The sequence below is a fragment of the Epinephelus lanceolatus genome, chromosome 4, assembly GCF_041903045.1.
Source record: "Epinephelus lanceolatus isolate andai-2023 chromosome 4, ASM4190304v1, whole genome shotgun sequence".
NCBI lineage: Eukaryota > Metazoa > Chordata > Actinopteri > Perciformes > Serranidae > Epinephelus > Epinephelus lanceolatus.
The window spans coordinates 26,144,348-26,203,345 of record NC_135737.1 but is presented as its reverse complement, the minus strand read 5'-3'; the positions used below and the strand labels follow the sequence as shown (position 1 = coordinate 26,203,345).

At 41.6% G+C, this 58,998-nt stretch overlaps 3 protein-coding genes across 4 annotated transcripts; 2 read left to right on the top strand and 1 right to left on the bottom strand.

Moving 5' to 3' along the window:
- The first annotated feature begins 3,280 nt into the window (after window positions 1-3,280).
- ppm1na (protein phosphatase, Mg2+/Mn2+ dependent, 1Na (putative)) lies at window positions 3,281-9,823 on the top strand. Of its 2 annotated transcripts, XM_033631573.2 has the most exons (6): window positions 3,281-4,007; window positions 5,355-5,926; window positions 8,347-8,464; window positions 8,572-8,686; window positions 8,783-8,846; window positions 9,405-9,526. In XM_033631573.2, exons 1-6 carry the CDS (start codon window positions 3,602-3,604, stop codon window positions 9,435-9,437), a joined length of 1,308 nt encoding a protein of 435 aa, XP_033487464.1. In that variant the 5' UTR covers window positions 3,281-3,601; the 3' UTR covers window positions 9,438-9,526. The 2 variants fall into 2 exon arrangements, with proteins under 2 accessions (XP_033487464.1, XP_078023219.1); XM_078167093.1 differs by lacking the exon at window positions 8,783-8,846 and having other exon boundaries at window positions 9,405-9,823.
- Window positions 9,824-14,676: 4,853 nt separating this feature from the next.
- On the top strand, window positions 14,677-19,240 carry LOC117259070 (amino acid transporter heavy chain SLC3A2). The gene is made up of 10 exons (XM_033630274.2): window positions 14,677-14,836; window positions 14,981-15,347; window positions 16,797-16,961; window positions 17,035-17,129; window positions 17,226-17,303; window positions 17,389-17,444; window positions 17,537-17,729; window positions 17,806-17,913; window positions 17,998-18,060; window positions 18,704-19,240. The coding sequence occupies exons 1-10, from the start codon at window positions 14,804-14,806 to the stop codon at window positions 19,094-19,096; spliced, it is 1,551 nt and encodes a 516-aa protein (XP_033486165.1). The 5' UTR covers window positions 14,677-14,803; the 3' UTR covers window positions 19,097-19,240.
- A 2,993-nt stretch (window positions 19,241-22,233) lies between these two features.
- ptgir (prostaglandin I2 receptor) lies at window positions 22,234-58,166 on the bottom strand. Its single transcript, XM_033630275.2, has 3 exons — window positions 57,958-58,166; window positions 56,765-57,808; window positions 22,234-24,956 (listed from the first exon to the last, which is right to left on the bottom strand). Exons 2-3 carry the CDS (start codon window positions 57,617-57,619, stop codon window positions 24,669-24,671), a joined length of 1,143 nt encoding a protein of 380 aa, XP_033486166.2. The 5' UTR covers window positions 57,620-57,808; window positions 57,958-58,166; the 3' UTR covers window positions 22,234-24,668.
- Between the last annotated feature and the right edge of the window lie 832 nt (window positions 58,167-58,998).

The window sequence follows — 58,998 nt, the reverse complement described above, 5'->3', positions numbered from 1 at the left end:
AGAGAGAATGTAACTTTTGGAGAAAGAAATAAAAGATATAAAGAAATACAAAGTGAGTTAAAGCTATAGTTGACTTTTATAAGAAATAACTTTTTTCATATTTTCTGAAAGTGCCACTTAATTCATCCATCCACCCATTTTCATCCACTTATCTAGGGCCGGGTTGTGGGGTCAGCAGGCCAAGCAAAGCACCCCAGACGTCCCTCTCCCCAGCAACACTTTCCAGCTCCTCCTGGGGGACCCTGGGGCGTTCCCAGGCCAGATGAGATATGTAATCCCTTCAGCGTGTTCTGGGTCTGCCCCGGGGTCTCCTACCAGTGAAACGTGGTGCCTAAAACACCTCTAACAGGAGGCACTCAGGATGCATCTTGATCAGACGCCTGAACCACCTCAACTGACCCCTTTCGACGCAAAGGAGCAGCGGCTCTACTCCGAGCTCCCTCCAGATGTCTGAGCTCCTTCCCATATCTCTGAGGCTGAGCCCAGCCACCCCACAGAGGAAACTCATTTCGACTGCTTGTCTCTGCGACCTCATTCTTTCGGTCGCTACCCAAATCTCATGACCATAAGTGAGGGTTAGGATGGAGCAGTAAATCGAAAGCTTCACCTTCTGGCTCAGCTCCCTTTTCACCATGACGCTTAGCCGCAGCACCCGCATCACTGCAGAAGCCGTACCAAACTGCCGATCCATCTCATGCTCCATTCTACCTTTACTTGTGAACAAGACCCCGAGATACTTGAACTCCTTCACTTGAGGCAGCAACTCATTCAGACAACACTAAATGAGACAGATCATCAGTGAAAAAAAAAAAAAAAAAATTTCTCTGCCTGGTCTATTCATGAATGTTTAAAGAGAACTGGCGACAACATTAGAGGCGGGGCCACGCTCATTACTACAAAAGTTGCTCAGTAGCGCATGAAGTGCATGGAATTACCCAGATCTTCCAAATCGTGGGGTCCACAGAGCAGGCACACTAGAAACTTACATCAGCCAAGCAGCTTATTTTCGATATAGCGCTACACTAACTTGAATGGGGACAAAAATGATTCAATCATGTGGGTCTTTGAGACCTACGAAATGTTATGGGACTGAATTAATCACATCCCAATTGGGAAACAAGTCATTTTGTGGGATTTTGACGCTCAAAAAAATTTATCCGCTGGTTTTCAGATGTCTCTTTCTCAGTGTAAGTCTAAGGGAAAAAGTCTGTTGGGCCCAATGGCCTCACAGACCTGGGCGTTGTAATTACACATTTGGACACTAAGTAAAACTGGCTTCAAAGCCTGGTGCTGCTCCGGGGGGCATGACTCTAGTGCTTTGTAGTGCTACTTACCTCAGGTTAACGAGAACAACCAATCAGAGCAAAACAGTTTAATGAAGCTGTCAATCATGTCAATCATCCTCATGTGTTTTCAGAAACATATTTTAGTGTACTGTTTAGCTGTGAAATGAAAGTTGGTCTGGTTGGTAGGTGGTGCTTGGTACCTCAGTTGACTATTATCCAACATGCAATATCCAAACTTAATTATTTTACAGCCACACAAACAGTACACTAAAATATGTTTCTGAAAACACATGAGGAGGGAAACAGGCAATGCAGCAACAGAATCTTGATTCACATTTGATCAGCGCTGCCTAGTTTGACAGTTTGACCACAGTTCAGGAGCAGTGACTGACATGATTGACAGCTGTGTTAGAGACTCCTCAGCTCTGATTGGTTGTTTTCTGTAAGACGCAGTGGAAGAGGAGGGGGTGGCGGGGATATGATTTTTTTTAATTTTTTTTTTTTTTACAGACTATCTGTCTCATTTACTTCTTTCAGAATACGGTTTCAGCCGAAGCAAATATGTTATTTTCATAAAAGTTACCAACTGTACCTTTAACCAAGTGGGCTTTGCTACCCACACGAGTGATGTGATATAGACAGACACTTAATTTAACAATTCCATATTCGTATTCAAAAGTGCTGTGCGAATTATATTGAGTAAAAACAGTCACAGGGTAATTACATCCTGTGACGTCTAATTTGCTGTGTGCGTGCTCGGTCTTAATAAAAGGTAAATAGACACACTGAAACACTGCCAGCAGAGGCCCTGATAAAAGGTTTAGTCCTACTTAAAGCTGGACAAGAACAAACTATCACACATATAGTCCTTAACGCTGTTAAACCTCAGGGGTTCCTACATGTAAACCAGGCCAGGAGCTCCAAATACACAGCAGCTAATGAGATTAGGACGCGTGGCTGGGATGCAGGAAGTCACATACAGGGCAGGGTAGTATGTATGTAAACATATTACACAAATTTAGAAAGACTGACATTTAACCTGGGCAACTTTTTCTTCTTTCTTTCTTCTTTTTTATTTAATTTTAGGATGTATTTATCTTTTATTTTACTTTTTCTGAATCACATTTAGATGTTCATTTTTAATATTGCTTTCTTAACTTTAGATAAAAGTTTTATGATACTGGAAAACCTGAGTTAAGCCCAAAAGAGGTATCATAGTTGGTTAACCCATTGGAAATTTGAACATGTAACTTCCCAAGACCATTGGGGCCTGCATCACAAAGCAAGATTAATAAAGTAAAGCTTCTTCCTTCTGAATCTCGCTTTATGAAACAGGCTTCAGTTGTCATGTAAAGTTATGCATTCATATTTTCATTTCTTTTTAAATGTAATGACTTCCTGCCCATATTGGCTTAGCAGTTGTCTTTCAAAGTTTACATATTGATTATTTTACCTCAGAAACCCCAGTCTGGGTAAAACTGTTCAAACTCTCTACTTACGACGACCATGTGACACGATCAAAAGCTCCAGAGCAGCTAGTAAACACACCTTGACACAAAGTTGTTTTGTAAACTGCTGTTTCCAAGCTGAATAATTTACCCTGAAACTCTATTCTTCATGCATATTTCAGTTCAATATACCCTGAGCTCCCCACAGTAAGTCCCATACCTCCTGTATGCAACAGAAGCATACAGCAGTGTTGTTCACTCAGCCTATTGTTTGCAATATTGTTTGTCTCAGCCATTAATCCCATGCTGACAGGTGTGACTGACTGGGATCCCGCTGTGTTGTTGTAAAATGTCATGCTCATAATCCATGCTTGTGAGGAGACACGAGTCACCTGGGCTTCCTTGAAGGCCAGGTGATTATCCCGCAGCGTTACACAGACAGAGGGAGGGAGGGAGGGAGGCAGTAGGTGGAGCAAAGGGATCAATCAACAGAAATAGATAGGCCAATAGAAGCACAGGGTAGATACAGGACAGGTAAAGAATAGACAGAGGGAAGACAGGAACAGTGAGAGGAAGACACCTGATGGTCTAATTGTCAAATTCAAAGGACAGAAGAAGGATTCTCAGACTGTACCCACAGGGACGCAAAAATGGGCCTGATAATTTTAAACAGAAAACCAACTCAGTTTTTCATTTAACAGGATTCTTCTTATTTGAGGTTACTGTTTGTTTACCTGCTTGGGGTAGCACAGCTTAATTGCTGCGCTGGACCTGCTGCGGAAAACACAGGGCCGGAGGAGGGTCACCAGGAGGAGACGGGCTGCTGCCAGGTCGAGCAAGAAGCTTGAAAACAGGCTTCGCGGAGTGATGAAGACGGCCAGGCGTGCCAGCAACGTGGAGGTACCCTCCTTCCTCCGCCAGCTAGTCAAAGAGACGGAGAAGATGGTCACCTTCTTTTTCAAAGGGGGGCCCAGGGAAACTGGATCTGAGGAGGAAGACAGTTTCGACGACGACGACTCGATGCCGAGCCCGTATCTGGATCGGCCCATCTTGGAGAAACATGTGTCAGAGGGGGAATCTCAGTCAGGGATGAACTACGCTGTGGCGAGCATGCAGGGCTGGAGGGCTCAGATGGAGGACGCCCACACCTGCATGCCCCAGCTGACAGGAGACCTGAAGGATTGGGGGTACTTTGCTGTTTTTGATGGACATGCAGGCACCACAGTGGCACAGTACTGCTCCAGAAACCTGCTGGAGCACATCCTGGCAACAGGTACAGAACCATGAGGGGCAGAAAGGATGAATCTAATTATTCAAAGTGGTAAAAAATACATATATAACTCCTAGCACTTATACTGCAGCACTGAACTGAGCACTGAGTTTAAATACACTTACTGTATGCTGCTTTTGCAGAATCTGCATAATAAATAATGTGATATAATCAGGGAGAATCAGTTACGTGTAACATGTTAACAAAAACATCATTTAAACTGAAAACATACAGCACTGGCATTGACAAATAAATAACTTGCTTTGCAAAGCAAAACACTCAAATTAAGTACTACTGGTATATTGAGAAACTAACACATTTGCACATTTGATGTCACTGTTTTTAAGCATAGAAATAAACTTGATTTAGGAACATAAAGTCAGTGAAAGTAGCTGATTATGAGCAGATTAATAAAAAGCTAGGTTTAAGGGTGAGATTATCTTGGAAATCGGACGTGCCACGTATGTGTATACAGTAATGAAAGCTGATAAACACATAAACAACATAATGTGTTGCATATTTTTACATAAGAATGCTGGATATTACTGTTATTGCTGTTACTGTTCATTGGATCATGCAAAGTAGTGCCGAACATTCAGGGATGGAGTCAAACAAAACACAGGTGCTGATATATCACGTGTCAGGTTACCTATTTTTAGAGCTGTAAACTCATTGGTTGGCCATATGAGAAAAGATTAAAATCAGAGTTACATGAAAGGCTGTAATCTTTAGTCTGAAACTCTTCTTACTGCTACCTATCACTCTCTGGAAAAAGCCATTTTTATGCTTTCTTGGATAAATGAAGATTTTGGTTCAAACTGTATTTGATAATTAAGAGTAAGAATCTTGTCAGCCATGTTATTGCACAATAACACAGGTGATGTCCTCTCTATAGTGGGTGTCTCAGTACCCTGACATCCAAGGGTGTATGTTTTGTTTCAACATTAAGGGGGAACATATGAAACAGGAGTGTCCCCCATGAAATTTGAAGCATCCAACACTTAATTTTGTGCATTCTGGTGAATGTTTATGCACCAATTTATGCTTTTTCTGCATCAATTTAAGATGGAAATGTCTCTAATGTCATCAAAACAAAAGTCCTGTGCAGGTTAAAAGTTAAATGTTCTACATATTGAGGCCGATGTGTCCCTTGTGTCCCCCCCCCCCAACCCCAACATCCAGAAAATCTACACCTTTGCTGACTTGACTAAATGTTAGAGCCAGGAATTTCACAACTCAAACACAAGATGAGCCCCCAGTGTACATGGTTACCTTGGTCCATGTGTGTTGGCCTCTAAACAAACAACATCTCAGTCTTCAAACCAAATGTTTGCCCCTCATTTCCCACAGGTGGAGTCACAGCAAACGAGGACCCCGAGCAGGTGAAGGAGGGGATCCGTGAAGGGTTCCTGGACATTGACACCCACATGCACAAACTGGCTCGCCAGGACAACTGGGACCGCAGTGGTTCCACAGCAGCGGCCGTCATGATTTCACCACGCTACATTTACTTTGTCAACTGCGGGGACTCCCGCACCCTGCTCTGCCATAACGGCCAGGTGGTCTTCTACACAGAGGACCACAAGCCGTTCAACCCCAGAGAAAAGGAGCGCATCCAGAACGCTGGGGGCTCGGTGACCCTGCAGAGAGTCAACGGCTCGCTGGCAGTTTCCAGAGCACTGGGGGACTTTGACTTCAAGGAGGTGGACTGGAGGCCGCAGACTGAGCAGCTAGTGTCGCCAGAGCCAGAAGTGTACGAGATGGAGAGGACCCCCGAAGACGAGTTCCTAATTCTAGCATGTGACGGTGTGTGGGACGCCATTGGTAATGAGGAACTGTGCGCCTTTGTGCGAAGTCGTCTGCAGGTGTGCGATGACCTGAGGGAGATTTGCACGCAAGTCATTGACCTGTGTCTCTATAAGGTGAGAAGTCAACATCACAACAGGACACAGACAAGGTGCATTAAACTGTAAGAAAAGAAAACAAAAGGGTTTGATGAAAGATTGTGATACTGACACACACACTTTAACCTTTGTGTGGTTAGGAAATAACCTTTCAGATTCAAACACTGCACCAGGAAGGAAGAATCACTGGAACGGCAAACAGATTGGAATATTTCTCTAAAAGTTAAATGAAAAAATGTGAGGAAGATTTGCCAGAGATACCTCAGCATAAAGGCCTGTGAAACAACTTTGGCATGACCATGACCAGGTATAGGTATTTTTCAGCACAGAATCAAAGAATAAATATGTGATGGTCAGTATCACAGAAGCAGTAAGGTTCCATAGCCATGTCACAGATGGTGGCTGGCTGAATGAAGCCATGCTATAATTTATGTCTCAAACTTCCATGTGAGTTAAACGTTGTGTTCCCACAAATGGTCTTATTTAGAGTTTATCAGAGCTGACGTTCCAGATTCTCTTTTAAGTATTTGCCTCACACATGTTCCCTAAAAGGACAGAATAGACTGCACAGAAATGTTATTGAACATTCTTAATTAATCTACTTAAATACATGCGCAGTAGTTGCATTCCTGTACTCTTAACTCGGCAGAACACCAATTCCTCCAAACTCAGCTCATTGGATTTTTCTGTGACGCACAGTGTTACAGCAGGTGGATTTATGAATGGGAAGCTTGAGGGCAAGTGTACACTGAGGGCAGGGTCTGAGGTGATGTTGTTATGTAAGCAGACTTCTCCTGCAGGTCTCGTTAATGCTTGTTAGTAACTGCACGTCTGAACACTGACGAGCCCTTAGCCTGGCCTATAAATAGCCATATTACAGCATCATGGGACATGGGATAGGAGGGAAGAAATGCTACACATGGCTCGGATTAGAACTGAATGTGAGTCTCAATGTTACAGCTCAATGCATAAGGGCTCAGAGGCTTTATCCAGGCCGGATGGGCTGCTATTTATTTCACCTAAAAAGGCTTACTATACTGCTGAAAGACTACATGTTCTAGTACACCCTCCTCGCCTCGCTGATGTCTTAACCAACAGGCTGATATTTCTTAAACTGCAATGTGTGTTTGTAGTAGTTTGGCATTTCTGTACTGACATTGTTTGTAACTTATTGGCTAACATATACACCAATTGGATTTATCTACAATAAGCTAATATCTAGCTGATTTATCCTTCCAGCGCTACTTCACAGGTGCATTTTTCATTAGCTAAAGTAATGTATTTGCAGATCAGCATTATCATCATCCAGTGTAAGTAATCGACTTGTGACATCATAAGAGACTGATAGCTTGTCAAAACAAAAACAGACGTCAGTCGCCTGCTATCAACAGGTCTATTTCAACAGACTTCAACTGATGGAAGACTGTGCTGCATTCAAACTTGTGCAGAAGCATTATCAGTAAAATTGACTTGAAGCATCAAAAGTAAAAGTACTCATTATGTAGGCAGACAACCCTCTGCTAGATTATCCAGGGTTCCAAAACATGTTAATGGACAAAACTTAACTTTTCAAGGACCCATACTAAAATTTAATGAACAGATTTATATAGTTTACTTTCCTAAAATGTTAATTATTGTGTGAAAATCAACAGCAACCTTTTCTAGTCTAGTTGGTTATGTTTGCGTCATTATATGTTAAGTTATCCACAGAAAATTAAAGTCACAATTTCATTACACACAACAAAATCCCATGACTTTTCCAAAACTTTAAAATTACCATGACTATTCAAAGTCTGGAAAATTAAATTATTAAATTCCATGACTTTTCCAGGTTTTCCATGACTGAACCTTGATTATCTTACTATTTCATGTTAGTGGGTTGGAAACACTGACTTAACCAGGGTGGCCACAAGACTAAAATTAAATTTAATGCTTTTAAAGACCCACTCAAGACACTTTTTTTTTGTTTTTAACAAATCATGTTTTACTTATTTAAACATCGCAGGTAAGTAGTATATATGTGATCTTGTGCAAAGGTTTGTAGTAAACACCTCACCAATTAAAATGTAAGACTATTTAATGACTTTTAAGGCCTTTAAGACTTTTTAAGGATCTGTAACCACCTGGTTAACACACAAGAAGCACTCTAATTTAACACCCTGTTGAGGTGGTGCTAATCTAAACTGTGTTTTTTTTGCACAGTAAAACATACTGAATAACAAAGCCACGTGTAATTCATGTGCTCATTATGGGTTTTTCAAATCTTAATATACAGATTAACTGGTGGTAATAGTAACAATAAGAAACAAAACAAAAAATAACAAAAGTAACACAAGCTGTTGAATACCCCAAAAAATATAAAGGAATCAGTTACCTGCCACCACTGTCTAACTGCAGTGGTAGTGCTTCCTCTCTAACATGTCTGTCTCCCTCTGCAGGGCAGCTTGGACAACATGAGCATCATCATCGTCTGCTTCCCCGGCGCCCCCCAGGTGTCACAGGAGGCACTGCAGCAGGAGGCAGAGCTGGAGCAACAGATTGACATGAAAGTGGAAGGTGATTATGTGCTCAAGAGTCACTCTGAGCCCCAACAACAAAATAAACTACTGTCAGCACCCTGATTTATAACGGCATTGTTTTGCTTTGGCTTTCACCTGTCACAGAAATAATCCAGATGATGAGGTCCAGAGATGAAGACCCTGACCTTTTGTACGTAATCAAATTCCTGGCTGCAGAGGGGATGCCTGGGCTCCCACCAGGAGGAGGCATCACCAGCAAGTAAGACTGATGAATAAAAAAAATAATAATAAAATTTGAGGAATCAAAAAGAAATCCTTCAGACATTATACCACTGTTTCTCTCTTTGCATTGCAGGAGAGACTGTATCATCTCTGCATATCAGAAACACATCATGACTATCAGATCTCAGGAGCCAATGGTGAGACATATGAGTCACGGGACACAATTATGTGCCTAATTCTTACACAGTTTTCTAAGGCTGCACCCTTAGAAATATATTGAGGGTAGAGTAGACATTGAACTGTTTGCTGCTGTCATGTGACTAGTACAAAAGAAAAATGGCAATTATTTTTAGCTGTTACAGTGACAACACAGGTCAGTGGGGCCACAAAGTGTGTCACACAATAGTTTGAGAACGTCATTTTGGCTTATTCTTATACTTGTGTTGTTTTATCTAACAGTCCAAAACCCAGATAAATAATTTACTGTACTTAATGAGTCAATTTACTGCAAACAAATAATTTACCAATGAATCAATCATGAAAATAACTATTAGGACTAATGAAAATAGTGGTAAAAACTAAAGTAGATATCAGGGAATTTCTCTTTAAATGAAAACAACCAATAAGTCATGACCTTTGATTTTTATAATGTCAGAAAGTACGTTCTGCTGTTTTTTAAGTAGCTCAGAAAAAAAGGTTATGTCTACAGTGTCAGTGGTCGGTGTTGATGACATATTTGTGTTATGATGTTTCAGGACATTGAAGGATCGGAGGAGGACTCAAACTAAAGCCGTTACCACGGAAACACAATCTTCACCAGCTGTACCATCTTCATGGAGACCAGCTGAAACAAGACACTTTACAATTTAGATGAGAACTAAATTAACTATTTGTCATGTAATACCTTCTCTTTGACAGTTTGCTTTCCGGTCAATTTTAATTAAGTTTGAATCAAGTCCCCACTGTGTTGTTTTTTTTGTAATATCGGCACTATACTTTTTGTTGAGTCATAAAATAGATACATTATCTGCACATGTCAGAGGCTTAAGGCAGCTCATTTTACATGACTGTGTGGCTGATACTGTATACAAAATGTGTGTGTGGAAAACAAATGATCTGACACTCTTTATTCTGCAGCAACAAATCACACAACAATAAACTAAATAGCATTTCACTCTTCAACGTGTGCTCCGCACGTGGGCTACAAAGTGTGTGAGAGAGTTTCATGATGGAACGCAGTATCTCTCAGTAAATAATTAGTTTGCACAATGCTGTCAGGGAGCAAGGGTGTCATGGATCGCAATGACTTGTTATAGCAAGAACATAAACGTATGCCATAAGAGAAGAAAGCCAGAGGGAGAGACACAAAAGGAGAAAGAAAGCAGGAGAGAGAGATGGAGGAGGGGGACAGAGAGCATGAGATGTTCCCAGGAATTAGCACACATACCTCATTAAATGTGGACCCCTGTGTCTCTTTAGAGAGGACGTGTGATGTGTGACGTCACCGTGTGATTTAGAAGTTGTTCTTGTGCAGGAAATAGATTTGTACAGAACACGCTGGAAATATAGTGCAGGGTACTCAACTCTCTTTGCCTGGGGGACACTACAAGAGAACAAGGGCAAATAAACAAACATTATTCATATTTATCAATAAATAATTTGCTTGTTCTCAATATTCTATGTTTGCTTCACTCAAGTACACCAAGAGATAAATCCAGATGCAGCATCTGGGGCCAGTTGCACAAAGCATCTTAAGTTAAGATGTCCCTTTAAATTAAAAAGTTAAGGCTTCCTTTAAATAAAATAAGTTGCACAAAATTCTTCTCCTTACGGTTTCCTTAAGTTTTTCTCCTTATCTTGGTCTTACACTTAAGGAATTGCTTAAAGTTCATTAAACCGTTGCACAGAGGACCTCAGCAACCAAAGCGTGGAAAAAAACACAAGTGACCTCTGACTGCATCTTGACAGCAACATGGCTGAGTTTATGGTGATCAATGACGAAAATCAAGGCGTCCTAAGGAGAACCTGATGAACACCCTTAATGATGAGCAGCTGATTTTGCACGAGATGGACCAGTCAACTTTCTGAAGCTCTTCCAGCCTCATTACAAACAATGATTGTGCTACGGTTTTATACAACGGGATGTTTCCAATCAGTTATTGGCGAGTTATTTCATGTAAACAAGTCAGTGTGCTGCGTAATTCACCGGGTTCCAAACGCCCTCACCCAATTTGGTTTTCGTGTCTTCTTATCTTCTGCCATTTTTTTTTACTTTCAGGTCAAGTGAACATTCTAGCAAACGTGGAAACAGCAGAATTTAACTGCTGTAAAATCTCTTTCATTACAGTAAATGCCTTAACATCTTTCATTGACTAAACCTTTTAAGAGATTTTGTGCAATAACCTTAGGTAATTTCGTCAGCTAAAGAAAAACTAAACCTTAAGTGTCATACTTAGGGAGCAAACTTAAGGTTCTTTGTTCAACAGGCCCCTGGGGCTCAGCCCAGACCTCTGTAGGGTGGTCTGCGGGATCCTCAGCTTGCACTTTTTTTTAATTATCAAAAATTTCATTTCTGATTTTTCACTGTCTCCTGGCACCATATTTACAGTGAAAAGTACAAAAAACAACTTCCTGTGTGGATCAGTTCATATTTATTGTGAATTAGAAAATGGTTTTTGGACCACACAGCACCCTTACACGGGGCCGTAAACTGAGTATCACTGGTACAGTGAGTTCAATTATTCTGAATTTAAATGTATAGATAAATACTATAAAATGATAGACGGGGTAAACAGTTTATGTGTTTATGCTGCGAACTGTGTTTTTGACACATTTTTCATTTTACAGTATTATATTTGTGACAGCTACACCCACTTATTTAAAACATACCATTAGTTAAGTTTTATAGTAGTTTGGGATGCAAAATATTATCTAATAATCTGTTGATTAATTTATCAATTAAATTTTTTTTGTCTATACAATGTCACAAAACAGTGAAAAATGTCCCAAAGCACAATATGACATTGTCAGATAGTTTGTTTTGTCCAATTAACAGTCAAATCTACAACCATGTTAAGTAACTGAACCACATAAAAGAATTAAACTGCAAATTCTCAAATTTTAGGAAGCTGGAACCAGCAAATATTTTTATTTCATTTTTTGCTTTAAAAATCACTCACATGATTAACCAGGTGTAAAAAAAGGGTTATCCATTAATTGCCTATCACACACAAGCACACAAAAAAGTACAATACTAGAAGATTAGATCCCACATTTTATGGCAAAGTCTTAAAATTCAGGGGCTGGCTTTGAATTTACAACCCTGCATTTCATTCAAACACTCAAACCCAAATAAAAGTTTGTGGGACATTCTTAACACAGACGGAAAACTATATAGCAAATATATAAATCACATCACTATCTACAATCTATCTACAATGTTATACTATCAATAATAAATGCACCATAGCTTAAGCCAAAGTGAAAACTACCTCTTGAGGGACTTTAGGGAGCTCTCTATGGCAGTTATGAGTTCTTCAGAATGTGTTGCGAGGGTGTGGCGAGGCTCAGCACCTCTGTATGAAGTGACTGAGCAGGGCATTTATTAGACACTGTGTGCTTCTCACCTCCTCACTCCTGACCAGTCAGATCACTCAGTATTTAACTCAAGACGGCACAGCTCAGCTGGGAACACTGGTGGACAAAGATAAAGAAGAGTAAGAGGTGATAAAGAAGAAAGGACCTGAAACCTCAGACAGAAAATGTGAGTAATGACTGTGACTGTATTTGGGTGATATTTAGATAAGTAACATGGAGACAAAGTGGTCCTGGGTTTGAGCCTGACATGCTCAACTAGAGCCTCTCTATGGTCCCAAGACATACTGGGGAGCTAAGCAGCTGTTTACAGTATGATGGCCACCAGAGGGCCCCTTAACCAATAACTGCTTTCAGCTAAAGCTTCTATCAAGAGACATTTTATAGGAACTGACAGAAATGTCAATGAATTTTTTGAGTTTTCAGAGGGTTTTATGAGCCAAATGGATTTTAAATGTTCTCACTCCAAACTTTAAGACATTTTAGAGGCATATATTGGCAGAAATGGTATATTACATTCATAACTATGTTTTCATTAGTCAATCATGTTAGTCTACAGTGGCCCAGAACGGACAAATAAACACTGGCGATAGATAGGGCCATTCATGTTTTCGCATCAGCCACCACTAAATCCTACACACTGGACCTTTAAAGTAAAAGAGTAAATATGCAATAAATATACTAACATCCATAAATTACCCATCCAATTATTTGTAAGCTATGTCCTCATGAGACCTCAGCTTCTCTTTCACTGTCTCTGAGTCTCTGAGCTGTTTGGGATCGGTACGACCTGATAAATATAAAAACTAAACATTGTATTTGAACAGGAAGTAGTTTTAGAAAACAAGATGTCCTCATATGAGGACATTGGGTTTATTTTTAACTTTTTATATACTTTATTAATCCCCGAGGGGAAATTCTTTTTTTTTTTTTTTCACTCTGTTGTCAATTACACACAGGTCCAAACACACACATGCACAAACAGGACCTATACATGCACTAAGTGGAGAGATGTCAGAGTGGGGCTGCCCATGACAGGCGCTCCGAGCGGTTGGGGGTTCCGGTGTGTAATGAATACAGTGTGTCATGAAGAATAAAACTGTTTATTTAAATGTCTGGATGTTGTTCTGCAAAAAATAAATTACAAATAATGAAACACTGTTCATTTAGAAACTCTGCATCAGTTTTCCTCTTTTCATACTCCATGCAAGGAATGTCCTTTTGACTTAGGAGACAGTCTAACGAAGTCCCAACGTCCTCAAACGAGACAACAATACAGACCCAATGTCCTCTGACGAGTACTTCCTAATTAACAGCGTCTTATCTTGTACCTGTTGCTAAAATTGGTCCTATAGTTGCCATATCAAACTACAAACATTATTAATCGTAAGTAAACAAGTTTGAGCCATAAAATGTGATCAGGTTTTGGACCTTGTCCTCTTTAGTGTCGGGATCGGCTGCAGTCTGACTTGGCAGACATGGCTGCCATCTTGTTTTTACATGGATTAGTGTATTGCAGTCTTACTATCACTAGATGGCACAATATATATATCCTTTAATTAACCAGGTAAAAGCCTTATCAAGATTAAAAATGAATCAAATGAATGAATGAAAATGAATAAAAACCACAGTATACAATTAACATGAAATACAAGGTCCAGGACAAGAACAAATATGGTATGAGTACAATTTTAAAATTAATTAGAAACAGTCACATTGACTAAAAGAGCTAATTTCCCGATCCTTTAAAATCGACTTAAATTTCCCCACAGTGATCAGCTCTGCCAATTTCAGATCCTTCTGTAAATTATTCCAGGACGAAAAAGGGAAGCATATTTAAAAGCCTTTTTGCCGAGTTCTGTTCTCACCCTTGGAACCAGCATTTGAAGAATATTACGAGAGAGAGCAAAGGCCATATTGATTTTGGCTCCTGCACATGTAGAAAGATAAGAGGGAACCACAAAAAGTGTCCACAAACAAGGACAAGAGGCAGCATACCCAGAATGTGATGTCCTCATATGAGGACGCAGGGTCTCAGGAGTCTCAGGGTCTCTTTTGTTTAATGTTTTGGTTTGTGCAGTGTCATGATAGTTAAGTAGTGAGGTCATTTATTGTCTTTAAATATTGTCCTTAAGTTATTTATATGTACATTCGCTTAGGTGTATTTCGAATTGCCCATGTGTGAAAGTTTTTGTGACCCCTGTCATAGACTTGCAATGCAGGTGAATGGAGGACTAATTTAACTGTTCATGTTCTGTGTAAAATACATTCTATAGTTTGGTTTAAGATAATAGCCTATAAGATTATACTAAATGAAGTCAGTCACTTAGATTTAGTGGGCATCTTTCAAAGTTACAGTCTTTTTACTGGCCAATCAGATGCCTGTGTGTCACCTGACCTGTGGCATGTCAAAGCAGTTAATTCAGTTAATTTAAACACCTGTGTAAAACAGGTAGCAGGGGAAAGGTGGGTGCAGGTCGGGGCAGAGCTGCATGCTGAGTGTGTCGCTGACTCCTGCAGCTCCTGTGTTGTTTCCATCTGTAGTCCCCCTGGGGTTAACATGGAGCCAGCTGAGAAAGAGGCCGCTCATGAGGTATGGATAGACCAAACTGACAGGGCCAAACAAAACAAAACAAAACAGTTGGATAACATCTGTCTGCTGCTGCTTGAGTGTCTGCATGCTTCTCCTAAATGGAATTAAACTCCCTTAATCTAAGTGTATGTCACCCACCTGCAGCCGGGCAGGATGCCTCTGAACGCAGGAGCAGACACCGGCTACGGCAGCGTGGCAGGCTCCGGGCTGTCGGGTAGTGTGGCCGGCCTGGAGTCGGCCCCTCTTCTCATCTCGGAGCCTGAACCGGAGAGATTCAAGCAGTGGCAGCCGCTGACCAAGCAGGAGCTGGAGGCCGCGGCGGGGGGTCCGGGGTGGAGGAAGGTGCGGTGTTACCTGGTGCTCATGTTCTGGCTGGCCTGGGTGGCCATGCTCGCCATCTCCATCGCCATCATAGTGATGAGCCCCAGGCCGGTTGTGACGCCGCTCAAGTGGTGGCAGAAGGCTGTGTTCTATCAGCTGCAGCCCGCCGAGAGGTCAGGGGGCATCAATGGTGAGGAAATACACATATATCCAGGGACGGAACAGCGGGGTGGAGTCTTTTGTCTTTTGGGTCCTGCACTAATGTGTTCTCAAGAGCCCCAAATCTTTCAGTTTTTCTATAAATACATCCAAATTTGTGACATTGTGTTCTGGTTTTAGAATGATGAAGATGCCTGAAAAATGATAAAACAGGATGTAGGCTCTACAGGATTTTTTTCCGTTGCGCAACTCATGTTTTTCCCAAATGGGGCACAGACTTGTAGGCATTCTGTCATCTCAAATGGCATGAAAGAATAATGCATATAGCTGCTGTATAGCTGGGAAAAAATCTCCCTGGAGGAACATGCCCCCGTACCCAGGAGAGGTCAAGAAGCCACAGACTTAATCAGCGGAAATCCCCTTAACTTTAAGGGAAAAACAAACAGTAACATGCTATGGATATATTGTGAACACTATCACATAGTTTTCATGGTAACATTTAGACTTGATGTCTTGTCAGGGGCCAGATTAATCTGCTTGGGCGGCCACGGGGCAAAAATATGAGCTGCTGGTCCCCTTTTAATCTCCACTTCTTCCCACTCTCTGTGCAATGCATACAGTTTATCTATGCTAGAATACTAACTTGTACCAGATTTGCTGTGTGGTTATTTGATTAAATGCCATTATTCAAGAATGTGCAAGATGCAAAACTGAAATAATGGTTTTGAAAATTGATTTTGACACAGCGGCCTTTAGAGCCATTAACATGTTAGATGAACTATGACTTTAATTGTGCATATTCCCAAACAAATTTCCAATTTAATCAGCACAAACCAGTTGACGTGGCGTGAGCCTGGAGCTGTCCAGAAGCTTTCAGGTTTTTTGCAAGGTAGTCTTGCTCAGCCATTGCTTATTGGTGGAGTTTCCAGTTTCTTCAGTGAGCTCCAGCTGGCTGATATTAATATGTTATGTTCACTCTGCATGAGGATCAAGAAAGACATTTTATCAACCTTTAACAATCCCAGAGAAGCTCCCTGATTACTGAGAATGCGTGTCGGATGCCAAAGTTTGTCAAACTTCACACGAAAAGTGTGCAGATAGCTCTTTCTTCAGGGTGGGCTACCACCACATGCTTTCAACTAATTTAGAAAACAGATTATGTGATTGCTGGTATTTTATTGTTTCGTAATATGAGAAATGTTTTTGATCCAACACAGGCAAATTTAATGACTAAAAAAGTTCAAGAACAGTTGTGTAATGCACATTAATAAAAAAAGACTACTACATATATTATGAGCATCTGCCACAGACAACATGAAGCATGAAAAACAACAAAAAAGCATATGTAATAAAAGTATAAATGAAATAAATAGTATCTACAAAATGTTTGGAGACAAAAATAGAGTCATGAGATGAGGAAGTTGAACAGAATGACTTTCCTTTGAAATCCTACTAACTGTAATGTTGATTCTCTCTCAAGCGCTGTGTGAGCAGCTTCCCTACCTCAGGTCCCTGGGCATAGGAGCTCTAATCCTCCAGGGTCTGTTTGACAAGAAGGCGTCTCCTTTAAAACACAATGCAACTGGTGAAAGGGTTGGGACTTTGCCTCAGATCCAGCATCTGGTCGCTGAAAGCAACAAAGCAGGTGAGTGAAGCACCTCTTTTTGTCGAACAGCCTGCACAGGTAGATCTTAATGAGCTCTTCGTTGGTCCTGCAGATCTCAAAGTGGTGTTAGACGTCTGTGAACTGGATCTGTCGCGACCTCGGGAGGTAGCAGGAAACGCAAATGAGGCAGCAAACCTCTCAGCCACAGTACTTATAAAACCTACTCTTTGGTCATGCTATTTAATCCTGTTAAATTCTCAGAGATGCTGGATTTTCTAAAACACGGCGATACTTTTTCCACAGCATGCACTCCGGTTCTGGCTGGAGCAGGGTGTGGCAGGCTTTGTGATCTGTGACACTGATGCAGCATATTCAGAAAAGGTAAAATGATGCTCATGCACATGTTTTGTATTCTGACAGGCAGAGTTTCCACAAACTCGCATCCAATAAAATATTTACATTTCAGACTCTGCTGGAGTGGAAAGATGTCTTCAAAGAATTTAGTGGTGAAGAGGAGGAAAGGTATCGTTATACATGCAGCGGAAAGATTTTCATTTCAGCAGTTAATTCTGAAATAAAGCTTGAAAAGAATGCCCATCTGTGTGTATCTTCAGGATCGTGGTGGTAAGACAGACAACAGATGTCCTGCCACCTCTGAAAAACAGCCAGAAAAACGTTACACTGGTGGATGTGGTCATGAAGTCAATTCTGCCACCTTCACAACACCCTCAGTCTGCTGCGGAGGTCGCTGAAGCCATAGAGACACACCTGCAAAGAGAAGACGAAGACATATGGACCGGCTGGACAGTAAGACATATGCATGTCAGCTGACAATTAATCTGATTGATAATGCACTAACTGAATGATATACTATTTACTGCAGGTTGGAGGTAATCCATCCCATGACCTGAAGAACTTACTCCTGGTGTTGACGATGACTCTGCCAGGATCACCTGCAGTGCAGTATGATGAAAACATCGACCAAACACAGGTGGAGTCCCGCTCGAGACTTTGAGTCCATAAATGATCGGTTTTACAAGTTCACATTACCAAATAAAACTTTTCTCTCTCACAGAATGCATCTCTGAAAATCAGCTCTCCACAAGAAAACAAGGACGAAACACCAGACAACCATAAAGTGAGTAACAGAGCCAGATGTCCCTCTGGAAATACCTGAATGAGACTATTTAAAGGAACAGTGTGCAAGATTTAGGGGGATTTAGTGGCATCTAGTGGTGAGATTGCAGATTGCAACCAACTGAAACTTTCCCGGTTAGAATTCCTTCAGTGTTTTATTGTTCAGGAGGTGTTTACTGGGAGCTGAATCATCCACAGAGGTCTTCTCCTCTCCATAACAAAGAGACCTGGTGATTGAAAGCATTAAAAACACTGAATAGAGCAGTTTGTTAAAAAACAACAACAAAAAAACCATGTCATGCAGCAGCTTCTAACTACGGTGGCTGATGGAAAAAAGCAACCAGTCCTGTCTAGAGCCAGTGTTTGAACTGTCAGTTTTTGGCTACTGTATAAATATGGTTGGTGCAACATGGCGGACTCTATGGATGAGGACTTGCTCCCTATGTAGATATAAACAGCTCATTCTAAGGTAACAAAAACCATATTCTCATTTCCACACTAAAGAAAATGCTTATTTTTCATATGTGTCCCCTTAAATTTGACACACTGGACCTTTTTAATTCATGTAAAGCTGCAGATAAAGACACAGAGCATCAGTTGGGTAGGTTTTATTTACAGTAACTGTCTCTGCATCCCTCCCTCAGGACAAGGAGAAGAAGAAGCGTTCAGCTGTCACTCTCTTCACCTCCCTCAGTCACTCCAGAGCCAAAGAAGAAGCTCTCCTGTTCGGCAGCTTCACTTTCCTCCCCTTCAATTCTTCCACCAACTCCTCCTCCTCCGCCAACTCCACTCTCCCCTCTCCACCGATCCTTGCCTTCTTGCGCTCATGGGGTTGTGTCCACTTCCTCATTCTGCTCAACGTCGGGCCTGAGCCTCATGTCCTGGATCCCGCCTGGGCCCCGAGCCTGCCCAAAGCTGGAGTGTTCGTGAGCAGCACAGGAATGGACCGTTTGGGGTCGACGAATCTGGACACGCTGGAGCTGCGGCCCCACGAAGCCATCCTCATCAAACTGTTTGAGGCAGGAAGCTACTCATAGAGCTTCTCTGGAGTCAGTTGCGAGGACATGGAGTTATTTCAGTCTTCCTCTCAAAGAATGACAGGTGTCTTGACATGAATGTTTTTAATGTTGTGATGGTATGTGCTCACAGGTCACTGAAAATAAAATAATGGTTCTGTGTTCTTTGGGGCATCTTTTGTTGTCAGGATTGGAGGCTGTCTATTGATCAATCAATAGTTTCGTTATTGTAACAAAGTTAGTTTGCTGAGAAAACCAGTTGAAACTGCTGATGAGGGTGTTTTAAAAATATTTTTAGTGATTTACAAGCATAAACCTACCTTGCATGTAAAGGGCACAAAAGCAAGTTGGGATCTATTCATCCATCCATTTTTCATCTGCTTATCCGGGGCTGGGTCGTAGGGGGAACAGGCTGACGTCCCTTCCATGCAACACTTCCCAGCTCCTGGGGGATCCTGGGGCACCCCCAGACAAGATGAGATATATATATAATCCCTCCTGCATGTTCTGGGTCTGCCCCGAGCCTCCCGCAAGTTGGACGTAGCCGAAACAATGAGAGGTGTCTGGGAGGTATTCCGATCACATGCCCAAACCACCTCAACACCTTTCGGCACAAAGGAGCAGCGGCTCTACTCCGAGCTCCCTCCAGAGCTCCTCACCCTATCTCTAAGGTTGAGCCCAGCCACCCTACGGAGCAAACAACCCAAAGCTCATGACCTTAATAAACGCTGAAACAATATTTTCTACAGCCTTAAAGTGCTCAATAATACTTGAGGCATTATCAAGATTTGTACATTTTGACGGCTATCTGCATCATTTTTCGTGTGTTTTGGGTTCCTGGCAGCTTTGAAATAGCAAAATGGTGACTCATACCTGCATTTGGACTGAACAAAAGGATGCTGCATGTGAGTTAAGGACGGTTTGAAAGGTGCTAAACAAAGATAAAATGCCTGTGCAGACTGTCTGGACTCCTGAGGTTAAAGGAAAGCTTCACCCCCAACTGATCACTGGTATCAATTACTCACCCTGTGTTAATGTTGAGTTCGGTAAGAAAACGTTTTCTCACATGCCTCTGGTAAACGAAGAATCCAAAAACATTTCTGATCAGTCAAAGTCAAAGAGGACCACTTTTAACAACAGCACAACTATACCAAATCATCCTTTTAATAATTCTCACACAGCTCATGCTGTATAATCCAAGACTCATTTATCCAGTTGTATGCTCAGCGCTTACCAAACACATGTATTTTAGATAAAACCATTAGATTAAAACACTTGGGCATAAACAACACAGGTGAACTTTTAGTCTCTGCATGACGCTGTTTAGGTGGAAGTGTTTTAAATGTGACAGTTTTAGTGTATCGGCACATTTAGGAAGCACATGTGGTCACCTTTACATCAGTTCATCATAATGTTAGCCTTTGTTCACCAGAGGCATTTCTTTTTTTCTCACTTCCATCATGGGGTGAGTAATACACGCACAAATGTTCGTGTGGGGGGCGAAGTATTCCTAGAAGTATTCTCCTTGATTTCAAAACAGACATAGGAAACATAATCAAAGATGAAAACATATCAAAGAGACAATTCAAAATGTTTGATTTATGTCTAAGGAGTAATTTGCTTAACATGTGGCTGGTGGTTTGAACAAGCCCCTGCTGCACTGGTGTTGCAATAAATCAACCACATCCTAATTACTGTATGTGAATTCTTGTTCTCTCAAACTCTGTGGGCGTTTTTTGTTTTTTTTGTTGAGTAACTCAAGTCCGGGAAGCAAATGACATTTTGCAACTGCTTTGATTTACATTACATTAAGTTAATCCTTTTTGCCACCATGCTCACACTGACATGTATTTGCCTGAGGAAAAAATGACTTAGAAATACACTTCCAGTTGTAGGAGTGTGCTTCAACCACAGAGTGGTGCTACAGTACCAGCCACTGCTCTCCTGCTCTTCAAACTCTAACTTTTACATGAGAATTTGAGGTCAATGTGTCCCTACATCAGGAGTTTCTAAAGACTGCAAACCAATATTAATACATAAAATGAGACAGTTTACATTATAAGCTGTCACCATTCAGCTCTCACAGTATTGTTAATGTTCCCTGTCATTTTAATGTGAACTAGCCCACCTCATTTCTGCAGCTCCAAATGTAAATATTTATCTGTCGGTATTAACACTTTCTGTTATCTGAATTACACATCTGTGAGGATCTGTAAACACATCACATTTCAGAAACGTATCACCCCTTTCACTTCCAAAGAACCTCAAAGAAATGATGTGTCATTTCACAGTTTCGAGCGATGCAAACGACCAGTGTGCTTTGCTCTGCTGCGTCATGACTTCAGTTAATTTATTCATGACACAAATATACCTCACCCACAAAACCAAGATCTATCACAATACATTTACTCCATAATGAAAAACATAAATAGAAACAGTTCGACAGGAATCTGAATGTCACAATCCATCCATCCATCTTCTAACCGCTTCATCCTCTTGAGGGTTGCGGGGGGGGGGGGGAGCCTATCCCAGCTGACATTGGGCAAGAGGCAGGGTACACCCTGGACAGGTCACCAGACTATCACAGGGCTGACACATAGAGACAGACAACCATTCAGGCTCACATTCACACCTACGGACAATTTAGAGTTATCAATTAACCTGCATGTCTTTGGACTGTGGGAGGAAGCCGGAGTACCCGGAGAGAACCCACGCTGACACAAGGAGAACATGCAAACTCCGCACAGAAGGGCTCCCACACCCGGGATCGAACCGGGAACCCTCTTGCTGTGAGGCGACAGTACTAACCACCACACAACCGTGCCGCCCAATGTCACAATCACATTTATCTATTTCCAAAGTCAACAATCAGTCACAACAACCACTGACTTTCATTCTGACAACTTCTACTTCCATCTAAATCTTGATATGCTGGAACATATTTTGGTAGTCTTATAACTTAATGCTTCATTTTTAATTGTTTTACACAGTAAAAGATGCTTTGGACATCTCCAGATGGTTACAGTCTTACAAACAGAGCACTGCATGTCAAATAAATGTTTCTACTGTAGTCATGGTTGATGTTAGGGGTTGTAACCAGACAAAGACAAATGACTGCCTACACTTAAACACAACCGTCTTCTGTTTATCTCGTCACTGCTTACATTTCATATACACAGCAAACATGCTCAGGTCTCATGACAGCTAAGAACTATACATAAACTGAGTTGGAGAGCAGTGTGTGCGTTTCTTTAAACATGTAGGGCTGTTAAACATCACCAAATCAGCATAAACATTTCTCCTTGGGAACATACACAGACAACTTGTTTTTTTCTTACGTCAATATTTTATTTCACATGAACAAAATGTGTACCATATCATGTATACAATTTTCTGTTTCTAAAATTGTATTCTTTCATTCATTTTAATAGACTTAAATACCCTCAAAGACCACATGTGCAAGTGGTTATGTGTCTGACTAATCTCGGGTCATGCATGACTGAGCACTGAAGCAAAAAAAGTGAATGTGCATCACGGCCAAAAAAACTCATCACCCTATCTGTCATCCCTATACAGCTGCATGCCAAACCAGCACAAGGATACACAACATTATAGCACAGTTAAAAGGCATAAATACACATTTAAATGCAATTTACTGTAAGTCACAACAACAACAAAAATTCTCACAGTGCATTTTGCAGCAGCAGACTTCAACATTCACAAGCAATCATCATAGGTAGCTTAGAAAACAGTGAGATTGAGAAGAAGGGGTAGAGCTAAACGTTCATGCAATAGGAATTAAACCTAGAGCTGGACTAAAGTGGCCTTTAAACTGAATTAACTCTCAAGTTTTTTCCCTTATTCGAGAAATTAGTAAGTTTAAATGGGTATTTATTCTTTTTGTAATAATGAAATTATAGTGTTGCCTTTTCTAATGTATATTTCTTTGTTGTTTTGGTTATTGACTCAACTTCATTGCCAATGAGGGCTGCCCCTCAAGTATCTCTGGAGAATAAATAAAGGTTGAATGAATGCATGAATGAATTGTTTAGTCTAGAAGATTAGAGTCAAACATCCAGAGAGGTGGGTTAACTTCAGATCAACTTTAGCTTTAATTGAAACTGACTATTTTTGCTTTTAATTTCTTGCATTTTAAGACTACTAGAGTGCTTCTATAATTTTTACAGCAGGTTATTTCTTTTTGGACAGATTACAACAACTGAAAAGAGGAGATTTCAGTCTATTAATGCTAATACATCACATGCAGTCTGTGCAGGTGGAACAGTGCTGCACTGTGGGAAAGACAAGTACTCTCTGAAAGGAGCAAAACCCATTTTTCAAGACCATTTTCACAGGTACAGTGTAAATGTAACTACTTGACAGACAGCCATCAAATCTTCTCAAAGCAGACGATCATGTTCCTGAGAAGATGAAGCTCGGTGACTGTTGGTAGTCCCCTGATTTTTTTTTTTACCTGAATGCCACCCTGACACTGAGATGCTTGCCATATTTGGCACAGTTAACTATGGTGCTAAGATTATGAGATTACTTCTTAACTTTTCATTTAGCATCATCATCAGGTCAAAGTTTTAATCTGTTCAGTACTCTGGTTCATGACAAAATACCTGCTAAACTGATGACATTCCTATCAGTCAAATGTTAGTGAAGAAAAAGGCCTTTTAGACCAAATGCAGTTTAAGCTGCTCACATCATGCTGTAAATGTTTTGCTCAATGCTGCGAAACGATGTCTAGGCATGTCATAAGCCACTGGAAAGGGGTTTAAGAGTGCAGTGGTGCTGTTGTCGTATTTAGTTTAAAAAGACCCAAAATGTGTTACACTAAGATGGTGAACACTGTAACTGCTAAAATTAGCATGCTAGCATGCTGAAATTAGTGCTCAGCTCAAAGCACTTCAATGGGCCGCTAGCATGGCTGTTAACTTTTAGTTTTATGACAAAATTAACTATGCTTAATTACAGCCTGCTAATGGTTTATGTTTGGTGAAAACTTTTGATGATGGATACATTATAATTGTGATCACAGAAAATTAATTTAACATCAACCCCAGGGATGACCAAAAAATAATGTCATTGAGTGTGACCTGCATCTTATGTCATACTGTAGATGAGGATAGTCCATTAGTAGAGTTACCTGGCTGTAACTGGTAAAAGGCGGAGAGAAAAGAAGACGGAATACATTCATGCATTTTGTATCCATATAGTTTTTACCCGAGTGCATATATTCTGATTTTACAGTATAATGTTTATAGGCATGATATGGTTTGATGTGTTCCTTAGTGCTAAGTTACAGTGCTGTTTGTTTTATGTCACAACCCTCTTTGCAACTTTGAAACAGCCTCCATCAGTCAATGAAAATTCAAGACCTAGTGCAATCGTTTTTTCCAAAGTTCATGAAGATCTCCACCGTGGCATCTACTTCTTTGTCAAAGTCTGTGTGCCTTAACATGGTGAGCGCAGGAATCCTGTTTGCAAATGTTAAGGTTTCATGTCATAGATTTGCTCCAATGTTTTATCAGACATGATAGCCTCCCAGCCTCCAGTCCCCCCCACGCAGCTGAGGGCTCCTGTTGGGTCACAGAGGTAAACTGGAGTACGCATTCGTCTGTGGAACTGTCACGTCTGGGGGGTTGCGCTGTATGTGATTGTCAAGGGGTAAAGACAAAGCGCACTGTGCTGTCGTCTTCACAGCTCTCCTGCTGAAGCGGCAGCTCAACAGAGAGCAAAGGTGGTGAAACACAGACTTGCGGCAGATGATGAAGACCCAAGGGTCCACGATGGGGTTAAGGGCGTAGAAGCGGAAGGCTGTCAGGTTCTCCGAGTCGCCACAGAACGGATGAATGGCGTTGATAAAGCCTGCAATCTGTAAACAGAGAGAGAGTCGAGGTTAGGCACAGTCTTTACTTTTTGTAGGTTACAAATGTAAAGCCTAGAATATACAAGAGAGTTGTGTCTTCTGTAAGACCTCAGTCGCAGTCGCCCTGCTGGTTTTCTGTGCCTGATTAGATAACCAAAATGAGAACCAGCAGGACTGTCTGTCAGTCATGTTGCAGCGACATTCTGGCGCTGCAGAGCTTTAACCTTTGCTTATCCAGAGCAGGTCTTTCTTCCACAATCACCCCATGGAGGCTACTCAGTATGCAGTTTTATCTTTAGCCTTGTCCCAACATTCTTGCTTTCTTCTCACTATCTGTCCTCAGCCCTTACACCCCATCGAGAATGGTGCCACCATGTCTTCAACTCCGCTACTCACAACCACCTGCTTTCTTTAAAAAAAAAAAAACTTCTCACCTTTCTGCATTGCTCTCAAAAATCCCTTTTGTGTTCTCTCCTTTGCTTAGATTTTGCCGGTGTTCACAGAATACCATCTGGACACTAGCTCTGACACTTTTGCTTTCTGATACTGGTCATTTTGGTGATGTACTGTATTACTAGGAATAGGAAGCTGTGTAAAGCACTCAGTATAATGGTATATAAAAGGGTCTTTGGGCAAGATTTAGGGGGATATATTGGCAGAAATGGAATCTAATATAATACGTATGTTTTCTTTAGTGTATAACCATCTGAAAATAAGAATTAATTGTGTTTTCATTACCTTAGAATAAGCCGTTTATATCTACATAGGAAGTGGGTCCATGTCAACACGCACAAACCAAACACTGGCTCTAGATAGGGCCATTCACGTTCTTGGTTTTCCCATCAACCACCATAGTTAGCAGCTCCAGTGCAACTAGAGCATCACAAAACTCATATTTTCATTCATATTTCTAAAGTAAAACTGCTTAATTTACTGATTTTACACTGGGTCTGTTTGATTTAGAGAGGAAGAGACCTCTGCCAAAGTTATAAGAAAAAAAAAAAGGTCAGCACAGATTAGTAGGAGATAGGCTGGCGGCCCAACCCTGACATGCTGAACAGCATCAGAGAAACTGATTTGAAATGCGAAACTGCTGTAAGCACACATTAAGTTATAAGAGACAAAAGGTGAGCAGGCATTTGCAGGCACTGGACAAGCAGGCCAGCTACGGCATGTCAAAAAGCTTTGGAAAAACACTGGTTTTAATCACCTGGTCCGTTTAGTTTAGAGAGGAAGAGACCTCTGTGGGCAGTTCAGCTCCCGGTAAAAACCTCCTGGACAATTAACACTGAAGAAATTCTAACCAGGAAAAGTTGAAGTTGGTTGCAATTTGCAATCCTCACGCTAGATGCAAATAAATCCCCCTTAATCTTACACACTGGACCTTTAAATATTACAGGACAAGATGGGCATTATAGCTCGGTGTCGTCACACTCAGAGCTCATTTTCCTTGGTGTTTTGTTAGTGTTTTGTTTATGCCGCCCAATTATGAGCAAACCAGGATGATATACACGTGAACTTACAAGAAATGCTCTGTCAATTAATCTACTGAATGGCAATTGATCATCATATATCTACCAAAGTTATCTAACATGCTGGTTACAGCTTCATAGACATGACACTATGCTGCTTTTCTGATTACATTTGACTTTTTGGACGATTGACTATAAACAGAATGAGAAAACTAAAGCTTTGTATTTGGCTCTGGTTAATGCTGACAGACATTTGACATTCGTGTGGTCATTTCAGTGACCAAACGATTAACTGTTCAATCAATGAATTGATGGATTAATCAAGAATATTCAATGTTTAACTTGTTCACTCAACAGTTTTGGTAACCTATCATACCACAAGTGTAAACATTTTGTCTGCAGGATGGAGCCAAATCGAACCTAATTCAAGCCTCTGTAACAGCGGAACATGATGGAGCTGTCGGCACTTTGGTGTTGAAACCAGATGAGAGCACATGACTGTGTGTTTAGTGTCAGTGTCAGTTGAGACTGTGGCTCATCTTGTCATGCGAGGCTGTAACAAACCTCAACAACAGATGAACAAAGTGTCCTACAATACAGTTGCAGACAATGCTACGACAAAACCACAACTTTTTCCTTGTATTGACCTTTAAGGTATGACTGCTGAGAGGCATCCCAGACAGCAGCAGCTGGCTGCTTATTCATCCAGAGCAGAGCGAGAGGCAGCAGCTGGTCCAGGAAGCATCTTTGTCACCTTGCTTGTCTTCTCTATCAACAATTCTCCATTTCCTCCATGAAATTTCCAACAAACACTGGCCTAATTAATGGCTTGTGCTGATTGAGTGCTTTTATGTATTGGTGTAAATGTTTCCCTGTTGCTAGGGCCTGGACTGAACACTAATAAGCTTACAGACAGAGTGAGTGGGGCCAGAGGGAGCAAGTCCGGAGCCAGGCCAAACCAGACTACCACAGGGACCAGACACAGGGCTGACGATGTCCTCTCCACGCTCATTAACTGCCTAAACTCGCGCTGATCAACAGATACACCCACGAGAAAGACAGAGAGGGAATGAGGAAGAGGCCGACTGTGTGAGAAGCCAACAAAAACAGCAATTATTTTGGGACATTTCTAAAAAACATGTTGAGCTCAATGGCATAAAAACGTCACACCAACACCCTGGAACAGTGTCGTCATCTGAGATCTGACAGAAATGGTAACACTCCGAAGTGGAACAAAAACAACGGCCAGATGTTCTTGACTTTTTAGGAAGTATTTGAGGTTTGAGGTTATTCAAGGCTCTGTGAAATTTCTTGAATTGCACAACCGATGTAGTCAGGATTACTGATGGATTCTCGCTGACTGCACAGACTTCATACATGACGGACAAAGTTGAAGTATTTATGGATCATAATAATGCTCACATGGGCACACATACAGTCAGAATTGACACGTACCCATATCAAGATGGTGTGACCTCAGTTTCTTCTCAAAGGCAAACATGTTTCCTCTTTAAACCTGCTGACTGTGGGAACATTCGCAAGAGACCGACAAAACATTTCACAATGTGACCTCATGCCACCTCTTTGTCAAACAATCAGTCTGTTTTTCTTCATCAATTGGGTGTTAAGTTCTTGGTAACTCTTTGCTATTTTAAAGCTAATGACGAGCACAACGCAGGAGGCAGTGGATACAAATATGTTTTAAAAACCTCAGAACCTAGAAGGTGCACTTAGTAGTGTGAAGATCTCCACCAGGCAGCCGCCCGGTCTGACCATGGCCACTTTGGATAATTGTTGTAGTTCCAGCAGATGTGCCGCAGCATGTTTCAGAAGCTTCCTAGAAGCTAATAAAAATACTTTTTGACAGAGTCACAGCAAATTGCACAATGCAGAACAATTTCTCCTGCTACCAGTTACTGTAGTGAAATATAGATACAATATGAGGATGAATGTATTTCTAATGACTAAAACACAGGCAGTAATCTTTGATCCATGTCATTAATAACTGGACTTTTAACGGTATGAACTTTGTCTGCACAACATAGTAGGAAAAAACAACAATAAATGACTGAAATAGACAAATAAAAAAAGAAACAATTAGCCACACAGCCTGCTTAGTGACTTATAGTTGAAATACAAATATCGAGGAAAACAACAAAATCTGCTTCGCAAACGTTCCCAGTGTGCTATGATGCTGTACGGCAGACAGAGCAAAACCCTGTCACAGCTGGGCCCCATAGAATTGTCCCTCCCGGCTCCCTTACAGTCAAGATGGCGGTGAAGATAACATAAACAGGGACTTATTCATCTCATACAGTGTTTTACTTAAGTAGATCATATCATATCAGGTGTGGAATTAATCTGCAGATGCTCCAATGTCCAAAGTTTTCTGCGGCTTTCAGTTTTTTGAGACAAGACAAAGGCCAAATTGTGGTCTGCAACCGACTACGTAAGGCTTGATGTGAGTGAGGAGTCAGCACTTCATGACAATATACAATGGTCAATAAAACAGGTTTATCAACATATGTGAATCACTGCAACCAGAAGAGATCCTTGAGCATACAGTCATACGTGTGCACACAAAATATGAGGCTGATTGGTCCAGTAGTTTGTGAGATTAGCTCAAACTGACTCACACTAACACACACACACAACCAAACACATTTTGTAAAATATGTCCTTATTTGACCTTACTCTCTTTTACAACAAGAATCACACCACCATTAACAGCCTTGTCTTGTGACCAAGAAACAGACCTAATGCTGTCAACAATTTGTTGCTTGAATTAATACTTGAAGTAAAAATGAATCTGAGGCCTACTGGCATAAAAGGCACTAACAAACACGAAGACGAATGTGTCTCGCACTCAACGCACAGTTATCGTGCACTTCATTCATCATGCGGTGTTGCCAGAAACATTTCAAACAGACAAGCATCCTCTTACAATCTGCCATCAACCTTGCCTTTGTTGTCTCGCTCCACATTACCACCATCACCCTTTGCTTCTGTTGCTGCATGCCACCCTGCCTCTTATGGTGCTCTCGACAGACCTCAAGCCCCACAGAGAGGGCCACAAATCATGCACTGTCCTCTCCAAGCACTGCAGGCTGTGGGGCCAAAACCGATGAGGTGTCTTGCTCTCCTTAAACAGGAGCATATTAATGTATCAGTCTGTGGTTATGGAGCAGCACACAAGCAGTAAACAGCAGCCGAAAATCAGGGTGATTATTTAGGGAGAACAGAGAGCTGTGCCGACACTGGAAGCTTTGAAGGATCATTCCTTAAGTGTGCTCATAGACATAATAGATCCAGCAAAAGCAAATGTGTTCACACATGTCCTGTATGTGCAAACACATTAATATATCCCCATCCACTGACCTGCAACCTGTAACTTATATCCACTATGTCAAAGGGAACTGGAATCCTTTTTCAGTCATGAAGATATTGACTAAGTACTCGGATATCCTGATGAATGAAAATCTTCCAGTACCTGGACTCAGTTGGTGTAAATGGGTACATCCTGGCAGAAACAAAACAGATGCTATTTGGGGCTGATGATTGCTGTGCCTTTCAGGAAACAGACCACGTAATGGATGTCTACACTCTACGAGCCATTATTTTCCATCTCGTGGTCCTGGAGGACTCTTCCCAGCTCCCTCTTCCTGATCCTGTTTCACTGCAGGATCATTACACAGGGATAAGAGGAGGCAGCGCAGAGATTACAGGCCTTTCAGAGACGACTGTTTACAGCGTCAAGCCAGCAGGGTGAGAGAGAGATGCTGCAGTGCTACACAAGTCTTTAAAGGTGTAGTTCAGCATTTTGGAAAATATGTAATATGTATGTTAAACATGCATGAGTTTGAGTTTAAAGCTATAGTGCGTAACTTCTACATGTAAATGTCCGTTTCACCCAAGCCACTACTAGAGGAGATGACACAATGCTGATTAAGCCGATCAGCTCCGCTAACATCTTGCGGTATTTTTCAATATATATCATTTTTAGTTTGCGTGTCGACCGGCGACATTCCCGCGCTGGCGCACAGAAAATGAAGGGCAGGGGGAGGAAGAGCGGAGACTCTCATAGCAAGAGGTAGAGCGCAGGTAGAAAGAGAAAGCAACATGGCGGAGAACCCAAAGAAGCGGCTGAGACACAGTTCAGAAGTGGATCTTACCACAAAGTAAAAGCCTGGACATTCAGCTGAAGGTCTGTTAGCGAAGAAGGAAAGTGACCGACAGAGAAGTCAAACAAGGATTTGTATTGGCGTCGCTTTTCCTCGGTGGAGAGCCCTGAAGGAACAAATTGGGCTGAGGGCAGACATGGATGTTGCCTTGCTGCTGTTGGATAAGTAAGTGACTTGGTTTATAATTATATTATGAGTAGTATGTGTTGCTGTTACATGTACTGGACCTAGTACTTTATTATTTTCTTGGAAATAGTGCTATGAACGTAATGTAATGTTAGCAGCCTGGTGTTCGCCATGTTGTGTAGTGTTGTGTACACGGTGTGAAGCGAGTGTTACTCTGTGTACATGGAACTGCCAGCTTATTTGTTGTAATAACACATTATCCGCTGGGGGGCAACAAAAGTTACGCACTATAGCTTTAAAAAAAATTTTTGTTTTAACATTAAGTTATGGTGTCACAACTACTGTCAATCTGTAAGGGACACATTGGACTCCCCCTCACCTGCCGCTGAAGCTGTCAGGTGTAGGGTGGTCTCTTACTCACCTGATGTTAGGGCTGGGCGATATGACCAAAATCTCATATCCCGATATAGGTCATTTCATATCCTGATAACGATACCTATCCCGATATATAGCACATTTTAATCCAATGAATAAAAAGTTGTCCTCCTATCGGCCTTACTGCTGCCATCTAAATCTTTTTGACTGGCTCTGATGTATATAAGAAAGAAAACTATTTTTTTTATTATTAAACTTTAAACCCAGCCCTTTTGTTTTCACTCCCATTTTTCATAGGTTTAGTTAAGATCTAAGATATTTTTATGCACTCAAATTTTGCTCACAATTTTGTTAAAATCTGTACTTGTTCTCCTTTTTCAAGATAATTCATCCACTTGACAGGTGTGGCACATTAAGATGCTGATTAGACAGCATCATTACTACACAGGTGTGCCTTGGGATGGTCACAACAAAAGAAAAGGCCACTCCAAATTGTGCAGTTCACAACACAATGCCACACATGTCTCAAATTTTGAGGGAGCGTGCCATTGGTATGCTGAGTGCAGGAATGTCCACCACAGCTGTGGTGTAATAAGCCGTCTCCAATGTCGATTACTTTGCAGCACATCAAACCACACGAGTGCACAAGCGAAGCCCACATCAAACCACTCCAGCACAGGACGTCCGCATCCAGCATCTTAACCTGTAAGATCATCTGAGAGCAGCCAACCAAACAGCTGATGCAACAACTGGCTTGCACAACCAAAGAATTTCTGCACAAAAACCATCACACACTGTCTCAATGAAGTTTATCTGCATGCTCATCATCGCCACGGTTGTGAGGCCGGTTGGATGTACTGCCAAATTCCTAGAAGCACCATTGGAGACAACTTATGGTGATGAAATGAACATTCAGTTCATGCGCAACAACTCTGGTGGACATTCTTATAATCAGCATGTCAATGACACACTTCCTCAAAACTTGGACATCTGTGGCATTGGCTGCGTTCCAAATCATATATCTTTTTCCTTTTACTTTTAATAGGCACTGCAGCTTGCCTTTACAAAGTACACACACACACAACTGGGACATACTTCTTCCTCATAATGTTATACCCTGAACTTTGACCCTCTTACTCATATATATTCTGCAAAGTCTGACTGTTTGTAGTAGAACATCCTGGTATTTTGGCTTACTGCATTTGACATACTAACACATCACTAGCACAGATTTTAACACATTTGTAACCAAAAATTGAGGGAAATATATCTGCGTTAACATTTTTGTTCAGTGTATTTTATGCCAATATTGTTCTCATGCAGACAGTACCATGATGTGCACACTATGTAACAGGAAATTCTAAAAATAAAAGACTTTTTTAAATAAATTTTTAATATCACAATAGATGATCACATAAGGGGTGGGGCCTGTCTGGACTGTGCCCCCCGCCCCTGTCATTTTTATTGTTTCAGGTTGATTCATTCACTAGAATTTCTGTCTTTGGGGTAGTATCTATCGAGGGAATTATAAGTTATGATAGGGTTAGCACATTAATCATGCAGGGAATCCTATTGCCTTTTTTCCCTGACTTCACTGTGTGCCCCCCTCCACTTCTGGAGCCAAAATCAACGCCCTTCAAGAACGAGACTGCAAGAGGCTGCATTCATTCACTGCAACTGGCCGGGGGAAAGAGTTACAGCGTGTAACTTGTCCTAATACCAGAAAATGCCATTCTAACATTTCTGTTTTAAGTACACGTTGAACAAAACAAGGTGCAGCATGTTCATTACTAAGCTTGAAAATGTGTTGATAGGCTTGTTTTTCTGAGGCTCACATACCCTGACTACCTGTTCTCAAGGTAAAGGCCTGACATTGATATCAATGTTGTCTCAGTCTTCAAAAAAAAAAAAAAAAAACAGCAAATAAGTATGACACAGCAGCACAGTTTACCAAAGGTGTGGAAATCTCACTGAACTCAGTAGCCTGACGAGTTACATGGGTGAGGTGACAGACGGAGTTCTCACTTCTCATTTAAACTTCAACCGTCAGCGAAGTTTACTCAGTAATTTCCACTTCATCTCTGCCTTATCTTTCAAACCTAAGTCACTTTATGTCCTTCATGGTTTGTAACGCCGCCTGAAGGTTCAGTCCAGACAAGTTCCAAAGAAACCCAAAAATCTTTACGTACACTGTGTGTGATGTCTGTCGGGCATGTTGTGTGGAAGCTGTCTAATAAAGTGCATTAATCCAGGACACACAAGAACGCTGGAGTTCATTGGCTTTCCACCCAATGCTTTCAACCCTAACAGATGACTACAGTGTTCAATACCTGCTGTTTTCTACATCAAACACCCCGAGGTCCTCCAGCCAGAGCAGCAAGAGGCTCCAAGTCAGTCAAAGAATCAAATATATATGTTTGCCCCCAGGTTGTCTGACCACACTGACCTCTAACCCTGATTTACTTCCTGATGATACGCTAGTAGTGAGTCACACAAGTGCAGACATGTCATGCAACGCTTAGTGTTTCCACACTGAAGGGGGATTTCACAGCTCCACAATCTGCAGTTATGAAGTTAGTGAGGAGGAGTGAGGTTTGTATCATCTGAGATACAGAAAACAAAACAAAAAAGGGAATGATACGAAGAGGAAAAAGGAGTGGGCGTGTGCTGCTGAGAACATTTACACTCATCTAGTGCATGTAATCAATTTGTGTGTTATGTCAATTTCTCTTCAGGCTTTGAATTTAACAACACAGACAACAAATCTCTGGCTTCCTGAACATAATACGTTTATCATTATTGAGCTGTTCACTTGGGAAGCATCACAGGAGTCATATAAATGTAAATGTGTTCTGCTTCAGGAGCAGGAAAACAAATGTTAATAATGAGCAGCAGCAACATGAGGCAGCAAAGTCAACCTGTGTTTGTCTTCAGACAAGCTTCATTAGGGGAATTACGCTGTCTGAATGTCCATTAGTGACTTTCCTCTTTAAGAGCTGCCCGAGGCTGCAGTGAGGTACCTGGAGCCATTGCACCATTTACCAGCTTTGTGAAAATTGAACAGAGAACAGGAGTGACTTTGACACTCAGTCCAGTCAACTATCGGGAAGATAAGTGACCACAGTGCAAGATAACAAAACCTTTTACACACACATCATCCTTAGTGAGAAAACAAGATGCAGCCTTTACGTCTCCACAATCTATAATAATCACCTTTTTTTCTCCTGAGTAACACAAGGTGAAGAGGAAACTGTCATACATGTGTGGGGTGAGGAGCTGTAGGAGTTGCTGTATCGCCTGACAACTGAAAAAAAGAAACTGCTGACAAAACAACAAGCACAGTGGCAACATCAAAGAGGAAGTGGCAGCAGTTGTGAAAGGGTGAAAACCCAACTTGAAAATTTCGTAGAGTGAAATATGAGAAAAAAAAAAAAAAGGGCTGATGATATCTGTCAATGTGCGATAATAGCTTGACACAAATCATTACGCAAAACTTTGTCACTGTTGCAACAGACGAGACTCGACAGATCATCACCACAATTCTTTCTAAACAGAGATAAAACTGCTTTTTATTAAATCAACTCCCTTTGCCTGTGTTTGTGTGCAGCAAGCAGGAGAGCAAACTGCTTTTGGCCAAAGTAAAATGTTTGAAGCATAATATTTCAGTAGATAAAACATGTAACTTTTTGTCATTGATTAAATCTTTTTTGTAATACATTTTGACTTCTGGACAACTCTCTGGAGTTATTAGAAATATTAGGATCCCACTGGCTAGAAAAAATCCCACGAAGCTTCCACTGGAATCTAATTCTTCAAATAGAATATAAATAATATTAGTGTTGCCTTATCTGCAACTGTGCTTAAACCGAATAACTAAACATGCAACGCTAATGCTTGGCAGTATTACAATGTTGATTCTGAATTTCAAATGTCAACATTATGAATGAAGCTTCAAAGCTTTCAACCATTCAGTGCAGCCCTAGTATAATTTCATGATTAGATCACGCACACCATTCATCACTTTATTTGCCAACTAAGCCTTGTAAATCGTGTCTTATATTTTCATTGGCAATGAACAACATTCACTTGAAATGCTTTTGTTTTTAAGCCTAGGTTCCATTTTTGTAGCTGTATCTATCATTTAGATTGGCTCTGACAGCAACATCCTTACTGAGTTCTGGGGATGTGATAACATCTGTGATAACATTATTAGTTAGCCAAGTGGATGAAGGGGTCAGACGACCAGGCGGGCTGTAAATTCCTGCTTTAACTATTTATTCCTTTAAACCGCATTGAAAGTGGAAACTTTGGAGACTGAACTTAATGTGTAGTTTTATAAATCTGGGTTCAGGAACAAAGACCACGCCTCAAACACATCCCATTTCCAACCAAAAGTATTTACGCACACCTGATCCATACTCTCTCTCTCTTCGACGCATTTCTCGCATCCCACCCTCCCAATCCCTTTTTTGCCTCTTACATCTTTTTCTGTGCTCCTCTCTGCGTACAGGAACCACAGAGGGCTTTATCTGAAGCCAAGTTTAAGAAGAGACAACTCCCCCCTCAGTCTCAACTCCCTGGATCCCTCCGGAGTTCCTGCCTTCGAGCAACACATCCGTATTCACACTCGCCCATGACCCAGACACTCAGCCTTCATCCCCTCATCCCTCGACCCTCTATCTTTCATCCCCTCATCCCTTCATTCCTCACTTTTCATCCCTTGACCCTCATTCTTTCATCTCTAACCCTTCAACCCACATCTCTTCATCCCCCAACCCTTCGACCCTCATCCTTTCATCCCTCAACCCCTTATCCCTCAACCTTTTGATTCTCATCCCCTCATCCCTCAACCCTTTGACCCCCATCCCTTTCTCCATTTCTCCCTCATTCCTTCAACCCTCATCCCTCAACCCTTCAACCTCATCCCTTCAGCCCACAACCCTTCGACCCTCATCCCTCAACCCTTTGAGCCTAAACCCTTCATCCCTCAACCCTTTGAACCACATCCCTTCATCCCTCAAGCCTTTGACCCTAAACCCTTCATCCCTCAACCCTTCGACCCCCTAGATCTTCATCCCTTTACCCCTCAACACTTTGACCCAGATCCCTGCACCCCTCAACCGTTGGACCCTCAACCCTTCAACCCTCATCCCTTAACCCTTCGATCCTCATCCCTTTATCCCTCATCCCTTCGCCCATCATCCCTTCATCCCTCAACCCTTCATCCCTCATTCCTTCATCCCCCATCCCTTAACCCTTCATCCCTCTACCCTTTGACCCTTAACATTTCATCCCTCAACCCTTCAACCCTCATCCCTCAACCCTTCTACCCAGATCCCTTCATCCCTCAACCTTCATCCCCTCATCCCCTCCATTGTACATCCTATCATACCTTAATCCCTCAATGCTTATTCCGTCATTCTCTAATCGCCTGATCTTCATCCCTTCATGCTTTCCTCCAAACCCTTAATCCATTATATTTAATAAACCAGTCTAAATCTTTCTCTTTTTGGTGCGGTCTTTGTTAGCGAAACGTTCAGTACATTTGTCCACTGCTAAGAAAAACTGTGTTCAAGTATTTTGTTGGTCAAGAGTTATTTTATCATTACATAGTAATGATCGCCATTACCAGGTGATCTCATGTGATTTAGAAATGACCCTCCCTCCCATGTCTGTGTTTCATGCGGCACATTTGCATGGAATAAACAAAGTATGCAATTTACTCACATTTAGTGACATAATATTCTGGATATGATGCGCACAGTCATTTGTAACTCCACTTTGTACAACACAAAAAACTCCACACTGCACCACTTACAGTGATGCACACCTCTTTTCTTAGACGTGGGTTAAACAACTACAACTCATTCTGCCACGCGTTGTCACGTCATCCATCTCATTGTTTTTCAGGATTTCCCTCTTCTGATTGATTTGAGCTGAGGGTCTCTCTGAGATGAGCCTGCTGCACCCAAAATCCAGTCCAAACTTTCATTTTTAATAGCCAACACAGCCTCCGTACTCCTCACCCGGGAAAGAGGCAGAAAAGAGGCATGGAGAAAAAATAACTCCTATACACGACTTCAAATCACCAAGATGTCGATTCGCATGAATGTTATTATATGACTTTTGTGCTTGTTGAAATATGGTAGGTACTTTGCTGTGGAATTTCTACTAACAAATTACAGACATGGCAGATTTGAACGAGATTAAGATCACAAACAACCTCCGCCATTATTACAAATTACCAGATGTCCCTACGTAACATTAGTCCTGTGTGAATAGGGTTTTTTCCCCCTGTAATTGCCTTCCAGTCAGTATTCAGGGTATAACAATCCAAGAGGTTAGATGTGCGCTTTGAGCACTTAAAGCCAAAGCATGTAGCTTTTGGGGTTTAAATATGGCAACTTCACGTCATCTCAGTGGTGGATTATTGTTAGAAGTTAAGGTTCTTCTATTGTTGCTCTACTTGGCATTTATGTGCTGCTATTCAGTGTTGCTGCTCTCATAAGCAGCTCGTTACCTTTACAACAATGTCTGTTCAAATTACCCCTGCAGCTTTTAAATTGCAAGGTGTGTGTCACTCTGAGGTGCTTCAGTGTGTAATTTCACCTCTTAAGCAAATGATAAATGAGACATTATTTATAGACATTATGTAGTTAGTTAAGAATGTTTTGATTTATCTAGTGAACTAGTGCACACAAGAATGATGTGGGAAAGTAATGCAGTGGATACATGACGTTTATTGTAGTAAAACATTATTTAACTACTTTCACTGCCATGTGGGGAGTTAATGTGCAGAAGGTTACAGATTTCAGCTTTTATCTGATAATCACAGCATTCAGATTTGTGGCATGCCAGTTAATTTTATTTGGCATTTAAGCAAAGTTAACTGGTTGCAGACTGAAACAGGACAAACAAACTTTACACTCTGAAAAGAATCTCAAGTCCTGACACGCACTGCCAGCCTGCAGTTTTACGACCTTCCCAAGACTGACTCTGACATCGAACCAGAGCCAGCTCAATCTGTCATGTGTCACACACAATGTGTAGGTCTTGTTTTGTTTTGGGACTTTAAAAAACAAACATGACACAGTAAGCTTCATTAAACTAATATGACATGACATGAAGGCAACATTACACCACTGTTTTTGGTTAAACACAGGATGATTGCATCCTAGACCACATGCTGACTTACGTGTGTGCTGCAGTAATAAGCCAACGCTTTGGTAACACCACCCGCCACATACCGTGACTATGTACAACTAACAAAAATTGTTTGTTCTGCAGTTTCCTCTTTATGCTGATATTAATTAATGACAACCACAGAGCTTTAATTATGACAAATGTGTGTCAATGAACGCTGATAAGTGAGCGCACATGCGGACGTGCATGTATTATCCTGGGAAAGTTTGCAAGCTTGTTTTATTTGTTTTCATTGGTTTGTTTTTTTGTCCTAAATAAGTTCTCTGTCAGTAGAGTCGGTATCCGGCATTCCTCCCCGTCAACATCCAACTGTGAGTTTTTCCCTGTGGACTGCTGGGACCATAAATCTGTGTGCTGGGTGGGTGGGTGGGTGTCAGCAGCAGAGGACCAACACACAGTACATAGAAACAGAGATGGACACTTATTATGGTAATCATCAGTGGACATCAGACTCCCTACACAGACAGGTTGACACCTCAAATAGATTGTAAAGCCATCTGAAGAGAATTTGGGCTTTATAAATTAAGGACGAATTCATACTGGTGCTATCTGGTCTGCTTTAAACGAACCCTGGTCCGCTTCCAGTGATTGTTCAGTTCATTTGGAGTGGTGTGAACGCTCGTTCAAACTCTGGTGCAGACCAAACGAGTGAACCCTGGTCCGCTTGAAAACTGGGGGTCTCGGTTCACTTGCAAGTGAACCCTGGTGTGGTTCGCTTACAGTGGGAAATGCAAATGGTCTATCCAGCAGACCAAAGAGAAGAAGTGTCGTAGAGCGCAGTGCATTTTGGGTAGAAAAAAAACAAAGCCAACAGCACAAACCAGGAGAAGCAGAGGTAAAAAAAGAAAAAGTTGGAAAATGCCTCATGGGCAGACGTGGAGTAGTGAGGAGGTGCAGGCGCTTATTGATATATGGTCAGAGGACTATGTATCGCAGTTGCTTGTGGCTACCCACAATGGATTTCCATTTTCGGTCCTGACCAATCGATGAGCCAGGTTTTCTTCTTCCTCATGCTTTTTTCTTCCTGGTCAGTGGTTGTTACGGACAATACCACCCCCAAACCAGCAGCTGTTGTAACTGCATGATGTTGTCCAGGTGGTTCATCCCTCAACCCTTCAAACCACATCCTTTCATCCCTCAACCCTTAAAAAGTGCAGTGTGAAAGTGAATCAAACCAAATGAAGGTGTGAAATTTTTCGGGATTCTCAGCCCAATCGAACCGAGTCCCCTGGAATATCTTGGTGTGAATGCACCCTAAAAGTAGTTTCTTATTTCCCTGCAGCTCCAGACATTTAACCCTTCCCACATCAGATTACCAAAATGCTGACGAATCATATGTAAACGGCGGAACGCATTGGCCATAATGCATCCTTGGACCCCATTGGCTATTGTCTCACGACAAAATAGCTTTGTATTAGCTTTTTAAAAATGTATGCATTCATATGCTGATATCTATAGAGACGAGGAAGTCTCGGCGTGGATATCCGCTAGCTACACCATATTTGCCCAAAATATTGGCCCTCACCTCCAAAGCTTTATCATCATCAGACGACAGCAGATGGGTTCAGAGATTGTTATATTACTGTACAAAAACTAGGCCTGCTGCCAGTAAAAATGACAATAGAAAACAAATGTATCCACTGATTCGGTCCAGTTTAACATTAAGTCCTTCAAATTACACAGTAAACAAGTGTTCTTTACATTCAGCAAACATTGTTTGTCTTTCTGAATACTGACCATTATTGACTATCAAAAACATACCTTACCAAGCCCAAAGTGGACACTTGTCTTCATCACCAATTAGTTTGTTCATTCCAAACATACAATGCCAGTCATCAAGACTCTGGAGGTACTTTTGGACAATGAAGCATTCTCTGGGAGCAGACATGAGGAGGGCTCACTTACTCCTACTTATCGCTTACTTGTAAACAACAGCTAGAGTTCAATCTTCACTTGGCCCTAAAATCCCAAACCACACAATTCTACACTGGATGCCTGGCTGCAATTATCTTATTGAATTTGTTTAGTCCCAGTTGTCAAAGAGCTACAATGCTCTTTGAAGGCAGAACTCATTTTATACACAACAGAAAAACATTTTTGGAAAGACCGCAATGAAGAGTTAATGTCGTTTGTTCCCAAACTTGAAAAAAAATAAAAACAACAAATAAAATTGAAACGGATTGATTATTTACAGAAGAAGGGAACACCCACCAGCGACCACAGAACAACATGACTGCTCCTCTCACGATGTTTTTAAAGGCAAATGCCATGAATCACAACCTATCTGATGCAAGCTGCAGTCAACTTCATGGAACAGGAAAGGAAACATTTACGAATATTTATGACGACAAACCCTGATGACAGCCTTACTTACTTTCCACAGTGATTCTGTTACGCTAAAATTTGAATTGTATGCATGAAATCCCAGACTGAATTCTTATTTTACTACTTTTTTCTCCTCATGAAGAAAGATTTGTGATCAACTGACATGAGTCTAAACAACCTGTAAATGAGTTAACATCTTAGCACTTGGGTTTGTCTTTTAGTTAGTAAATGTCGGTGGTTAACACGAGCTTAAGAGATGTTCACGTTTTGCTCTACAACACAAAATACGTCAGTAAATGCACCTGACCGTAAATTAGTCAGTGGCTAAAAGAGACTACAGAACGTCATCACGCCACAGCTTCACAGGCTTGTTGTGAGATGTTAGGTCATGCAACTGAGCCTATTGTTAGCTTTTTACTTCTGATGACTGCATTTACAATTTAACAACAACAACAAAGTGGCGATGTTGGTCTGGTCTCTGTGTATCATATGATACTAGTCATGTGTTTCAATGGTCAGCACAGCAAGCACTAGATTCTCAAGTAGTAATACTAGGAACATATTTCGTATAATGTTTTGGGATTTTAATGAGATCATCATATTCAGCTTCATTAAGTCTACGTTCACACTGCAAGCTTAAGTGCTCAATTTGGATTTATTGCTCAGGTCTGATATTTTTTTGGCTGTTCACCTTATTTTTTTAAATGGCCCAAATATCAGAGACCCATGTGAAGTGGTCACAGTCCTGAACTGACACACTTGGGCAAATGAACAAAAACAAAGACATGACACGCAGCACGCTTTCATACAGAGGTAAACACGAGGGTCACTTAAGTCAGCTGTTACGGTTTCATTTTACGTTCATGTGTAGTGGAAGCCAGTGAATTTGTGAGCTGATAATGACCTAGGAGGAGGATGAGCAGAGAGAGATCTTTTTGTGGAGCAATGGGTGCTACATCTGCATGGAGGTGTGTGTGGATGTGGAGTTGGAGCCAGGAGTGATGGGATGGCTTCCATGAAACAGATTTCATTCATACATTTCAGGATGCCAAAAGCTACTTTTAACTACATCTGTCAGCACCTCTCCACAACACTTTCACGGCAAGACACGTCAGGTTTCCTATCTCCCTAAGACAGTGTGTAGGTGTTGGGTTGTATCAGCTGGAGAGGGGCAGGTTACTGCAGGTTTTCTAGAGTGATGTTAAGTCAAATGAATTCCAATATGGCTGTTCAGACTAAGGTTGCATTGCAAAAACTCAGACCTGTACTGACTGTGACATCACCCAAGAGGTTTCTGGTTTTTTTGGATGAGAGGTGCTGTAAAGTCTTAACATGGGTGTCCATGGAGATTGACTTGCTTTTGAACTGAGCCTCAAGTGGCCATTAGAGGAACTGCACTTTTTCTTTTTTTTTCATCATTGGCTTTATTTTTCAGCCCTGCACGTTGATTCTTGAATTCATACTGTTTACACTGTTATGAAAAACATTTGATATGGCCAACTCTTGCCTGCAGTGTGAACGTGACCTCGGGGTTTGTTTGATATGAGGGTGTATTTCACCGCAGCTCAACCTAGTTTTATTAGGCAATACATCTCCTGGGACTGTTGGCAAGGTGGAGTATGAAACAAGACTCCTATTGTTCTCTCTGTACCAGCATTTCCCGGAAGATGTAATCATTAAGAAGATGTAATTCAACACCAGGGGTGGTTTGGATGGCCGTTTCCATTTTGTATCTGGTTACCAGTTGGCAATTGAAAAGATACCGCAGGCTGAGATTGTTTGCGAGTGAAAAGACACATCACTCTATAACACAACTGTACAACCACGAGTGGACTTTTCTTTTGGAGTTTAACAGGGACCAACAGAGCAGTGACTCTCCTAGAGAAATCATCTAGCTGACCACCTCACGTCAACCATAACCCCCCCTATGAAGTTATGGTGTTAAATTTTAGTATAGAATCCCTTTGTATTTTGTTTTCAAAAGCATGAATGGAGCACGAAACATATTTTAAATCACATCAAATGACCCCACAAGGGGCTCCAACTCTAAAGGCTGAGAAACTTTACACTTGGGTGTGGTGCACATTGCTCGCAATGCCGTGTGAACAAAGAAGGTGCTGATGGATGGACAAATAACTGTGGACACACATGGCAAGAACCCAAAAAGACAAATATGGACAACACACTGAACAATGTGTCTGTACATACAGTAAACGGCTGCTTGTGAAAGATTGTTTGAACTGATATTTCCAGTATGTCTCTGCAACAACCGTGAATATTTCAGCCTGCCTCTCTGATTAAACCTATTCAGACAAATGCACACAACCTACTGATAAGTTTGCATACCAGTGCATCAAAGGTAAATCATCCTTCTTGAAGGTTCTCTTGCACACACATCGATACAAATACAGATCAGTGGGAAAAGATTTCAGCTCAGTGTTCTTTCTCAGCCAAGTGAAGGATCCATAATCACAGAAAATACAAGATCGAAGAAGAAGGAGCTGATCTGGGACGCTAATGAAAGGATCTAAGCTGCTAGTTTTAATGGTACACACACCAATCAACCAAAACATTAAAACCACTGTGGGTTGAGTGAATAACATTGTTCATTTTGTTATAATGCAATGTTCCGTTGGGAAACCTTGAGTCCTGGCATTCATGAGCACTCCACCCACTGAAACACAGCTGCAGACCAAGTACAACCCCTCATGGCAACGGTACCCCCTGATGGCAGTGGCCCCCCAGCAGGACAACAAGCCATGCCACACTGCAAAAACTGCTCAGGAATGACCGGAGGGATTGGAAAAAGAATTCAAGGTGTCAACCTGGCCTCCAAATTCCCCACATCTCAATCTGATCAAGCATCCACAGGACGTGCCAATACCCCACCCTTACGGTACAACCAACAGCACTCAAAGGATCCTCTGCCAACACCCTGGTGCCATACATCACAGGACACCCCAAGAGGTCCTGTGCCCATGCCTTGACAGGTCAGAGCCAAGTCCAATCTAAGGAGGCCCCACCATGGATTCAGGGCACCTCTGGGGTACCTGCATGTCCCATGCACCCTCAAGCAGATTGGGATCTGGGGAATTTGGTGTCCAGGTCAATGTTTTGAGCTCTCTGTCACATTCCTGAACAGTTTTGTGGTGTGGCATGATGCATTTTCCTGCTGGGGTGGCAACTGTCATTGGGGAGTGCTGTGGCCATGAGGGGTGTACTTGGTCTGCAACGCTGTTTGAGTGGGTGGAGTGTGATAGATGGCATATACATGAATTTCAGGATAGTGACAAGGTGATCAATGTTATTTACTTCACCTGTCAGCTGTTTTAATGTTTTGGCTGATCGATGTATATTGCATATAAATGTGCACTTAATAATAATATGAATGATGATGGCGATGAAGAAAAAGAAGACTAACAGACCATAAGTAAAATGTAACTGCAGAAAAATGATCAAGTTCCTCCAAAAAAATAAAAATCCATTCAGCTTCTCTGTGTTTGTCGCCTCGATCATGTGTATGGCCCAGACTGATTCCTGGACTGCAATTAATGATTTTATTTCTAATATACTAATCAGTTTATTGATTGGTCATTTCATCTATAAAATGTCAATGTAAGGTCCTCTTCAGATGGTTTGTACAACAAGCACCCTAATAGATAATCAATTTGAAATGACGTCAAAGCAAAAGACGAAAAGAAGCAGTAAATTTTAAGAAGCTGAAATCACTTGTTACATTACTTTAAACAGCTATTACATTTTTGTGTTGAATCTGACAGTCAAACAATTAATTGACTGATTGGATTGAATGTTTATGTCCCAGAAAGAGAGAAAATAATCTCCCAGGTTGTTTTCACACAAGTAATGACGGATCCACAGTGCTCATGTGCACGTTGCCTACAGTGTACATTCTCACTTTCTGCAAACAAGGCCCTTTCATCCATCTTCATGTTGTTTGTCTCACTGTTTCCTCACCATTTTACTCTGTGATACTGGCAGCAATCATCAACCATGTCGCCCTACTGTTACAATTTCAGAAAATCAGGTCATGACATTGAAAACCAGAGAAAACACTCAGAGTGATAGGCACGTGTCATATCAGAGTGAAAACGGGCTGTCCTGAACGCAGCTGAAGTCACTGTACTCAAGACAGTTTGTTTTTTCTCTCATGCTTACACACTGAGACAAATAAATGCCAACCTGAAATGTGGAACAAAAATAATCTTAGGTGATAAAAGAAAAGCTGAGACTGGGTCAAGCAAATGTTTGAAACAGCAGCATATAAACAAGAGCTGCTGACTTGAGTAACACGAGTAACTAAACAAATGAGTCTGGAGGCAGCTATCGATTGCAGAGGACAGATTTATTCTGGGCTCTCCACTCTAAATCTCCTGCAGAAGCGAAATAAACCCACAACTAATAACATTTCCCAAGATCAATAAGATTTTATTATTTGGTCAATGTAACACCAATTAGATGTGGGCCTTAAAACTACTGGAGGAGTATAATAATGTGTGCACGTGTGCGTCATGCTCCAACAACAACTTTGATTACCTATTGCTCCGACCTGACATACATCTTCAACAGGGACAAAAAGCTTTGAAAAACACCTCACGAAATTTACAGTAAACAAGAGAAACAATCAATGGCACATGTCCAACGTCATTGGCCAAAACTAAAGCTAACAATCAAACTATATTGCACTGATGCACACTGCTCAGTAAAACTGTTTGCACTGTTGCTTTGACAGAACACCACATGATCTTTCAGTGTTAATTAACTGTAACTGTGTCCATATTGACACTGTGTCAGTGAAGCATGGGAATTTAAATTACAAGCCAAGCCGCTGGCTCCTGTTAAAAAAATACAAACATCGTTTGAGTGGCAGCCCACTGTTACAAAGTCCATTAATGATGCAGACATGACTGGTGAAAATGTTTTTTACTGATATACACTCTTAACCAGGACTTAATGTGTGCAGGATCCTGCTGAAACAGATCTGGGACCTCTCGGTTTTTCACTGCTTGTGTTTTCCGGTACCAAGTTGTTCCAATCTGGTACCTCTTTCATCACTATAAAAATCTCTAAATAAATGTTTTCTGTTTCATCTGATTTAATTTTAAATCTGATTTTCAAAAAGAGAGATGGTGTTGCAGTGAAGTGTGAATGCCTGAAGTGTGTGACTTTTGTGCACATGAGCTAACGTTACTGCGATTTGAATTAGGACACCCTTAACAACAATAAAACGTCTGAAAGAAAATCAGCGGATCAACAGGGTGGCGATAATGGTAGCAGCATTGCTAGTGGCAGCAATGCTAGCACAGTGAGCTCTCTGGATGTGTTGAGGTTCTGGCCGGTGGGCAATGCTTGGGGCTTAACTTGACTGTCTCCAACAAAGCGGATGGGTCACGAACTTTCTCAATTTACAGCTAAACTTTCACTAAAATATGTTTCTGAAAACATCCGAGGTGAGAATTAAATGATGCAGTAACAGAATCTTGACTCACATTTGATCAGTGCTGCCTACTTTGACTGCAGTACTCGAGCAGTAACTGACATGATTGACAGCTGCATTAGGGACTCCTTGGCTCTGACAGGTTGTCTTTTGTTGCAACACAGTGGATTCTGGCAAATGACTTTAGAGGCTGTAGGAGTAAGGATGTGACTGTTTTCACAGATTACCCGTCTCATATAATACTGTGCGTGTATGTCATGACAGTTTCAGTAAATATGACAAAAAGTAGCTTTAAGCCAAAGGTCTGAACACCAGCACAAATGAAAAAAATGTTTCCACATCTCATCTGGTGCAAACTGCACATCTGTTGCCAGCACTGCTGGGCTTTTGTTCAAAGATGATTGTCAAAGTGTGAAAGCACATTCAACAAATATTTGGGCAAACTATGTGGGGTGGGGGTGTTTTCGTTTTTTAATCTTTTATTCATGAATTGCTCAAAAAATCCACCCACATGCAATACGTCCAATAATGAAAATGTAAATTACTCCTAAAAAAACGCGTGGATCAATCAATGACACCTTTTAAAAGAATGTTAATAACAGCGTCTATTTCACAATCAATTATTTTCAGCAATTGTGGGCCTGCAATTTAAAGGGCTACTGAGAGTTCAGCAGTTTTGGGGGAAGAAATGCATCTGATGGTATTTCTCGCTCTAGTACCACCAAAGTAATGTTTTCAAGATGTCGCTGCAGAGGAACTATGTTGCAAGCAGTCTGACTGGAAGAAGACAGAGATTATTCAAAGGATAGAGACTAAGAATGAATTATACATGAACACATGAAAACCCAAACAGCATATTGTTCATTGTTACAGTGTCAGTGTTCATTTACCATGGTACTGATTTAAAGTGAAGCTGTGACGCATTATGACTAATCCATGAAATACACTGATTCACTGGTTTTGACTTCAAGAGAAAAATATGGCAACTCAAGTAATAACAAAATGTAAGATGATTGACAGGACAAGGAGGCAAGTATTGACACTTTAGAGTGCTTATAATCAGTATTTTAGTGTATCATATATCAAATGACCACTTGTATGTGAAAGAGGTTACTCATAGTGACAAACCCACAGATAAAGGCCAGACTCAGCTCATGGGTTTGCTGTATTCTCTTGTTCATTTATTTGTGGCGGCTCACCATGATTAAAACATCTGCCGCCACAAATAGGTTTTCTATTTTTGGAGCTGGACCATCCATTAGGAGCACTTTGGAATATACATACATTTGGTTATTTATAGCACCACACTGTCGGAGCGCAGAGTGCACTCAGGGCAGAGACAGAGCAGCAGAATGTCAGGTGCATTAAAAGTGAAACATAACTATTTATTCTCCTGGGTCTAAAAGTTTGCATTCACTTGCAGCAGCTGCTCCTCTCTGATCTGATCAGTTTTGAATGGCTTGAGCCTGCTAAAGGAAAAAAGGACTCATGGTGAGCTTCGCCTGCTCTGCCTTCACAAACCTCCCAATTTAAAGAGGGGACACAGAATGATACAAAGAGACACAAAGGCATTTAAAAGAAAAGAAGGAACTTTTAGGTTTTTTCAGCAATGTTGTTGTCAGCATTGTTTCCAGCTGAAAGTCAAAGTTAGCAACTAGCTCCTGAAGTAGAGCATTTAACTGCTAAAGAGACAGATAATTCCCTCAGGAGTCGGTGTAGACCAAAAACAGAGCAAAAACATAGTCAGTGTTTCCCATACATTCATTTATCTGTGGCGGTGCGCCACGAATAAATTATCTCTGCCACATATAGATTTTTATGCTTTTGGCGCTACCTGTTCGACCTCGCTCATAAACACATTATAATGGGACTCACTGTCTGTGAATGTAGCTTGTCGTTACAATTCCGGTGCAATAGGTGGCGGTATGCATCGTAAAGACGCACTTAATGCACCTGGTCCGCCAGAAGAAGAAGAAGAAGAAGCAGACGTAGTAGCAGAACGGATCCAAAGACCTCTTGGTACAAATATGTGGGCAAACAAGTCCAAAAGTGGTCCAAACAACTCTAACTCATCATGTTATATTAGCCTGTGTCTGTATTAAAATAGCTGGAAGCTCAACATGTGCAGAGACATTAACTCACGCTGTTAGTAGTGTTAACTGCAGCGCGAGTCCCGTAGCAGCTTGCCCCCGTTAATCAATTACAGCGGCTGCACCGGCAACGGGAGCGGCGCGACAACCACTGTCTGTCGCGCGACAACTCTTTATTTTACTCGGCTCTTCTATTTTTGTCGCGCTACGCTCCCCTACGCGACCCTCCAGCAGATAAAAACTACATGAAGTAGTGTGCTAAATGAGCACAATGTGTTTTTAAATGAATAAACCATTATCAGAGGTGATATGTGATAATTCTTTTTCATACATTTACCCATGTTTATTCGTGACATGGTGTAAATGTCTGTGGCGGACATTTGAAAGCGAGTAGATGACAAACAGTACAGTAAACTTGTAGTTAACTCAAATATATGTAATAACTTAGGTGGAAAATGCTTTAACATTTCATGCAGCCTACATGCAGCCTCTTGGCTCAGCAAACGGTAAACAACCCAGCTGGCTTCTCTATGTGTCACTTCCATACGCAGTCAGTGGAGCCCAAATGAATACGCCGTGACGCTACGCTGACGTGACGCTTACGTTTGCAGGTGGAGCCCAGCTGTAAGGTTCTGCTCATTAGTAATTAACTCTGACGTTGGATGTTCACTCCTTCACACAGATGAGTATTGAAAAATACTCACCCCCCCCCAAAACCACCACAAATAGATTCCTGTCCTGTGGGAAACACTGATAGTGAATATTGTACTTACACTCATCAGCTGGCCACAAACACAACTACTTACGAATGGAAATATTATTCCATAACTGCTGGAAGTGTAAATATGCAACTGTTGTCAAACGAGTTTGCTATATTAACTTAAAAGTGCAGTATATGTCAGTACATAGAGCTTTGTTTCACTGCCTGCAAAGTGGTGAAAAAAAGTCCCTTAATATAGGTTTAATTTAAAATCTTCATTAAAGATACCAAAGTTAACTTGTGATAAGACAGCACATACCTGGGCCAGTGACTCGTGAATATTTTCTCAGTGGCATAACCAAACAATATCACAGAACAATGAGCTCTGCTGCTCCATCATCTATCTCTGATCTCATTCTGTGCCTCGGCCATTACAAATCTCCTCAGCACCTGCTGCTCCCCTCTTATAGTCTGACTATAGCCTTAGGCCATATTCTCCAGCGACCACACACTTCAACAAGACATATTAAGAGGTACGATATCTACACCTCATTACCTTCATTTGTTGTCCACTTTCTCCTGTGTGGCTCAATCCGAGGTAAACATGACAACAAACAAGGATACAACTAGTAATGATGGGCAGGATTAGCAAGCCTACTGTAATAGGAGTAAATGTGTGCGTATATGAAGCGTGTGTTTGTTGTGTACATGTTGAATGTAGGATTAAGCGTCCATCCACGAACCAAGGGAATCCTCATTGTTCAGTCCACAAAAGCCAGCTGCTGATCGCAGGGCATCGTCTTTCCTTATAGATCCCTGGATAAAGCTCACAATGATATTTATCTCCCAGCAGCACCTGGAGCACCTCGACCGCAGTACCAGTTTGGAAAACAAAGCATGTGTGTGGCTATACCACTCCCATGTCACCAACTCAAGCAAAGGTCATGGTCTTAATCCATTATTTCCACATTTTGTGTTGTTGCTCAAGCAGACTCATCTGATATCACCTCTGGAAGGCATTAGAGTGATTTCAGGTTTGAGTCATCTTGGATGTGTCTGGATTTCGGGACTTCCCCTCTTTGTCCACGCTGATTTACCAAATCTAGATCCAGCTGGATGCAAGGAGTCAATATGCATACTTTAAGTAACATTAAAGTCTGAGTGTTGACTGGGCCTGTCAAGGGACTTAAGAGCTCTGGGCTGTTTTCAAACTATCCTAAAGTTGATTTAGTTGTATGCTTTAGGTTAAAGGCCTGAGGGGAAATAAACTGTTACATTCTAGTTAATATTTTAGTGGTTTTAAAGCTCTTATCTATTAGTCTTCATGTGTCAACAGAATCTTTCACCTCATACCGTTTCTTTTCTTTTCTTTTTTTTTTTACTTTTCCTTCTGCCTTGTCTATCAGACAGATTTATGGGGTGCTGCACTGACTCCTGGAGGCATGATGCACTATGACTGTAAATGTGTCAGAGCTGTTGTTTATAGCCTTCCTGACAATCATCCCTCCTGCCCAGTTTGCTCAGAGCTATTGGAAGTGCTTTGGTGTTCCCATTTTTTCATTTTCTGAATCACAGAATGCACTGTGCTCTCGAGAACCTCCAAGACTCTTTTTCTTTTGCATTTCAAAAAAGCAGTGGGAGGGACGACATGTGATAAAATCATCAGTCTTGATGTCAAAGTCATTCATGCACTTGAAGTATTCCACTGCTGGAAAGATGGTCTTTTCATAAAACTAGGCCATCTATGCAGAACAAAGGCACAAATAATTTTAAAATTGGTGCTAAGAAAAATGGCTGTGGCATTCACTTTTGCTCAAAAGGTAGAATAAAATATGTTTCTGAAGACATTTTAGCCGAGAAATAGGTGACACAGTAACAGAATCTTGGTTTGTATTTGATCAGCGCTGCCTAGTTTTACTTTTGATCTGAGTTTGGTTTGAGTTTGAGAGAGGGGGGCAGGTCTCTCTCTTATTCTGCTTCTATTTTCATACAAAAATGTGGAAGTTACAATCTGCAGTTCAAGCAACAGCCCTAGAGCCAGTGAGAATCTGCCATGTTTGCATCATCTGCCTGATTGGAGCTGAGAGATGAGCAGGGAGATCTAGGTGCTGGTAGGATGGAAGAACGTTTACCACAGTTTATTTACACGTACTATCCACATTGTTGTGATACAAAGCTGGTTGAAAATCAGAAAAGTATCCCTTTAACCCAGTGGCCACTAGTAGTTAATAAATGAAAAACAGTCAATGAAAAAGTCAGTTTAATTTTGACTGTTTCAAAGGTACCCTGTAGAATTATTCACTAACAGTAGTGCTATAATGCAATGGATTCTTTTAGAGTGAGTCCACATTTTATTACTATCACGTGCACTATGATGCCTGTGCATGCACACGGTGATGCAGTAAATCATCCTGCCAATGGTTTCAGGCCATCTGATTGATCCACAGGTGTGTGTAGGGGAGGGAGGGAGGGGGGGTTACATAGATGAAACCAATGTGGGTTTTAAATTATTCCAAAAATAGGTTCCTTAAATGTTTAAAGAGGAAGCAGACCTCAGTGATACACACCACTTGAAAACACTGAATGTAGACAAAAACAGGGTATCCCTGATTCTTAATTTCAGTTCCATCTTTCTGACCTCTAGTTGACCATTTTGCATTTTTACGTTAATGATCACAAGACACTCAGTGTAAATCAGCCCAGTATAACTGCTGTTTTGATAAAACTTTTAACAAAAGCAACGAGGTACAATTTAGTTCAGGGATCTTTGTTGCACTCCCTGTCTTCTAACCTCACGTACACAAGTCAATACCAGCCTGCTGACTAAGACTCTGACATTGCAGCTAGACTAATGGAAGCATATTATCATTAAGACAAAGCATCAGCAATACAAATCTGTCTAATGGTGCTTTTTTGGATTAAAGTTCTTACACAGAAACAAAACGAGCCCTGGGGCTGTTTATAAATATATATCAGCCTGAAATGTTGAATAATATGATTAAGGCTGAAACACTTACAGTGGTCTGAATAGCCTGTAATATGAGTGCAGCACTTTATTGATCCAAGTATTGACCAGCAACATATGGACCCCAGGCATGCTCTGTGGTTCCCATGGGAACAAGTATTGACCAGCAACATATGGACCCCAGGCATGCTCTGTGGTTCCCATGGGAACAGCAGGGAGGGGTGGTATTGCTGATAATCAAGCAAGCTATCAGTCCGTACCTGTCCCCCGCAGGAGACAGCTTTGATCATTTATAAACTTAAGATGACAGGACAAAGAGAAGGGAAGAAAGGCCTAATGGAGGAGAGATGATTTCCCTTTCAGAGGAAAACCTTGTGTCAAGACATGAATTACTGACCCTAAATACTCATTGAATCACATATAACAACAAAAGGCCTTATCTAGAGCCAGTGTTTGGTTTGTTTGTTCTGGGCAACTGTAGAACAACATGGTGGACTCTGCTACCTATGTAGATATAACCGCTCATTCTAAGGGAATGAAAACACAACAATTCTTATTTTCAGGTGATTATTCACTGATGAAAACATAGTTATGAATACCTTTTCTGCCATTAGATGCTCCTAAATAAAACAGTAAAAATTTTACATTCATACTAATTCTTACTGTAAGAATTGGAGACGGCCATTAAAGGGATAGTGCACCCAAAAATGAAAATTCAGCCATTATCTACTCACCCTTATGCCGAGGGAGGCTCAGGTGAAGTTTTAGAGTCCTCACATCCCTTGTGGACATCCAAGGGCAGAGGGGTAGGAGCACAACTCCATCTAATGCAGGCTGACGGCACCCAGATTAAAATGTCCAAAAAAACACATAATTGAAACCACAAAATATCTCCATACTGCTCGTCCATAGCGATCCAAGTGTCCTGAAGCCCCGACATAAAAAGTTGGAAAAATGTCATTTGAACTCTGTTTTAGCCTTATTGTAGCCTGTAGCTCTAACTGCCTGTCTGTGGACCGCGCTCACGTATGTGCTCTTGCGCAAGACCGTGAGACATGGGCACCACCTTCATGTGTGTTCACGTGCTTTCGCTGGTCTTGCGACCAATGTATGAGTTTGGTGTACACAGAAGCAGTTAGAGCTACAGGCTACAATGAGGCTAAAAAACAGAGTTCAAATGACGTTTTTCCAAACAACTTTTTATGTCGGGGCTTCAGGACACTTGGATCGCTATGGACGAGCAGTATGGAGATATTTTGTGGTTTCAATTCTGTGTTTTTTGGACGTTTGAATCTGGGGCGCCCAGCCTGCATTAGGTGGAGTTTTGCTGCTACCCACTCTCTCCTTGGATCTCCGCAAAGGATGTGAGGACTCTAAAACTTCATCTGAGCCTCCCTCGGCATATGGATGAGTAGATAATGGCTGAATTTTCATTTTTGGGTGCACTATGCTTTTAAAATCTGGATTTTTTTTGGCATTCCACCAGCCTACCAAAGAGGCAGCCCACTGGGATTTTTTCCAGTATGCCTGACAACCAGTACACCACTGGTTTAAACACTTTTTCTGATTATGTGACCATTGTTTTAGTCTATATAATGTATGAAAATGGAGAAAAACTCCATCACAACCTCTCAGAGCCAGATGTGCCATCTCCAAATTGCTTGTTTTGTCCAACCAACAGTCCAAAACCGAAAGATATCTAATTTGTGTTTCTGATTTTAATGATTTTACTGTCTTTGAATTGACTTTCTCTCTCTTTTTTTGCGGATCCGTGAACACAGAACTATTCATGAGCTTCTTCTCCTCTGCAGCAGTTTGTTAAGTTAAAGTAGCAAAGTGGAGACTGATGTGTTTGTGGTCAATTAGTCAGAGCTGATCAGATGAGATCGACAGATTACAGTAAGTAGGCCAGGAAAAAACGATGGCCAAAACCTAAATGAAAGCGATGTTCTTAGAAATAGAGCGCTATATTTCTATATGAATTAATGAACACCGAAGTTTCACTTTCACTGCGCCTGGCACTCTGCTTATCTGTCAGTGTATGCTCTGTGCTCCAAGAGATTTGTCCTCTGAATAACTGAACGGTATATACTAGCCTATATATATTCTAACAGCACTCCAAATAAACTCTAAAAACAGAAAATTAATATGTGGCGGCAAATGCTGATATCGTGTTGGGCCACCACAAATAAATTAATGTGTATGAAACCCTGCAAACTGTCATACTGTTGCTTTAATGTATTTTTAATGCACTTGTGTTTGACTGCAATCCCATCCTACAGCTGGGGATAGATCTCTGTAACTGTATTTTGTGTTTAACAAGCAGTGGCCATATATTCCATATGGCTCAACATGACATTAACAATGTGTCACGTGTCAACAACGTGCCTCAGGTTTTACGCTACATCAAACAAATTAAACGTTCTTTCACAGACCATCTGCGGTGATAACATTCATCACATCAGGTTCTGTTGGTTAATGGCACCTTATCTTCCTCAGCTACTGTAATTGCACAGTGTGTACTGTAGGTTTAAGGTGATGTATAACATACAGCTAGGCCAGGGCTCTTAGTGACAGGCCTGGGAAGTGGATTACTCTTTAAAAACTTACGTCAGCCCACCACACACCCACACAGCAGCTCCCTAAAAACAAAGCTCGTTCTGAGGAATTCCCACATCTGATCATCTTACCACTTCTGTGATCACAACCACAACATATGAGCTTTCAGCTTCTGAATAATGAATATCAAAGATGGGTCTGAAGAAACAGTCACCTCAGACAGATGTACAGATCAAACACTGCCTCATCTGTTTTTGTTCAAAAGACACTCAGCAAACAAGATCTCCCAATTTGATCTGTAAGTACAGAGTCTGCAACATCATTCATACCCATGAGGTGAAGAACACTGAAAATAATAAATATTTTCTGACATTAGTAAGAGGAAGCATTCATTTTCCAGCACCTGTTTTCCATCTCACCCACATGTACCAGCATGCAGTCCCTGCTGATGAGGGCAAGCTGCAGACAGAGCCCGATCTTCAGAGCTTGAAAGCATCATTCTCTGAGGTATATTCAGTTACATGAAAGTGCTTTCAGTAAATTAAGACTAACCGGAAACATAAGAAACACATGCCAGAGAAATGACTGATTGCAGCTCGAACACTTAAGGGAACACACTTATAAGTGTGCCAGCACTGCGAGCAAAGTCAAATAAATATGCGCTTAATTTTCATTTCAATAACAATAAAAATTTTCGCCAACATCTGTTGTGCTTTAGGAAAACTGGTATTAATCATGAAGTTGTATCTGTCTGGGAACATGTTAAGTCTGCAGAGATGCGCCTGCACACTTCATCACCAACGTCTCAGCTGTCTTGGCTTCAACCACAGGGATGAAAATGCATATGAGCAAACGAGCACCAATAAACACCCGCACACAGGCCTGCTGAGGTGACGCATGACTCGCTAATTACTCAATAACAGGGTCTTCAACTATTCAGAATGACATGCTACTGACCGGGCCTGTAAGTCTAGGATGTTTGGTAGAGATGATACACTTATGAATATTGATGGGTAAAAATAAAACAGGGTTATAAAGTGATCAAATCTAGAGGACAAAGACTTATTCTAGAGGACAAAAGTGGAAGTTCCAAAACTAAAAATGGCCACTGAGATAACACTAGTCTTGGTGAACCTGCAAGTTTTCTAAATTTATTCTGAATGTGAAGCATAAATAACTTACAGTACTGTACCGCTAGAACACAGATATAGCGGTGCGGTTGGGGTTTCTGTTTCCTGAAGTCTGACTCAGGCAGTAAAATGTTGACAAGCGCGTACCGTCATCACTGTTCCTACCCCAGGGACCTCTCTGCCACAGCTCTGGGCGATACTGCTGCATGCACCGAACATTAGTCAAACCTTTCAGGTTGAGGTTACCACAAAGCCTCCAGATGCAGACGGTGAGTAGTTGGTGAAGTGTAAGAACATGAACAGCACATTTTACTGCTTCCTGTAAACTACCTGATCATCAGACCACCGCTGTTTACAGCATAAATATATGAAAGCAGGGATGCCTTTAAAATACAACTCACATTAATCATATCCTCCAGCTGGTTTTTATTTCCTGAACTTCACTTTCATCAGAACCTCTGGCTAATGTTTATGGACACAGATGGGAGGCTGGGTAACCTCGGACTCCTCCCAGAGAAGCTTTGCCCTCTGGGAAAGGCAGGGCTGGACCAGTCCTCCAGGGTTGTCAGGTTTGGCACACTCCTCTTAAACAGGGACAGATATGAAGCTGAGCAGACTCACACACACGCACAGTGAGAGCATGCCTTGTGTGGCAAAGGCTGCACTCTCCGGCACACCTTTAATTAGTGGAGCCAGCCAGCAGAGCAAAGCACAAACGTTAGGGAGACTCCAGCAGGGCACGCAAACACATACCACAGCAACAAAAACATCAGCAACGGTCGCCCTACCAGCAGAGTTTTATAAGTATGTAATGATTACAGAATGATGGGAAGGAATTCATTTAAAGAGGAGAAATTCTTTAACACCAAAATGAACCTACCCCATGCTGGAAATTACCCTCTGCTGCCATTGTGCAGACATACAACTAAAACCACTTTAAAAATCTAATTTTCTGTCCCCCTTTCAGTTCAAACTTTCTCTGACTTCTACTGATTTTGCTGTAATGTTTGGTTCATGTTTTGACAAATGAATAAATGACACATCAGGATGTCAGCTTTTTCTTCCTTTTCCACTGTAAAATGTAATATTTGCTCAACATGCTGACACATTGTGATTCAGAGGTCTAATCTGCCAAAAATGCTAAGGTTGAACCATAAATTAAAAGTTACAGAGAGAGTGAGAGGGAGTGTAAAAATGACAAAAATGGATAGTAAAGGTCAAATGTGAACTCACAGTGAGTGGCAGGGAGCAGACCACAAAGATGACGGTGATGAGCGCCAGCAGCACCAAGTGGTCCACCTCTTCTTCCCCCTGTGCGAACCAGGCCAGGCTCAGCCTCTTCCTTCTCCCCGTTGACCCGACGGAGCCGCGCCGCATCATCTGGCTCCGGTGCATCTGGCACAGGCTGACAATCACTGAACCATTGCACACAAACACTGCAAAGATCAGCAGTGCCATGAGGGACGAGTAGGACAGGGAGAAGGCCAGTACCAAGCTGGCCTTCTCATCCCCTGTCGCATCCATGTCAATGAAGCACCACGTCCCGGGACAATACTGTCTGAATTTGCCATAGCCACTGTATGGCAGGAGGCAGAAGGCCAAAGAGAAGATGTAAATAAATAAAAGAGTGAATTTGGCAAAGCTTCTGCGGATGTGTACAGAGTAAAAGTAAGGATGGCTGATGGCCAGGCATCTCTCCACAGCCATGGCGCACAGGATGAGCGTGGGCGCCAGGCCGAAGAAACTCATGGCAAAGCCAAAGAGGTTGCACAGGCCTGCACCTCCCAGACTTATCAGGGACATGTTGCGGGCGTAGCAGATGAACACAGGTGGGCTGAGGAGGCAGGTGCCCAGCAGGTCGGTGAGGGCCAGGCCGGTCACCAGGATGCAGAAGACAGAAGACCTGGAGCGATGCTCCTTCTGGTGCACCCCGAGGATGAAGAGAGCCAGGAGGTTCCCCACCACAGCAGCCATGAACATGATGATGCTTGTTGCTGGCTTGCCAGTCCCATTAACGATGAGAGTTTCATTACAGGTGGTGTGATTGCATGATTCGTTTGACACCATGCTTTTGTTCATGTTCAACATACTGCAAAGAAATGTGCCTGCTCAGTGTGAAACTAGTAAGGAAATCCCACTGAACAAAAGGAGAACCTGACTTCTTGATACCATCATTTGGCAACTCAGAAGGCAGGGCTGTATGGACAGACCCATAATGCTGCGCTGACTCAACGTGGTTCTCTGTTCGCCTCTCTCATGCACAGTTTTGAAATCTTCCTGTGAAACAAATAACACAAGAAAAACACAAAATAAAACCTTCAATCAAGCAGTGTGGCATCACGTTAAAGTTTCCTCCTCAGTACATTAATGTATTTATTCTACATCTGAATCACACATTCTTCTTAAAGAAACTAACAATCACTCACCTTTCACTTCACTGGATCTGTCGAAGAAAAGCAACTGAAACTATTTAAAAGTAACTCCTTCTTCTTCTGCTCGTCTTTATTTTCCCGCAGATTCAGGCTCCGAGGTCGTTAAATAATAGTTTGAAACCGGTGCTGCCGGTAAGGTGTCGGCAGATACACAGTGAACTCACGGGACTCTGAGAAAGACTGAACACGCTCCACTTTGCTCCGCTTACTTTCTCCGCCTGTCTCTGTGCGCCTCCCAGTTTCGGATTGATGTGTAGTCCCACCCACTGTACCGCTGCTCTGACAGACACTGACAGATAACTGACTATTGAAAGGGTCATTTAAGCCAAATAACAGCGTACACATTAGAGAGAATCTACCCGTCTCTGCTTGTATGTGTCCAGAAATAGAAGCACTATGAGAACACTGGTTATAAATGCCTCACCCCTCAATCAGATTTGTTCTCAAGTTGAGATAAAAGCTGTAACTTATGGTGTGATCCTTCTTGTGTTGTACTATAGACTGTCAGAAACAACAAAACAAAGACAACAGGGTGAAATGATTACGTTTCAGGGGCCCCAGCTACACACACACGCACACTCACACTTTGGTCAGTGGGTTAATTCAGGGTGAGTGGGACATCAGGTTGGGTGGGACAGTATAAGTAAATTGGCTGTATTTTCTCCCCTGGTCATCGAAAATAAAAACTTTTTTTTGCTGAGCCTTGCTGTGAAACCACATTATCAGAGTTGCTTACACTCATTGGTGTGATGTCACATGTGGGGGCGGGGCCAACATCAATCAGGAAGTTGACCCTGCATAACCCAAGGTGAGGAAAATGGCATAAGATTTTGATTGTTATGATCATAAGGTTATAAAAATGTTTTCGCCACGATATTGCAGAAATATTTGCTGGAAACATGAATTTGATGCACTTCTACAATAAAATCAGAAAAAAAATGTTAAGATTATGTTTACATTTATGGAATTAGGCTATTTTTATTTTGTCCCACCCACCCAAACTGTGTTTGGGTGGGTGGGGCAGCATGGTTTTGG

Coding starts and splice junctions, on each gene's coding strand:
- ppm1na (XM_078167093.1), top strand. CDS start 3,602: ATGAAGACGGCCAGGCGTGCCAGCAACGTGGAGGTACCCTCCTTCCTC. Junction 4,008..5,354: donor GGAGCACATCCTGGCAACAG/GTACAGAACCAT, acceptor CATTTCCCACAG/GTGGAGTCACAGCAAACGAG. Junction 8,687..9,404: donor GGAGGAGGCATCACCAGCAA/GTAAGACTGATG, acceptor ATGATGTTTCAG/GACATTGAAGGATCGGAGGA.
- ptgir (XM_033630275.2), bottom strand. CDS start 57,619: ATGTTGAACATGAACAAAAGCATGGTGTCAAACGAATCATGCAATCAC. Junction 24,957..56,764: donor TCTGCTCCCTGCCACTCACT/GTGAGTTCACAT, acceptor CTCTGTTTACAG/ATTGCAGGCTTTATCAACGC.
- LOC117259070 (XM_033630274.2), top strand. CDS start 14,804: ATGGAGCCAGCTGAGAAAGAGGCCGCTCATGAG. Junction 14,837..14,980: donor AGAAAGAGGCCGCTCATGAG/GTATGGATAGAC, acceptor ACCCACCTGCAG/CCGGGCAGGATGCCTCTGAA. Junction 15,348..16,796: donor GAGGTCAGGGGGCATCAATG/GTGAGGAAATAC, acceptor TTCTCTCTCAAG/CGCTGTGTGAGCAGCTTCCC.